The sequence below is a fragment of the Parasteatoda tepidariorum genome, chromosome 2 (genome assembly GCF_982258835.1).
Source record: "Parasteatoda tepidariorum strain Cologne lab strain chromosome 2, Ptep-v5.0, whole genome shotgun sequence".
In the NCBI taxonomy this organism is placed as follows: domain Eukaryota; kingdom Metazoa; phylum Arthropoda; class Arachnida; order Araneae; family Theridiidae; genus Parasteatoda; species Parasteatoda tepidariorum.
The window spans coordinates 11709476-11781564 of NC_141756.1; the positions used below are offsets into that span (position 1 = coordinate 11709476).

The window sequence follows — 72089 nt, forward strand, 5'->3', positions numbered from 1 at the left end:
GTCTAAACATTTTTCAAATATTTTAACTTCTTCTAAACTACACACTTCTAAAGGAATTTTACATACATCATGTAATTTTATAGCTAATGTTTTTTGTAAAACACGACCTTTTTTAATATAAATTATTTCATTACTTGATAATTTTTCAGTACATAATTTATCACTTAACAGTTCAGGATTTTGGATAGCTAAAGCTGTTACAATTGATCTAGCCAAACATATATTATCATCATTTTTTATTTGACAAATACTTTTCTTTTTTGCTGGATCTGTTTCAGAATACATTTTTAAAGCCTTGTGTCTACCACCATGAGGTAATTCGATGACATTAAAATCAAATATACACTCTGTTATATCGAGTTCTTTATATTCAATTTGGTTGGATAATTTATCAATGTATTCATTAAAAGCAGTTTTAGTTGACATCATTTTATCATGAAAAGGTACATTTAATTTAGGATTATGTATAATTACATCTACTTTTCCTGTAATATTTCCAATAGCCCTTTTAAATATATTTCTTAAAATATTATAATATTGTTCAGGTAAAATTTTAGATCCTGCCACTCTATATTGTTTTCTATAAACTTTATATTTTTCAATATATTGACCTCTGAATTCAATAATTTTATAATCTGGTTTAAAGAAATTTTTAAGATTTACCTCTACTTTTACCTTATCTTTTATTTTTTGAGGCCTATACAAAGCATTTAAATTAGTTTCAGTTATTATATTTTTTTCTTCTTTAGGTATAAATTTACCATCTTTATATTTTAAATTATAAGAATCAAAAACTTTTTTTAATTCATTTCTATACTTAGGATATTTATTAAATAGTTTAGTTTTGTTTTCCATATAATAAGAAACATCCAATCCTAAATAATCTGATAAAACAGATTTATAATTTCCTGTACTTTTGATATAAGAAACTACTGATTCAATAATATTTGATTTTAATCTCTTATCAGTCAGGACAGGAATTTTAAGTTTAGTTATCAATTCTCTTAGTTTTTTAATACTGAAAGTTGAGAGTACATTACTCAAGTGTTTGAACTCCTTTGTCATGTTACTCATTTATAAGGAAGAAAATTTATAAATACTTTTATAAAAAGGAGTTCATACGTTTTATATGAAAATTACTTCTAAAATGTCTTTGTTTATGCGAATAAGTATAATTTTTACCACAATCGCATTCATAATATATATATTTTCTTTTAAGATCACAATCTATACATCTTTTAAATAAATATTTTTTATATTTGTAAAATTCGTCAGCTGATTTCAAAGTCTTACAATCGCAACAAAATTTATCTTCCATTTATTAAATGGAGTTTTTATAAATACTTTTCTGTCTCTTTAAGAAACGAATTCCAAATTTCATCATAAATGTTTTGTTTTTTCGGACTACCTAACTTAATATTATTAGGAATATTATAATAATCACATATCTTTTTCATAAAATATTTATAATTTAAACTCTTTTTAAAATACATATAATCTAAAAATTTTAAAAACATTTCATCTGCTTCAACTGTAAAAATCAAGTTCAATTTTCTTTTTAACTTTTTAAAAAAACTAATTCTCGAATTGTATCTCTGTTTTAAATATTGGTCAAAGTCTTTCGTATCATAATAATATTTTTCTTCTTCCTTATCAAATGTAATTTTTAAATTTGAATGGCCATTCCTTTTAATCTGATTAAATATTTCGAAATAATGACCTTCCATTTATTTACATAATAATAATTAAAACACTTTCCTCTCTGACCTTATCAGCGGGAGGAAAATCGAAGAAACTTTTTTCATGCCACTTTGCGATAAAAATTGACCGCTTCGTGGGATTCTAACCGCAGAGTGGTGTGATGTTCTTATCTGATGATAATCTACTTTATAAGCAACACTGTTTAGAAAATAAAGAATCTAAAGAGTTAATTTTATATTTAGCTAAATTCCTAGAAGGCCCGAATTCGGGCCCTCTAGAGACTATGAAATTAAAGGTAGAAGAATTAAAATATAATGGGATTTATGTTTCTAAGGATTTAATTACAATGTTGGATTTCACCTGAATTTTCTAAAAAAGTAAACGATGTTGTAATTAATTATTATGCTAATAAATTTAATGATAATGATAAACTTCAAAAGAAATTAGATATAATAAAAATTAAAATGAATGACTTAAAAATAAAAAATGAAAAACAATGTTTACAATAATCGAAAAGAATAAAAATGATTCTGATTATCATTATTATGTTATTAGAGGTTTATATAATAAAACTATACGAGATTTAAAATTTAGATAAAAATAGCTCATGAAATTCAATATAATCCGAATACTATTAATTTATTTAACAGAATAAAAGAAAATATTATACTAAATTTAATAATTTAAAATTAAAAGATTTAAAAATGATTCCTAAATTAGAATAATATTTTTTTCATCTATCCAACTATTAAATTCTTCAGGGTAACCAACCCATTTCACTAATAATTTATTTCCTTTCCTTCTTATTACTTTTTCAATCTTATATGTTTCATTTTTCTTATTATATTTTACTAATTCTTTTTCATAATAAGTTCCTTTAATTTCTTCGCCATTTAAATCTTTAATTCTATAAGTTATCGGATCTGTTTTCAATATTTCAGATATTATAAAAATTTCTTCTGTAAATGTAGGATGATAACCTCTGGTAAATGTTTCTTTATATTTTGAAATTCTAACTTTATCGCCTATTTTAAACTTTGGTTTCTTTATTTCTTTTTTAGAAAATAAATTATTGTATACGATACTTTCATTTTCTGTCCGACTGGCTTGTGAGGGTGTCATTTTAATAGATCGATGATAAGAATTATTATAATTATAAACTAATTTATCTAGTACTTCTAAGTATTTATTTGTATTATTTGCTGCCATATATTTTCTTATTTTTCCATTAATTGTTTGATTAAATCTTTCAACAATAGAACATTTTATTTCAACATTTTCAGTAGTAAACCAATGAATATTATTATCTTTGAATAATTTTTGAGTATCTTTATTTATAAATTCCGTACCTTTATCCGTTTGTAGTTTCTCTGGAATTCGTTCTTTAAATATTAACTTGAAAGCATTTGATACTTCTTCGCCTGTTTTTCTTTTTATTGGAATAGCCCAAGTATATTTACTAAACATATCAATAACTGTTAAAATATAATTAACTCCACTATTATATTTACTAAATGGTTTTATAAATAATAAATCGGCTTGCCATTGATCATCAATATGTGAAACATAACATCTCCTTCTTCTAAATTTACGAATAATTGGTTTATGTCTAGTATAAACATCTTGTTCATGTAAAAATTCTGTAATTTGTTTTTGAGATAAACCTGTTTTTCTTTTTAATTCATTGATACCACAATAACCTTTTTCGGGATCATAATAAACTGTTTTTATGACCCCGTTTTCTTTAAAAAAGTACTTTTTTTAGATCCACAAACTTCACATATACCTTTCCTCGTCAATCTTCCATTTTTAGAAGTTTCTTCATAAACAGTATGAACAGTATTAGTAAAATTTTTACATTTTAAACAATAAATCATACCCATACCGAATGTTCTTTTGGCTTTGATAATAGGTTTAACAATTCTTCTTTCTATTCTTTCCCTGATTGTAGGATTTGGAATTGTATTTAACTCTTCTATCATATTTTTATCACATACATCATTTCTAGTTTTAGTATCTTTATTTTTAAGGTAACAAACATCATGTTTATATGCTATTTCATCTACTCTGTTAATGGGCTTACTCCATTCTTTATATGTTAAATCATCGTTTAATCTTTTCTTTCCATGTAATAATTGTGTTCCAGGTCCTGTAAATTGATGTCCTGATAAATGCATTTCAAAGGGTAAATTATTAATTGTTGAATTGATAAAGCCAGATCCTTTTTGACCACATTCTTTACAACAAAATTTGAACTTTCCGTCTTTACTTAATTTTCCAACTTTGAATATATTACTTTTACACGTCATTTATAGGCAATAAAAAATTATATGTATTTGTAGCCATTCAATTGAGTTTTTTTAACGTATTTCTCTAAAGGAAAATATTTCAAACTTTGAATAAAATCAGCCTCTTTTTTATGAATTTCTTCTTCAGTTAATGTATTGGCTTTAAACAAATTCAGTAGTTGTTTATAAAATTTGTAAGTATATTTATATTCTTCTTTTCTTTCGGATATATTTAAAGATCTGTCAACCACTTCAATAACGCCAGCTCCTAAACTCAAAGCTGATAAAGGGATTAAAATAAAACCAGATAAGCCTGATGCGCTAAATAAAAACTTACTCATAGATAGTGCGATACTAATCTTTTGATAGAAATTATAACTTTTTCTGTGAATAAAAATTCTTTTCTCTAAATATTCTTCCATTTATATATACAGAAATTCTTTATTTCGGTACCTCATATTAGGATTGACTAAATCTAAAACTAAAAAATCATATGGTTTTTTGATACAGTTCTTATACATTTTATTAAATTCTTCTTTTGTTAATTGACCATCTATTTCTCGTATTATTTGTTTAATTTCTTTTTGTTTCATATCGAAAAATATAAAATAATTGCTGTTACTTCTGATGGTTATAGGTATTTTATAATAGTACTGACTTATATAGATAAGGGATGTATTTTTCTTTCTTCCTCGTATAAAAAATTCTTCTATAGATTGTTGATCTTTTTCACATATACAATCATCAAATACAACTAAATTCATATAGGAAGAATCCAAGTCATCTACGGTAATAAAATCCTCTAGTTTGGAAGAAAACAAAACTTGATCTTTTTTAAATTTTTTATATTCTTTCAAAACTTCTTTTTTATTCTTTAAACCTTTACATTTTTGAATATCTTCTAATTCTACATCTGTAAATTGAATGTATTTTTCTTGTAATTTTTTATACTTAGATTCAAATATGTCTTTTGTACACATGTAAAGTCTATCAAAGTGTAAATAGTCATAAATTAAATTGATTAATAAGTTTGATTTTCTACTGTTGGAAGAACCATTTATGATTAATCTAAAGGGATGTATAGGCAATAGAGGATGTTGATTTGGATCTTTAAATTCATCTGGTTCATTATAGTCTTTAATTACAATTTTAGAATACATTTATTAATTAAAAAATAATCTACTACGAGTAAAAAATAATCTACTACGAGTAAAAACTATTATTAAAATAAAAATATTTTTTTTTAAATAATTTATTCTTTTAATGGTTCATATAGCGGTACTCGTGTATTATGACAAATTTCAGCAAGAAGTATACAAACTATTTTTTGTTTGTTTGAATTATAAAATTCTTCTGGTAATATATTACTTTTATTTTTTATTAAAAGACAGAAATCTATTTTAGAAACAAATTCTATTACAAAGTCTTTATCAATATCTTGATACTGTATAATATAATCCCAATTTACATAATCTTGAAATTTTCTTATAAGGTTCATTGATAATTTTTGATATCTAGATACAACATTCATATTTAAACGGTCAGAATAATTTTCTATAAATCTTAAATCCAATTTTTGGAATCTTGATATTTCATACCAAGTCACTTTATCTAAATGTCTCTCAATAAAACGGATAGATAAGGTTTGGTATCTACATATTTTTTCCCAATCTACATCAGAGGCATGTTTTTCAATAAAAGGTTCATTGAGTTTTTGATATTGAGAAATAATATACCAATCATCTGGCTGTACATATCGTTCGATTAAAACTTCAGATAATTCAGAAAATTGAAACACATATTCCCATTTTAAAGAATCTGCTAAACTTATAATTACATCTTCTGAAAGTTTCTTTCTAGAAAAGTCGTTCCAATTAATTTCATTGGCCATTTATTAAGAAGAAAAATTTATCTTTTCAATATGTAAATAAGGCTTTAATTTACAGCCTCCTCCTGTTAGCACTGATAATGTTAAAACTTCATTTAACTTTCCATACGCAAACATAGTTATTGAATCTTCATTAACATTTATCTCTTTATCAAGAAGTACTTCTTTCACTTTTTCTAAGCGTATTTTTGGCTTTTCATTCATTTTGTTACAGGCTAAAAAAATTGTAATTTTCATATACATGTTTTGTGATAATTTTAAGTTTGAATCTAAAAGTTTTGAAGTAGTTTCGTTGAATTCAAAAGTCTTGTAACCCACACCTGTAAACTGAACAAGTCTATCTGTGGTAGCGCAAAAAGTTTTATTATCAACGTAATATTTATTAGCAACGTCAGTATCATTTATGGGCCATTTTACACTCGATATTCTTTCGTTGTGAGCATAATAACTTCTATTAATTTTATCCCACAGTATACAATAATAATCAAGATGTTTTTTGGTAACCACATCGCCTTCTTTTTCAGGTTCTTTTACATTTGATATGATTTTATTTTTAGCATCAAAATTATTTTCATCATGTATTAAACTTTTGTCATCGACATATTTTTTAGTTGAAGCATCATTGTCCTCTAGAGGAGTAGCTATATTTCTAATACATTTATTTTTAGCATTAAAATAACCGTTATTACGAATCAAACACTTATTTTTTAAATCATCTACATATTTTTTAGTTGAAGAATCATTATCTTCTTGAGGATGTAAAACATTTTTTAAAAGTTTACTTTCCATATCATAATTACCATCATTCGTTAATTTAAATCCTACACCTGGTGGTCCTAAAGGTCCTTCTTTTATTTCATCGTCGTAAAGTGGATAATAAGCAGCCATTTATTAAAATAGAAAAAATCCTTTATGTTTTCAGAGTTTTAATCATTTTTATATCCTGAGTTGACATATTCAAGGAGCATTTGTTTCTTTCTTTCAAAATAAAGTAAAAAACATAATTTTTAGTAGTATTATTTCTCAATCTCCAATTGAATTCAATCATTAAATTACTCAAGTTCGTATAATTTTCATGGTTTGCCAAGTTGAAACAAATTATAGGATACTTACTGAAATTTGAATAGTTTATCATACAACCAGTTTCAGAATTTATATTATTCATTCCTGATTCTAAAAGAGCATAATATAATCGATTATAATCATTTTTATTAAAGTCCATCATATAACTTACAGTGGGAACTTTAATGTTATTAATCATTAACCAACATTCTATCATATCCAAGTGATCAAACATCATATTATTTTGATTCATGTTTTCATTTCTTTCATCATATTGAGGAATGACATATAAACTCAAAACTTCATCAGATGTAGCAGGAATAGAATAAGACCCACTGGAATTTTTATAAAATACATTTGATTTGATAATGTTATAATGATCCCAATTTATTTCTATAGGAGTATTTGATAATTTTAATTGATTGAATTTTACAGATGCGGAATTTTTAAATCTAACATAAGGTAACCAAAGTGATAAATCTTCAACAAGAACCTTAAAATCTGGATTTTGAATATCTGTATACAACATATTTTTACTATCATTTCTTTGAATTTCTATTTTAACTTGGAAACCTGTCATTACTTTTTTATATTCGTTAAAGAAATCAAATATATACTTTAAAGGAATCCATATTTTTACTGTTTGACTATTTTTAGTAAATTTACATCTTTTTGAAAATCCTTCATTAAAACTTTCATTTAGTTTAAGGTTTTTAAAAAAATCAGTTATTTTGGTAGTATCTATCAGATTTCCATTATATTTGAAATTGTTTCTATCTACAGAATCATTTGTATCTACATAAAAGAACATGTTAGTAGCTTCCGATGTTGAATAATCAGGGGTGAAGTGTATCATCCCTAATACTTGATTCATAATGGCTTTATAATTTATAGTGGATTCAACTTCAGTATTTCCTATAGTCAACCTGTTTGAATTTATGAGACCTCCTCCATTCACTAGAGTAACATTTTCATTACTTATTACACCTCCATCTCCTTTTACAATTTTTAATTCTTGTTGCAGATATCCTGCAGAATATAAAATATTAGCATTTGTATCATTGATAAAGAAATTATATGTAGCATTTTCATGAATATTATTTCTATTTTCACTTTTTAATTCTCTATATTCAAAACTTTCAACGTCATTATTATAATAATAACTAGTGTCTTTCAAATCGTAAATTTTATCCATTTATTTAGGAATAAAAAATTTCAATCCAGTACCATGTTTTTTATTTTTAGAAAATATTTCATTCAATTTTTCTCTCACAAATTCCTTAGATTTATCTTCTACAATAGGACTTATAAAGTCTGAAAAGAAGCCTCTTCCTTGTATTTTTTTACTCTTTCTGTACAATCTTTGTTTATTCATTTATTTAGCAATAAATTTGTACTGTACTTCTTGTTTATTTAAATCAATTAGTTCACCTCTATGATTTGTAATTCTCATTCTAATTCGATTAATAGAATCAGATTTAACCGGAAAAAATATTAGTTTATCAAATTCTTTAGTATATAAACTTCCAGGAGGATTTGATGATGTAAAAGAATAAATAACTTGAGATTGAAACTGATTTATATAAGCACCATCCACTATATCACAGTGAATATAAATATTATCATTACCATTAGCTATATCAGCAATAAATTTACCTTCTTGCTCTTCCTCTTCATATATTTTGGGTTCGAATCCTAAAATTTTGTACAATTCACTTTTAGATAAATCAATTTTATAATTCTTCTCGAGTTTAATACTAAACCTTTGTCTTTCTTCTATTATTCCAAATAATATAGGTGAATCATTTCCAAAATATTTTACCATATAACGATTCAAACCTCTTATATTGTAATGACCATGAGGAATAATGAAATCTGTCCATTTGACTCCATCAAAATATGAAAATTTATTGTTTTTCTCCGTAATATTATTCCATGAAATATACATTGAAAAAGACTGAAGAGCTATCTCTGTAAAATGAAAAGGTCTCGAATACTCAATGGTGAAATCTTCAGATTTATCTACGTTTTTCGAATCTAATATAATATACTTCATTTATAAAGAACAATTTTTTCATTTAATTTACTAGGTTCTTGAGTAAATGAATATAAAACTTCAATAGGAGATTTATTTTTATTTCTTTCAGTTATATATTTCATACAATAGAAACCACATCTTACAGAACTCGGACTTTGTAAAAAACTATCGTTATATCTAATTTCTTTTCCAGAAGTATTTAAATAACTTAGTATGTTTTGAGGAAGAAAATCATTTTTTATTATTCTATTGTTATATTTGTATTCTCCAAAAGGATCAAAATATTCAACAAAATTATATTTTGGATCATTATAATAACAAACCCAATGAGTTCCAGGACCTGTAGATACATCTAAATTTATAATTCCGTTTTCAAATTTTCTTATCTTTTTAGGTAACATATCTATAGTAAATATACCTCTAAATCCTTTTTCATTTTTCATATTGTTTTCAATCATTTTGTTGGATATTCCCATGGCTGATAGACTCCCTTTCCACAAGTTTTTTTTTTTTTTACCTGATCCAGAAATTTTGTCCAATACTTTTTTAGTACCCCAACCAGCTGCTCCACTAGCTGCTCCTAATGCTAAAGTAGAAAGTAAAGGTACTAAAAATGGCAAAAACCCTCCATTCTTTTTCAGTTGAGTCTTTGATATTTTAATTCTTTTACCTTTATCAATTTGGTTAATTTGTGTAGCTGTTAAATGTAAATCAAAATTGGGTGTTTTACTTTTATCTATTTGTAAACTAAGTTCTTCACCATTTTTATAAGCTGATTTCAATTTAGAAATCTGACTGTCGCTCAAGTATACCTTTTTCACAATATACATTTATTTACTAAGAAATTTTCCATAGTATTCCTTTACCTGATCGTTTGTCATAGTTCCCTCTCTTAAAAGTAAATCCAACAAATCTACAGTTTTATTATACAATTTTTTACTTTTAGAACCTTTACAAATTTTATCTGTCAGATCAACTAAGATATTCAGTTTATCTTCTAAACCTTTTCCTGTGTAATGTCTACCTTGTTTAATAGCTGATAAAGCTTCTAAATATCTTTTCATCATATTCATTTTATAATCAGCATTATCAATCCTTTTCTGATACTCATCTTTGTTGTTTGTTAAATTTCTATTTTTGGTTTCATTTCCTTTCTCTCTTTTAAATTGATCTCTTTTTGCCTTTGCCCTTTTAATAACTTCTTCAATATCTTCATCAGTTTTATTCCACATTATTGAAGGTAATTCAAATTCCAATTCTTCTAATAATTCTTTATCTAAATTTTTGTCTATATCTATTTTTAAAAACATACTTCCTACATCTTCAGTATAATCTTCCTCTGACTGATTCTCTATCTGAGGTAAAGATCTATAGGTCTCATTCATAGTGAAAGATAAATTATCAACAGCATCTTTTATACCTAGCAAGTTTTGTTGTCTAGAAGTTTCTAGTTTTTCCATTTGATGAAGTACAGGTTCGTGGAAATCGGCCAATGATTTTTGTATTCCTATATCTTCTTCTAATTTTATTTCATTATTTTTCCTAATTTCTGATTGTAGTTTAACTAATCTTAGATCATTTTTTAATTGCTCTAACAACTTTTTATTTCTCTCTTTTTCAATACTTTCCATTTATAGGTAGTAAAATGTTCGTTATACAAGTGTATGTATTACAGAAATTATATTACAAAAAATGTTTCTAAATAAATGGAAGAATTTAATGACCTCAAACGATTTCCTGAAACATACAAATTAAATGAACTCGAGATAGGTAAATATAATTTAATATCATTGAGAAAAATAAATACAAAATACGGTGACTCTATTATAGCTAGATTAGAAGTAGACAATGATGAGAAAGATTTTTATCTCTCGAAATGTCATGGTGAATTATCTGATAAAGCTATAAGAAAAATTAATAGTGGAAAATATATTTTTGATTTTAAAGGTAAAAATAAATATTACGATTATGAATTACATGTAAAATAAAAAACGATATTTTCAATAAGGTTTTAATAAAATAAAAATTATTAATATAAAAATAAGAATTTTTAAATATACTGATTTTGTTTAATATTTCATAAAAAATGTAAAATATTGGTCTATTTTAAATTTTTTTAATATTAAAAATAGGAAATTAATAGTAGTATATAGGGAAGGGCAAAAGTGTCCTCTAGCCCCCCCCATATACTACTAGCATACAGTATTTAAAATTACTAAAATGAGACGCAAAAATATTCTATAAATAAACATACATTTTTTTAATAGATTTTGATTTTTGACTAATAAAATAGTAAAGGGTGAGCTATCTGTAAAATTTTGTCTTATGGGTAAGGAACATTCAACCATCTCTACCTTCCTCATCTATCACAAGGAACCCAAAGGTAGAATCGAGTTAGCGTGTTTTATACACTAGTGAATTGATATTTAATAATCGTAGTGGTAGTTACGACACAGCTTTAATAATTTTATCTGGAGAGCAGTTTGGATTTCAAAATGTTTGTTTCACATTTTGCGTATTTTGCTCCTTTAAATGAAAGTGCTCAAGTTTGTCAAAAGAATTAAACATATAATAGCAATTTGATGCTTTCGTGTCCATGGATTTTCAAAGAACATCGAAAGTCTGTATAATTGCGGCCAAAGTGTACGGTGCCTCTTGACTATAGAGGACAGATCTTAGGTTGTTCTCAAGAGGCACCATTCCCAATTTCGGAACATGTGGTGTGATTTCTGGGCACTCGAAAATGTTTCTAGGTGTTAAAATGACATCCGGGCAGTTTCTGCAGGGAACATATGTCCAAGTCTAGTCTGGAGGAATCTTCATCCCTCAAAAATGATTTATTCTAAGTCTTGCTATAACCGATGTCAAATTTCAGGGACAGTTGAAGTCGGCGGCAAGAGGCTTCTTAAAAGTGTGACGTAGAAGTCTATTTTTTACTGCGTTTGCACCTGCAAGTGAGATGGTGTTACCCGGTTGATCGTATTCCTGGGCATCGATCAATCAGGTCAGCACCATCACACTGACATATAATTGTAGAACTTAAACAACACCGGGAAAAAGTTTTTTTTCTTCTGTTGATAGAGATTTTTTGAACATATCTTACATACTTTCATATTACTAATGTCAAACATGCAATCTGTTTCTTTCTCCAAATTACAGTTCTTAATGACTTTTTCAGTTCATTTTTAATCGAAATGTACAAGTTTCGAAACTTCATATATAAAGAGGGGTGCTGTGAAAGTTGCGACAAATTTCTAGAGGAATTAAAGCACATCCTCAGGATTAAAATCGCATTGAAACTCATGCCAAGCAATGTCCTCATCAGCAGCTAGGGACGCTTCCCTTCTATCAATACTTTCTCCGTTTGCTTCTGAACAGTTCATAATAGGAAATCACACCTACCCGAATTGGACGACTTATCCAGGAATGGATTCCGATACTATTTTGTTCCTGGTGATGTTCCCTAACTCTCCTAGAAGTTTGTTACAGCATTTGCATGACCCCCTGTTATATATAATGTTTACAAACTGGTACATTTTGACAAAAAAATAGACTAAAAATTCATTTAAAAAATGTGGCAAAACTAGTTTTAGATTTAAAATTCCCTCACCCAAATTAGGCATGCTTAAGGACTTGTATAAATACAAGAATAATTTTGTTCTCGAGTGAAATCCAAAGCAAATTTCATACAAAGTATAAATGTTTTTAGAAGTATAGCGTTGAAAAAATAAAACCAAGTTATATATTATTATAATTATTTTATAATAATCTTTGTGGTGTAGCTTATTCATTCACTAATTTATGGTTCAAATTCAAGATGACTTTCTTTATGTGGAATTCACTGTATATAAATGTATTGACATTAAATAAATTTTTTTATTTGTTTAATAAAAAAATTAATACAGAAACAAAAATGAATTATGACGTTAAGACTCCAAAAAAAGGAATAAGTCCGAAGGCGCCTTTGATCAATGATGGATGAAAGTTGAAGTGTTTGTTCGGAAATAGAGTAGATAGTGACTGGCGTGAATGAAGATGTCTCTTCAACTTGGAGCGAAGATCATCAAAAGATCGAAGAAGAAATTCTGAGATGATGGACACGATAAATGATACACTCTGACCCTTCAGTAATATGTTTTTTCTGGAAAACAAGACAGCTAAGTATTAGAAGAATATCAAATATTTCACGAGTAAGAGGAAAAAACTTCAATTGGTGGGCAAAATATTGCACTCTAATTAATATCCACGGAAACAGGCTAAGGTTTACAGCGAATATTAACAGGTATTAACAGATTCATGCGAATAATCCCCATTAAATTTACTTTGCTTTATTACAAATATGTTTATCAAAGATTATAGAAGATCCTTTTGGGGAGAGGGTATTCATAAACCCGTATTAAAAAAATCACTTTTAGCGTTTAAATGTTCTAAATCCTAAGTTAGGATTGACATCGTAGAAGTGAAACCTGGTAATGAGTTCCAGTTATTGCTTTACAAATATTCAAATCATATTTCATCACCAATGATTTTACCACCCGAATTGCATCTCAGACCATGTGAAGACTACTTCGTGTGCCACCCGACTTTTAAGATGCAATTTTCTTTACATTTCCAAATATTTATAAACAGTAGGATGCTGGCAAAAGAACCACAGCTCGGAAGCTATAACCATGTTCTATTTTCTTGCCGCAATAAGTATTATTTCCCAGTAATTTTACTCTTTTGTAATAGATATTAGAGCTTTCTATACTTGTCTTTCAGCAGCACGTTTTATTGCTTTCAAAATCGATCTTAATTTAACGATTGAGCCTGTGCAGATTGTTATTTCAAGTCTTATTTTGGTCAAAACACTGAATCTTATCATCAGCAACCTTTTTAACATTCTGTTCTCATCTTACACAAATAGTTTCAGAGTTAGTTTTAGATAAACGAATTTCAATCTCACTTATAATCTTGTTCAGAAAATATTAAATCACAATTAGGTGTTGATGACCAAGTACTATTGCTTCAACACTCTCAATGATCTTTTACTATAATCCTTCGATTATATTTGCAATGAATCTTACACTTGTTGCATAATTTTTCCTACTGTACTTATCACAGTTTTGAATTATTTTGCCAAAATTGGTAACAAGACACGTTCAATTTATCTTCATTTAAGTATATTCAATATTCTTATTACCAAATCCTTCTGATTGCTCATCGCAAACCATATGCTCCGTTGAGGACTCTTAAAGTGCTTTTTTTCCACTTCCTGATTTTCAGGAAAATTGCGGTTCAAGAAAACTGAGTCACAGTTTGGTAACAATCAACAATAACCATGTGCTCTTTTATCTCGTTGTGCTAAAAAATAATTGGCTATGGACTTCCTTTTTTGCGAATTCAATCCATGCTTCCAAAAAGCTTTCCTTTCTCTTAACGCTTCACTCTTTAGAAGTTTCCGGTTATTTTTATGTAACTTAAATCAAACCCTAAATAATGAGAAAAATTTGGTTCTGTGCAATTTCTTAATTCTCACTTTGGTAATCATAATCACTTACCGTAAACCGGGGCGAGTCTACCCATTTTTTCAGTTTGTCAACTTTCAAGTGGTCAAACTTTTGTAAATATTAAAGAAAAAAGGCTTTTAATAGGTGTTTCGGAATAGCTATTTATCCCTCTTTAAAGCTGTGAAATGGATTTTAGAAAATATTAACAGTTACGCTGTTACTGTATATTTTTATAGAACTGCTGACAAATCTCTCGTATGGGGCGAGTCTACCCATTCTACTAAAATGAATGTTAACATTGTAAATAATCAAATTTTACTATTAAATTGTTATTTTAGTTACTATATAGGATATTTATGAAGTAAAATTTATAACTTTATTATATATTCCATTTTTTTATTCATAAAATAACACAAATTGAGTATTTGATCGATTATTACATTTTGATCACACTTTTTTTTTATAATCATTAACATTATAAAATAACATTTGTTTGGCTTTTATCCTTTATATAGCTTTTTCCATCTCAGGTGGCATTTTTTTGTAACATTTAAATCCATTGTTTTGCGAATATAATTTCGAACCATCTGTAATAATAAATAATAATTTATTTAACTTGCATTAAATAAAAAAAGTTAATTTTGTAATATAAAAATTGAAAAAATAGGTAAAATAAACATATTTAATATTTACATTTATATTTAACCTATAAATTTTCTTATTAATGATAAGTTTATCAATGCAGAATTAAAATAATATACTCAAATTCATTTAAAATGACTTAATTTTAATATAAACAATGTTCTAAATTATATTATTATGCTTTATTAAAACTAAATACGAATGGGTAGACTCGCCCAGCGAATTCTGGCTTTTTGTTTACAACAGCAAAACTTACATTCTTTTTTTTTTCATATAAAATTAATGTAATCTTAGTCTTAGATAAGTTTATCACTTAACCGAAGTGAAAATAGTAATAATAATAATATACTTACGGAGCACCAACTAAAAGTTTGCTGATTTTCAATACAAATCTCTCAAAAGACGTTTGAACAGGTCGGTTAAAAAGACACCAAATAAATAAAAACGGATCAAACTCCTACAGCGCCATCTTCCTTAGAGTCTGAACTAAGTCCTCAGTCGGTAAAAAAAAATTTATTTGCAATTTAAAATAGTGAAAATTAAATAAAACTAAAATGGCTAGACTCGCCCCGGTTTATGGTACTGGTTTTTATGTAAAAATATGTCATTTTTATTTGTGGATCTTTTACGATTTTTTATAGGTTTAAAGTAAATAATACTAACAAATAAAATCATGATTTTATTTAATAAAAAAATTAAACTACTCATATTGATTAAGTATATATTTCATCGATGTCAAAAAAAAATTTCAATGTCCACCTGATTGACACTTGTCATTCCGGTATCAGTTGGGCAGATTTGATGGCCAATATTTCATGGGCACCCTATTAGGTGGGCCAACGTTACTCCCACAGTAAGATCAGATAGTACAGAGCATGAAAATTAATCCATGTCTTGTCATCTGATTCAAACCCCGGACGTTTCTGATGGGAGGTCAACTCCTTGACCACTACACAGTCTGGCCGTCATTCTATATTTAAAATCTAACAAATCATTTTTTAAAGGTAATAAAATATTCCAAAGGCTTGTGCAAATTTTTCGTATACTTATTAAATGTACAACATCACAAAAAAATTCAAAAGATTCTAAAAGATGCATGTTTCTCAAATGAAAATACCAAAGAATAGCCCCTATACCTCTTTTTAGAATAATAAAAACAATCAACGACAAAATATATTCTGCCGCAAATGAAATCGTTACGTTTTATCTTTTCAAAATCGTCACTTTCTCTCGATCCAATTTACATTCCATTCAAAAATTCTAAAAAACGTTCTAAACTAGAATGCCATTTCCTTCATGATCTTCATCCTTCTCATCCACAGTGTCATTCCTTTCCTCATGAAGAAGAAAGAATAAAAAATAAGAATAATAAAAGGAGTAGGATAGAGAATAAAGATACGGAAGAAGTTCGTGGGACCACACATCGTCATTTAAAGAGTATCCTTTGTGGGCTCTGAAGAAGTTTTCTTCCAACACTTCTGCTCTTCAGAGCCCAATCGAGACACTTGACGGAAAATAATCAAGGGAAGGCCATGAAACTGTCCATAAAGCTGTCCTAATAAAAGAGGTATCGACCAATGCTCAGAATAAAAAAAGAAGATTCTTTACGACCCCTAGAACAAAAGTTTTATTTCAGAAACTTAAAAGAATCTTTTCTCAGCTATTTTATTAAGAACTTTTTTTTCATTATATCTTAACTATATTCCTTTATTCTTATAAAAGTTTTTAACGAAATTCAGTCTTATACAAATTTATAAATGTTCTAGTGCACTTTAAACCAAGATATCGAGCAAATTTTAAAATTTGCTTAATTGAGCATAAATTACTTTCAAGTTGAAGCACAGTATCAAGTAATTTAGTTTAAGCTAGTTTAATGTATAACATAATATAACCCAAATCGTTATTAGATTAAGGTTGCACTGAACCTGATCTATATTGTAAGTTGATTCGCCCAAAATTTCTGAGCGTGCAACCATGAATAAGAAATCGTACCTGTAATTAAAGCTCCAATTTAGAGTCATTTAAAGATGGGCTATTCGCTCATCAGACTATTTTTAGTACCCCATTACTTCCATAATGCTCATTCTTCTATTTTAGGATAGCTGCTAGTTACGAAACTTGCCATCCTGTAATGGTTAGAGTTTAACGTTTAGAACCACAAGCACCTTATATTGCCACTACGGTATGTAACGACGCAAACATTATTTATTTATTTTATTTTACGTTTAAAAGTTTCCTTGCAGATTTGAATTGTGGAAAACTTAACATTTTTTATGAAACATAACATTCATATGCTTTATTGGCCCTTTGAAAATTGTGGTATAAGGCCTCTCAAATTAACTCTGAATCAAATTTTCATACACACTTTAAAGAGTGCCTTTTAGTCTAAACACCAAAAATGGTGATTGCTTACACCAAGCTCACACGCATTTACACTACTCAGAAACTGTTGTAGTCTTTAAAACCGCCAATTCTGATTACGTTTGTATATCGCCAGATAATAACGAAAGATTGTTTACTATTGAGCACGTTGTTGTTGTAGTTCATTTACGTCGCACTAGAGCTGCACAATGGGCTATTGGCGACGGTCTGGGAAACATCCCTGAGGATGATCCGAAGACATGCCATCACAATTTTGATCCTCTGTAGAGGGAATGGCACGCCCACTTCGATAGCCCGACAACCTGCACGCGAAGTCGCGCACTTTATGGTAGAACAGTTTAACGTGGACGTATACCGCACACCCTCGGTCCCTACGTAGACTAATACAAGTGGTCACCCACCTGCACACAGATCGCAACCATACTATTGAGCACGAGGTGGTGTTAAGTTTGCTGTCGTCTCGCACGCATTTAAGAGTGAAAGAAGTTCGATGTTACAAAAAGCACGTATGTTTATAGTTTTGTAAAAATAATTATGTCCTCATAAGAATATTTACATAAATGTGTCAATTATATTTAAATAATTTCATATTTTTAATTCTATTCATTTCTGTTCTATTTATCCTAATTTTGAACTTCGTTTTTAATGTTCTCTCTGTGATGTGAATACATTTGATGAACTTCATTTCGAGAACCGCTGAGTGTCTGTACTCTAAATTTATAATTCTTGCTGTAAATTGTATGCAAAAATAACTTTACTGACTTTCATACAAATTGCATTTTATTTGCAATGTTTTATTGTCACAATTTCTCGTTTCACTGTGCATAACTTTGCTGCAACTACTTTGCACAAAAGAAGTGTAATGGATCATCGTGGGTGTTATAATATACCATTTTTTGGTGTAATAAGTGATTGCCACCATTTTTGTTTTAAGATGCACTAAAATTTTTTACACTGTAGTAAAATCTTGGTTTTTTTTTATCAGGGTACCATTAAGACTTTTACTTACATGGTTAAAAACCATTATATTAATATTTTAGTGGAACGTTGAGCAATAATTTCTATTACAATTGTACACATGCAGTTTTTAGTTCATTGCGGTTGTTCTGAAACTCATCCTAAATTTATATTTATAAATGTATTGATTCAAATATATTACAGCAGAAAATCCAAAATTATTTTATCATTTCAGTAAGTATCAAAACTCTTTAAAATATCGGATAAAGTACTCACTCGATGAAAGCTAAAATAAGCATCCATTCTTCGCTGACTGGTAAAGTGACTTAATGCGCAAAAAGGAAGTGATATTTGGGTCTCAGTTAAAAAGAAATATTATTTTTTTTAAAAAGTCATGTTTTCATTTATGTTTTTTTCTGCGGTCACGAAAAATATTGTCATTAAAGTGTGGCGCCAGGCATGGTGCGTAGTCGCCAAAGGAATCAGCTGGATGACATACACACGATCGGCAACCTTGTATCTTTCCCCAGTATTTAAGAAGCTTCAAACATTGCTCTGTGCGCACACTCATACTTAATTTTACTTTCCTTTTTTTTAGCTTGTTATGTTTCAGTTGCTAATAAATGTTTAGTTGATTTATGTCCTAGTTGTCTTCAACTTAATATGAGAAGGTTCATCCCCCTCAAAAGATTGTTTACCTTATGTATTGAGTTAATTATTTTATTTTTCAATTTTACTCTTTTCCTATTTTTTAGCACCGCAAGGATGAAAGTACGTCTTAGTTCAGAACCTCGTGAATAGGTGGCAGTACCACTCATTCGTGCAGGTCACTTCCTCAATCATGACATATATTTGAAAGGGAAGGAAATTTTCTCAAAATCCCTGTATCCATGGAACTGCTCAACTAATGATCTCAGGACTTTCAATTCCCCATCTCGCATGTATACTGTAGGTCATAGCGGAGTTGAGATATTCTAACTACTGAGAAACCAAATATTTCACGTAATATTTGGCGACACTTTTTCTGGCATTTAGATTTTAGGTATCTGTAGCAGACGTGTCTCAAATAAAATGTCTGAAACTGTTATTACCACGTCTTCTAAGTCATGACATCTTATGTTAAAACTTTATTAAAGTCAATTTATAACTAGTTTAATATTTTCTCTGAATATAGTTCCAAAGCCCTTTATAAATCCTTTAACTTATTAAAATGTATATATTATGTAATGACTACTTTTTTATAAATTTATTAGTTGCATAATTATTTATTCTAAATATATCCATATTTATCTCACTATTAACGCATTCACCTGCTTGATATAACGTCTTTAAACTTGTTCATTTTTACAAAAAATAGAGTAAAAGTACCATTTTAAAGACAAATCTGCATCTTTAGGATCAAAAATAATTTCTTATTTGCAATCGCCACTCCGAAATCGGGCAAGATTAAGTTTAAGTATTTGTACAAATGCAACAAAAAATTTGTTCCTCATATGAGACAATTGCACACGATAAAAATACTGGCTATAATAATAAGGAAAATAAAATATTCTTTGATTGTTTAAAATAAAGACATTATTTGCTTGTAAGATCAGTTTGACAAATCTGTCAGCTCCATCTTGTCGAACGATACCGAGAATAAAACATGGTAATGACAGTAGCCACTAGGGACAAATTTTAACTAAGAAAAAAACAACTGAGTTTTTCTTTTTGAGTCTAAACTTTTATATGTATTAAAGGAAGAAAAGTGAAATGTTGTTAGATAATTGTTTCCTTTGTTTCAGTTTTCCAGTATGCTTCAGTTTTAAAATAAAAATTTAAATAATAAGTTAGGGTTTCGGACATGCCTTGACAGTGACATTTGCAATTATTAATGATTTTTAAGAACTGATATATCATTTAGTTATTTATTTACTTTGATTATTTGTCTAAAAGGCAGAGTAGAGCTTAAAAAGAACTATTGTCAAAATATTTGAACATCAATCGATCATTTGCCTACTTGGCAGTTTTTATCTAAGGACGTGGAATTTCCTTTTATCTGAGAATGTTCAGACTAACTGAATGTTTAGATTTTCTAAACTGTTGGTTTTAAGATAAGGAGTTAAGTTTCTTTCTCGTTTAAAAAGAAATAAAACGACCTTATGCAATTTTAACTCTAACTGAAGATACATATTGCTGTTTCTAAGGATACTTGGACAAACGAAATTTGCCAATCATTAGCCTTTTGGAAATTAAGTCAGGACTACGCTCTTTTCGTTTCACAAGAGTGTACCACAAGGGTGAAAGTGCGTCTTAGTTCAGAACCTCATGCATACGTGGCAGCACCACTCATTCGTGGGGGAGCACTTCCCCAATTTTGGTTGTTGTTGTTAATTTACGTCGCACTAGAGCTGCACAATGGGCTATTGGCGACAGTCTGGGAAACATCTCTGAGGATGATCCGAAGACATGCCATCACAATTTTGATCCTCTGCGGAGGGGATGGCAACCCCGCTTCGGTAGCCCAACGACCTGCACGCGAAGTCGAGCACTTTACGGTAGAACAGTTTAACGAGGACCCATACCGCACACCCTCGGTCCCTACGCAGACTGATCTTAGTGGTCACCCACCCGCACGCTGACCGCAGCCAGTGATGCTTGACTTCGGTGATCTGCTGGGAACCGTGTCTTAACGATCAGTCCACTGCGGGACCCCCAATTTTGGCATATATTTTGAAAGAAAGGAAATTTTCTCCAAATCCCTGTACCCATGGTACTGCTGAACTACCGACCTCAGGACTTTAAATTCCCCATCTCGCATGTATATTGTAGGTAATAGCGGTGCTAAGATTTTCTAACTACTGAGTAACCACGCCACTGATGATAGATTAAATTTAATAGGATATATTTAACTTCTATTCGAGAGACTTCAACTAATATTAAACTAAATGGTTGATACCAATTTCTGATTATTAAAGATGCTTTGCTATTTGTTCTCGGCATGCTTTTTGGATTATTAAAATCCATGCATGTCCACTGGGTGTCCTTCTGTGGCCCAATGGATAAGGCGTTGGTCTCCGGAACCAAAGATTGTGGGTTCAAGTCCCACCAGGAGCATTGGCATAGTTTCTTTTGAATAATGAAGAAAGGAAAAAAGACAGGCTACAATTGTTCTATTATGAGCTACAATTTATTTACAACATATCGATATATAATATAATTTATAAGAAAATTCGTAATAAAAAGGAATTTGTTATCTAGATTTTAGTACTTTAGTCAGTATTTAAATTTGTTTAATAGTATAAAATAGTTCTTACTAAATGATGATATACTAAACCTTATTATAAAAATAGTGGCTGTTTTTTCCTAATAAGTGTAGCAGATTAGTTCTATTGTGTTGATCGTTTCATGTATGTTCCTATAGCCACTATTGTAGATGGCTCAAAAACCATGTATGTCCACTGGTTATGCTCCTGTGGCCCAATGGATAAAGCGTTGGTCTCCGGAACCTAAGAGTGTGGGTTCAAGTCCTACCAGGAGCGTTGGCATAGTTTCTTTTGAGTACTGAAGAAGGAAAAAAAGACAGGCTATAATTGTTCTATAATGAGCTACAATTTATTTACAACATATCGATATATAATATAATTTATAAGAAAATTCGTAATAAAAATGAAATCATTATCTAAATTTTGATACTTTAGTATTTAATTTTGCTTAAAAGTATAGAATAGTTCTTGAAAAATGATGATATACTTCACCAGATTATAAAAAAATTGACTGCTTTTCCCCAATATGTGTAGCAGATTAGTTCTATTGTGTTGATCGTTTTATGTATGCTCCTTTATAGCCATCATTGTAGATGGCTCAAAAACCATGTATGTCCACTGGTTATGCTCCTGTGGCCCAATGGATAAAGCGTTGGTCTCCGGAACCTAAGAGTGTGGGTTCAAGTCCTACCAGGAGCGTTGGCATAGTTTCTTTTGAGTACTGAAGAAGGAAAAAAAGACAGGCTATAATTGTTCTATAATGAGCTACAATTTATTTACAACATATCGATATATAATATAATTTATAAGAAAATTCGTAATAAAAATGAAATCATTATCTAAATTTTGGTACTTTAGTATTTAATTTTGCTTAAAAGTATAGAATAGTTCTTGAAAAATGATGATATACTTCACCAGATTATAAAAAAATTGACTGCTTTTCCCCAATATGTGTAGCAGATTAGTTCTATTGTGTTGATCGTTTTATGTATGCTCCTTTATAGCCACCATTGTAGATGGCTTAAAAACCATGTATATCCACTGGGTGTGCTTCTGTGGCCCAATTTTTTCAACTATACATTGCCCGCTTTTTTCTAGCAAAATGTTTTTATTTTAAAGGAAAATTGTTAAATAATAAAATGATTTTAGTGATCCGGGTTTTCACTCAATTTATTGTATGTGATTCTGGAATAGCTAGATCTTTAATCAACTAATAGATCTTTCTGCAGCCTAAATCTTCATCTCAAGTCTTTATTGGAACGAAGGCTGATTATTGTTTTCTGATCACTACATTCAATTGCAATATCATCTCGAAAATTCATTTACTTTCATTTCGATATGACTCATTATTCCTAAACACTATAGTGTAATGTCTCTCCAAATATGATGTTGAACCACCCAAACAGTTTCTCTACATAAATTAGAATGTTAATTAACGATAAATTAATTCAATACAGCAACGTGTCTCACATCAAATTAGTTGAAATGTAATTCTTTCTACTCGTCTACTTCTTTCACTTAACTTACATTTATTATTTGTTTATGTATTTTATTGAAACCGTGATATATATTTGTTTTGTGTACCTGGCTACTTCGATGCATAATTAGCAGTTTATATTCAAAGTGGCCGCTTGCCTGTCTTTGTGTTAAGTCTCTGTATAAATATATGGTGAAATGAATGAAATCTTTCAATAAGAATCTTTGTGAGTAAATTTAGAAAATGTGTCACTTAAGAGAATTGATACTTGACCGGCTTGACTTACTCGAAATAAAAGGAATAGAACAGTTGTTAACGTAAACAAATGCCACGTTTCAACAACCAATCAGGATCAAGATACCCAAACTATTTCACTCGCAGGCATCCCATTGTGTGAAGAGTTCATATACGATATAAAAGGTGTAATTTAAATCTAAACACTCATAACAGCATGATGTTGCACCAAATTGTCTCTCCCTTACGCAAAACAAGAATCATTTTCTCTTCCAAAAAGCCCAATTGTTTTTTTTTTTTTTTTGTGTTTTGTTTTAGCGCCAGAAGTTGTATTTGCAATCGAAAGTTTGTTCTTGTTGATGATTTGTTTGACCGAAAGACATTTGTGCTCGCCGTTGTGAAATTAGTATCCATGTTTTTAATTGTGATATAAAGATAATTATATTTTACTTTTGAATATCTAGGAATTATATTAAGTGATTTTATCATGTATGATTTTTATCAACTTCATCCTGCTAAGCCTTATTCGAGTTCATTTACGCGAAAGTTTCATTAACAAATTAATTTTATTTTTATAAATTAAGGAATAAATATCATTCTAAATGAATGATTTTTCTTTGCGTTGCATCGTGAAAAAACATTTACTGACTCTTATGTGTTATTTTACTATAGTTATAAATTTTTGTACTACTGAAAGCAAAAAAATGGTGGCTCCTACTTAACACTTGGTAGTGGAATAGAATATCAGGCTTAGTGAAGCACTACTTTTGTATAAAGTAGTTGCCACCGCTTTTGGTATAAAGATTTTATAATTTTTTTTTACTGTGCACGAGATTGGGCAATAAGACTTTAACTAGACCTTTGTGCTTAAAGAGAAAAAAGTTTGATAATAGGGAGGTTTTGCAAATTTACGTTAGCTTCCGTAAGCATCAAATAATTGCACATGCTCACTTCTAGTGAGCATGCGTCAGTTCTGGTGAAATGCACATGCGCCCATAAAGAAATATTAAACTTACTCAAGGGAAAATAAGAGATTTTGCAAAAATCCGTAACCTAAAAACGCGAACGTAGTGGAATATCACTTTAACTTTAACCACAAAGTTAAAACAAACATATACATTGGATGTAGACTACTTCGTTAACGCTGTAAGAATACGATTCAAGATGCTCTACATAAAACTGGGGATCTGTGAGAAGAAAAATTTAGAAAATTACAGATTTTGATGAAATCAGAGATAAAAAAATATTATTATTACTGAAAAAATTATTATTGAGCTTCTATCGATTATTGAACTTCTTTTAACTAAATTGTATAGTTAAAATAAGTATAATTTATAATTTTGAAATAGCGAAAATGTATCTATAATTTCTTATAAAACTAGAGCAATTAGACAGCCATAATGTTATACAAAGACTAAAAAAAAATTTTTTTTTTCATTAAATTAACCAATGGTTTTAAGAAAACACAATTCATTTCGAAAGTTTCCTCAATACATTTCTTCAAATTATCTTTCCATGTGCATGTTCTTAGTTCAAAGGTAAGCTTCACCTGAAAACAGCATTTAACAGTTAAAAGCAACGTGCTTCTAGCTTTGTCTCTGTAGCGTAAATCACTCCAACATAACGTGAAGGTACGTAGCATCCAAAATACACGCTAGCTTGAGCAGTTACCTCAATCTTACGTACGGCAGCTAGCGTAAAAGTGCAAAATCTCTCTAATTTCCTGAACCACAAAACGCACATAATTCTCATGTTATTTCTAAAACAAATTCCTAGTGAGTCAAAATTTGTCTACTTTTCGATTAGTTAAAACATTTAAATCTTCCATTCAATAACCATCCAATACACAGGTGTATTGGATGGTTATAAGACATTCAATCGTTTACTGTCCTCTACAACCAGAATTTATCTCCTCATAGGCAGCGAATTTTTTTTTAATTAATTAAAATTTTGACTACGTTCCAAATAGCTAATGTTTACTTAAATTTTAAGTGGAGCTCTCTGCTAGATTCCACTACAAGTTAAATTTTTTCTTAAGTACTGCAAGCAAATCTTATATCCAATCAAAACCTTATCGCTAATTAAAATTTCCTCTATTTTTTGTCATAAGCAAACAAATCCAAAACCGAAGAACAATACATAGAATATGATGAAAACTTTAAAAACTACATTTTACAAAGTGATAAAAAGCGAAGTTATATTAATATCAACTTCCAGTATAAAGTGAGAATTCGTAAACAAGTTCCTTTAAAAAAAGTAATTTCAAGAAGGAAATTTAATTAATAAAAATAGAGGGGGAGTGATGAGACTATTCGAAGGATAATTAAGAAGGAATTTTTAAAATTTTCTTCTCAAAGCATTATAAGCAAAAACATCTATTTATAAATAGTGTCTTCATGCATAAACTAGAAGCGAAACAAAATAAACGCACCAGTAATTCGCTCAATCAGCATAAGGTGTCACAGAAAAAAGATTTAATGTTTCTTTTATTTCCGTAGATAGATTGAGAAAAAGTATTTTCTTGTTTTGAAGTACAGGGAAATTGATTTTTGCCTGACTAGTCACCTCACCTACATTTTTAAAATTGCATCGCAGAAAAATGTAATGATTTACTAAGAACATTTAGGGACTACTCAGGGCTCGAAAAATCTCAGAAATTTTACCCGTCCCCGAGGACGGCTTGTCCAACAATGCACCCGTCCTCCGTTGAAACTAACCCGTCGCTTTTAAATAAATAAAAATATATTTTTCTCTTATTTATTACAAACATTTATATAAATTGCACAGTGAATTAGTCGTTACTAGGATTACATTATACAGTAATAAAAGAAATACTAGGTTACTAATAGTAACCTAATATTTCTTTTATGAAATAATTTAAATGACAAAAGTCAAGTTATCTGGAATGTCAATTTATCCGAGGGTACTGCGTTTTTTAAATGAATCAAATATGACGTTTGCCAATTCCACAATCAAGCCAATGATTTACAGAGGTTTCTGAACAGAAATCTGAAAGGGGTTTTCCATTTAGGTAGATGTTCATAATTGCTTTTAAAGCTTCTTGTTTAAGACCAGTACGTATTGTGTTTTTTTTTGTAAGTTTATTGCTGCAAAGCCCCTTTCAACCGCTGCAGTACTCCCAGACAGAGAAAACATCAATATATGCGCAGTATGTTGCTGTATTGTGGCTCATTTTGCTGCCTTGTAGCTTACAAGACTCTTGTAAGATAACAAAAATTGAAAATGTATCACGAACATTAACGGGAAAATGGCCGACCGCGCGGACGTCGGATTCGAGAAATTCATTGTCCGCGGAGAATTTTTGACCGTCGAGGACGGGCGGACGGGCTTTTTTTCGAGTCCTGGGACTACTGAAATGATTTTGCTAAGCAAACTAATTATCGTATTGGTATTTACGAATCTCCATTGCAACTTATAAAAAATCAGTATTTTCCATCTATCTTACTAATAAAAAAATTGTAATGCCATGACAGACACACTGTTAAAAATTCCTAGCCACGTTGCACCAAAAAATTGGTATTCATTTGCTGGCTACATAAAACGGAGCTCAATTTTACCATATTTTCGTATTTTCACTATCTCCAAATATCAGTAGAATGATTTGCTCCAAAAATAGGTGATTTGAAGAAATAGAACACCGATTTTCATTCTTTCTTTTTTTCATCTTTTATAAAAGCAGAGGGTTGTTGCATCATTATTAGGTATTTTTGAAGAGCTCAAATGCTGGATAATGTTGCTATTTACCGTAACAAAACTATTTACAGTAAGTAGGTAATTTTATGACGTACCTCTTACCATTTCATACCACCAACCAAATTTAGAAAGGCGGCATAAACGAAGTTAACTTTAGTTGGCGCAAATAAGGCTTTTACCTACCTAAGCAAGTTGATACTTGAAGTAACATGCATTAGTCGTCCTAATGCACCGAGACCGAGTTGTTAAGAAAACATGGCATCGTCAACAAATATCGTTCAGTTTACAGCCACCTTCGAAGTTTTGTGACTTTTTCCAAATTTTAATGAAGTCAATTGCACCATGGAAGTATTTCTCTATCATACTTCACAATTTATGGTGCAATTAAAGTAAAATGGTGTTGTTGTGGCTTATCCTCCAAATGCCTGACGAAATCAGACAAGGTCCATCAGACCGTTGATCCTAAGGAAATCGAGGGCCAGAAAGGGGGATGAGTATATGTCCTCTCCGGAAAGTCCCAAACAGTTCAGGATGTGTTCGGATGTTCAGGATGTGCCTCAAGCCTACTCAGTGTGACACCTGGAGAAGATCTCGAAGCCTTCGAAGTCTCCTGCCTTCGAAAAACGAGAGATTTTCTGTGTCTAATATCTTGCTAATAACTTGTGTCTAATAACTTGCTAATCTGGAAATTACGGTTTTAGAAGCTCTGTCACAATTGAAGACGAATGAAGAACCTGGCTAAAATGTTCTTTCATTAAACTAAACTTTGGGATAATGAAACGTTTGGTATCAAATACTAGTTAAAGATTTACCTTTTTTTTTAACAGAGTAACAAATGAGAAGATATCACGTGATTGTATGTAACGGGTTTCAAACTGGCTTCCTAATCATAGTTTTGGTCCAAAAAAATTTGAAAGCAACTACTTTAGTCCTTTCTTAGCATGTACTTTGTCTTTAAAAAATGGACCATAAGAACCTGCGTCATGGCAACAACAGCCATTGGTTTATTCAATTTTTTTTTATATTATTGTTATATTTTGTAAAATTTCGCAAGAATAAAAATAATGAAAACAATTTAAGGTTTCGTAAAATAGTCTAAATAAAAATTAAATCGAGATCCAATTTTGTAATAAAGCTTACATTTTTTTTCATGAGATATTGCATACAGATTGTCATAGCTTGCTTTTTTTAAAAAAATCATCAATTGATTTTTAAGATATTACTAGATATAAAAATTACAGTCATAAAATAAGTCTGCTAAAATTTTACATAAACCATCATTTTTTGATATTTTAATAATTAAAAAAAATATTTTTTTAGGGATTAAAAAATAATATTGAAAAATATTCTGATGATTCATATTGGGGAGATAGGCATGTGCTTTCACACTCTTCAACTCAACGTTTATGCCAGTTAAGTAATTGTTAATAATTGGCAACTATCTAAACGTAATGGAATTTTTTGAGGGACTTTTAAATGAAGTATAACAATAAAAGAGTCCATTGCTAACAAGATTCCATGTATTCTTTTAATTTAAAAATCGGAGTGCCTGATATACCGATCAGTCGGCTCAGTATAATTCATTTTGCTATTGCGCCACAGCAAATTTAGATCTACCACAGAGCATGTTTTGTTCACGTGACTTTCTACTACTTATTTTTTTTATATTAATAATTAATGGCGGTCACGATTGGTATGTGATCACGTTTTCCCTCATAAATGTAATTAGAAAGAGCCATCTCTGAATTGAGATACCCCTAAGCGTGATAGTTCTTTTTTTTGGAACCATTGGCAAAATGGGTCTTTTGGGTTTGATGGCCACATACTTTTCAGCTGTGTTCAAGAGTAAGCAGTGCGCATGCGCTGTTATTGCGTGCGTTTCTAAGGCGACCACTGCTGTTTTTCTTCTAATTGGTATTTTTAATGTATTTAAACAATAATTTAAAGTGTTTTTATATTCTTTTTATTATTTACGTATAATTACTAGGTTGACTGTGATTTCCATATAAATGTGAATGCTGAGAAAGGAAAAGTATTTTGTAACCATTGCTAAAAAGATCTTGAAACACGTACATAGACAGAATTTGAAAACCAATCCGACGACAAGTATCAATTGAGACAGTTTTTGCAACCCATGATTTGAAATGTTGAGGCGTTTAAGCCTGGTCGGTAGGGCGCTGGGCCCATGTCCGAGAGTTCGTTATTTCGAACCCCGCGGACCGAAGTAAAGTGAGTGATGCTCGTTAAATCTGTCGAGTCGCAAAAGTCCTCCATGTTCCCATAACAAATAAATACCTCTGGGGGTACTAGATTAGAAATCGATCGTTCTCTAATTCAGGTCAAAATTACGATCTGTGGCTGAATGAATGGGTCCGCCCAATAAACGAGTGCGATTTATGGTGTGGCAGAAGTCGAATTCTTGACCATAGATGGCGCCACTGAAAAACAAGAAACGCACACTCTGCCTTAAATTTGCTGGGTTTAACCAAGCAGGCTTGCCCGTGTGACAAGTGGCATTAGAAACAACAGCAGTAACAGATGTTCTAAAAACTCTTAAGATGTTTTAAGGTAACATTAACTCAGGAAGCTTTCTTAAGATTTTCTTAATACAAACTTAATTCACCCTAAAGATATTCAAAATGTCTACAAAATGTCTGCAAAAATTCGTGAGATATTTTAAAGACTCTTAAAATGTTTTATGGTAACATTAACTCAGGAAACTGTCTACGGAATTTTTTAAGACAAACTTAATTCACCTTAAGGACATTCAAAATGTCTGCAAAAATTCTTAAGATATTTTGGAGATAGAGTTAATTCTTAAGAAATTCTTCAAATTTCTGAAGAATTTCTTAAGAAAATGATATTTTCTTAAGAAAATCTTAAGATTATTTTTAGTGGGGTTATGGTAAGTTAAGTCTCATTTTCCTACAAATGTAATAATCTTGTAACGTTATCTTGCTAATTTTATAAACTTGTATGTAATTATGCAAATTCAAAAATAATTAGAATCTATCAAAAGGAGTATTTTTACGAAGTTTTATGATATTTCGCCCATTAAAAACCTGTGGAGCAATGGATGGTTAACTGAATGTAAACAGTAACAAACTTCATAAGAACTGAAAAAAATTTACAAAACTGTCGGTGTATCCCTCCACTTGTTATGAGGCCGCGTGACAGGCTTAATATTCTAAAAAGTTTTATTTTGTAATTTTTGTTTTAATTTTCACGTATGTACCATTCATAAGAGTTTTCAGTAATCTATAAATTCTAACAAGTTGGAAGCCTAAAAAAACTCAACAAAATTAATATCACAGCATAAATAAAGTGTACGGATAGTCATGTTTGCAGTGTTATCTCTTATTTGTGTAAAATAGCCCCGTTTGTTATTTTTTGGATAGTATCATAGCAAGCTTGCGGAATCTTCCGAATTCATTTGTTGTTTGTTTTGTTGAAAGTTAGATTTAAAGAACGTAAAAACACTACAAGTATAATAATTGTCCGTTTTTTCAAGTTTAGACTCAAAAATTAGTTGGAAGTAGCAACCCTGAAATCTTAAGATGAATTTTAACCCCTAGCATTACAACCATCCATACTCTTTGGTTATAGAGAAGCATGCGCAGAAGATCCTCAGATATGAAAATATTCAATATATGTAACTTTGTAACTTTAGAAATGTTAAAAATAAATACTTCAATATAGATTTTGTTTTACTGAAATGGGGAAAATAGAAAGATTGCGTTATATATTTCATGCAATGCTCCTATAAAGAAAAATATTTGTAACCTTTCTAAGCTTCAAAAAAGCTTTTAGTTTAAGTAGCTATATTTCACAACAAATTACATTCAAGTTTTACTCTTTGTTGTTTCAAAGTTTAGATATTTAAACTTAAGACGCGTAGTAATTTGATTTTGTGACAACTTAACAGTTTACAGTTTATTGTTTTACTTACAGAATGGTTTGAGAGTTTAAATTGAGCAGTATTCAAATTTACAATTTTTTAATTGCGTTACAGAATTAAAAAAAAATTAATAAGATGAATTGACATTTAATATGATAATATTCAGAGAATGATTGAATAAGAAATTACTAGAATGATAATTTTTATTGTTTCGACAGTTATATTTTGCAAAGTTATAGGGAATCTGATAAAGCTTTGATTATTTTACATTTCAAAAATGATAAAATCGGGATATTAATCATCGTATTAAAATTTACATTTACACGTTGCTGTATGCATTTAGGAAATAGTTTAATTTAACAGGTTGTTTCGCGGGTTAATTCATTGTGTTCCTTACAGATTTCATTTTCCTATAAGAGTAATAATCTTGTAAAAAATTATGCAAATCCAAAAAAAAAAAATTAGAATTTATCAAAATGAGTATTTTTTATGAAGTTTCCATGATATTTCGCCCATTTAAATGCTTCTTATTATTTATATTAGTAAAATACTCGCTTCACAATAGTTTAAATAGTGCGTAATTGTACAAAACTTTCCTTCTTAAATAATAAATTATAATTAACAATACATGGTTCGATTTTTCTGGCCAAGAATGTATTTATAATTAGTTGTTATAAAATTGTTAGCTAAAATTAAAATTATTCAAAATACGCAAAATTTGTTATGAACAAATGATGCGTAAACTTAATGTTGCTATAATAAAGAGGCATTGCAGCACATACAGCCAAATTATTCGACGCGCTGTAGGATTCTATGTAAAATCTTAATTATCAGGTAATACTATACAGCTTTACTGTTTTTGGTGATTGAGATCGGTTTGCACTTGCTTACGTTAGTGTATCAATTGGATAAATTAGACGATATATTATATAAATATAGAATATTTACTATAACAAGCATTATATTAGCATATTATAATAATTAGATCGAATTATTAGTCACACTGTAGTTTTTTAATACACTGCTGGACAATTGCTAAGTACGGATAACACTATCATTCATAGCAACCACAAAATGAAAGGAAGCAAAATGTGGAAAATTAAAATAAGTGCGGGATATAGTAAGAAGAGGTATGCGTATGCAAATTTTTTTCCATGTCTTTTCATCACGTGATGGCGCTGATAAGAGCTTTAAAGGTTTTGACGCGTGTGGAGAGTTGTTGTTTCAAGTCAAAGTTTTACGGGAAAGATTTAGTTGGCGAACTTGAAATTTTCGGCATGTCTTCCCGATATCACTTAGATGATTTCAAAACTGGCCGAATTATTGGAAAGATCGAAGAAGGGCGAAAAATAGCAGAAGTTGCCAGGGAGTTCGACATCGCTCACAGCGTTGTTTCACGGCTGTGGAAATCATTTAAAACTACTGGAATGTGTAGTAGGTGGCACGGGGGAGGTCGTGTTAGAAGTACGACGCCTGCAGAAGACAGGTACATTGTCCTATCAGCAAAAAGGAACAGCCGCACCACAGCTCAGAAGGTGGCAAATCAGTTTCTTGCTGCCACAGGAAAGCAGATCTCCCGAAAAACTGTTGCCAGACGTTTGAGGGGAGGAGGACTGTATGCCCGCAGACCTGTTGTGTGTGTCCCATTGACCAGACAGCACCGTACTGCCCGTTTGCAATGGTGTCGTGAGCATCACAATTAGACTGAACAGGACTGGGCATACTTACTATTCTCAGATGAGAGTAGGTTCAGTCTGCCATCGGATTGTGGAAGCCAACTGATCTAGCTCGAGAGTGGAACTGGTTATCGTCCAGAAAATATCCAGGAAAGGGACAGATATCCGACATGCAGTGTCATGGTGTGGGCCGGCATCATGATCAATGGCCGCACGCTCTTACATGTGGTTGCGAATGGGACTATGACGGACCAACGATACATTGATGAAGTTCTACTTCCTCATGTTCGTCTTTCCCGAAAGCCCCTGCGATATCAATGGAAAGGATCATTGTATATAGTTTCAGACTTCTGCAGGTATTGACTTCCGTAATTATATTTAGGAGTGCATCATCTACAGAGGATCCTCGCCTGAATCCAAATTGGTTGGGATTAAGTAGATCATTAAGTAGATCATATGTTAGTCTATATGTTATTATTTTTTCTAGGAGTTTTCCTATGGTTGGGAGTAGGGTGATGGGGCGATAGTTCTTGATGTTTGTTGTATCTTTACCAGGTTTATGAAAAAGTATGAGTGAGCCTTGTTTTAACGCCCTTGGGAAGTGCTCTAGTTTAAAGCATTTCTGTATGTATTTATGTAGGATGTCTGGAAAAGCTCTGTGGATTGTCTTCAGAATTTCATTATCAATTCCATCAGGACCGGGTGCTTTCCTGGTTGGCAATGAATCAATATTTCTATCTATTTCTTCTTCAGCTATGAGAAGGTCTTTATTAGTGCTGATAGGTACCAGGTTAATTAAATCTTGTGTGACAGTTGGATATAAGGAGTTCAGGATTCCTTGGGCATTATCTTTGAAGCATGTAGCGCTTCCTAGTTGAATGAGTTCTGATGGTGGTGAACCTTTTGTGAAGACTGTTTTATATGGTTTGCCGAAGGTGGTGGTAGATTTTGTGCAAAACTTCTTCCAACAAGACCTTTTTGTTCTGTTTATTAGTTTAATATAGTTGGCTCTTGCTTGCTTAAAATTAATTTTGAAGGTTCACGTTCTCCAGATCTAAACCACATTGAAAATGTTTGGGATGCTTTTGGGGAAGCAACTTGCTGGTCGAAACTATCCTCCGACAAATAAGAACACCCTCATCCGTGCACTGACAGAGGAATGGGAAAAATTGCCTCAACAGCTGCTGGATAATGTTGTGCAAAGTATGATACGACGTGTAGAATGTTGCATCACATTCCACGGTGGACATATCCCGTACTGACACCTTTCTTCAAGTTGCCTGCTGACATTTAGCTGCATTGTTCCATCTTTCCGTAAGCAGTATCAAATGAACATTTTTTTTCTTTCAGATGTTTCATAGCTTTTGTACTTTCCAGAACAATGAATAATATCTGAAAAGTGTGGCAACTATATTTTATCCTACTAGGCCTCATGTCTCGCTTAATGTTATGCTACATTGCAATTTGAGATCCGTCCTTAGCAATTGTCCAGCAGTGTAATTACATGATTTGCACGATTTTATATGCAATACTTTTATATTTAAACAAACATGTAATGGGTTTTTATTTAGGAGATTTTTTATATACTTCTTATTTGCATTTATTTTTAACACGCTGCATTACAATGTTAACCAATAGATACAGGATCGCAAACAAATGTTCATCCCAGTAAAAACGATACAGCTGTATAGTATCCCCTGATAATCATAATTTTTCATAGAATCTTACAGTGCGTCTTATAATATTGCCAGGGACTGTAACTAATTCATACTACTTTTTAAACGTGTGGTTTCCAAAATTTTATATATAAATTGTAATGCCCTTTTAATTCATTTTTCTTATAATTTTCACAAAATATGTCATAAATTATCCATACATTGCCAGAAACTATTGATTTCCTTTATAATTCAATTATAGAATCCATCAACCAGTAAAAGAAAAGAAAAACAGTGTATGCTTTGCTGTTAATCTCAAAATAAGTAATATTCTGTTGTACGTATGCTTTGTTGTTGTATATTTAATTTATATCTTACTCAATCCTCATTCTTTAGTTATTAAAACAACTAATGATATAATATGTTATCTTGTTACATTTTAAAACATATTTTTGGTATTATTTTCCTGGAGGCAACAAAACTATTAGTAAGAATAATAAAATGTCTTCAAAGTCTAAACAAAAAGTTAAAATCAAATAGATAGAGCAATAAAATAGATATTTTAGTAAATATATTTTTTGCGAAATATGCCTTTGCCTTTACACCTGCCGCTTGAAAGTAAGGAAATAAAAGTTTCCAATTTTGCGGCAAAATACTTGCCAAGTATTATCATTGCTGCAGAGATGGAATTTTTCAAAATCATAATAAAAATGCGGTATTCTAAACGATAGAGGTGAAAAATCCCTTCGCTGAACTAAATAGGAAGGAAAAAAATGTTTAAAGTTTGAAAATATTCAAGATCTTGTTTCAAGAGGATCTCAGCTGGTTCGAGCGTAGGGAATTTCAATAAAAAAGGGGGAAAGAAGCCAATTGGAAGTGGTTATAGCCGAGTTTTCAGGAAAAAATATTTTCTCCAGAGCTTAAAGAAGCTTTCTAAGTTCCGTGTATTCATTTATACGAATAAAAAAGCAGAAATAAGTGAAAATAGTGACACTGTAATTCAAATATTCACGTTTTTCTTTTGATCTTTTCCAAAATACGCTAGTTTAAAATTTTTATAGTGAGAAATTTACCCGCATAACACTCTCTTTCTCAATACATATTCATACATACATTCTCATACATACATTTCAATACAGACTCATAATTCAATACATATTTTATAATGGCGTGAAAGTGAAAAACATTTGTTTTTCTTAAAATATTAAATATGTCTTTTCAAAATCTTTCTTTAGAACACATATGTCTCATTAAAGACTTGTTTTAATTTAATTATTTGGTAAATAAAAGCATGTATATAGTATTCTGTCATTACGACCCGTATTGCATACATATTTTTAAACTCCTAGTCGTATTTAACATAAAACATGCACGTTATAAATCACAAATTAATATTCAAATGAGTAGAAACAAAAAGGATATCAAAATCTAGCGAATCACTAGTGAGGAAGGCAAGACTTGAAACGCGTTTTAATGCCGGAAAGAGTATCAGAGAGGATATCATGCATAAAAATTATGAAATACAATGTGTTCTACATAAATAATGTCGTCTTGAGCTATAATTAAACGGGAAGGAAACCAACGTGAATCAAACACGAATATTAAGAAAATTGATATAAAGAGTAATTCTCACGCAGCTCCACTTGAACAACTAAAAACTTTAATAAATGAGAAAGGATTTTAAAAAATCTCTATTAAAGCAACTTCTGCTTTTAACCAAAATTCCAGCCCATGTTGTTTACCATTAACAAATAACAGGAGGATATTAGTATCAATATTATACCAGGTTTCAATGATAGCAGCCTTTAATTCTGCCACAAATAAAAACCTTCCCTCTTTCTGCTGATGATACCCATCCCTAACATTTTCTTGGGAATTGAAGTTAAGGGAGAGAACACGCCATTCATGGCAAGCACCCTATTTTCCAAACATCAACACTGTTAATTGTTTTTTACTTGCATTATCCTGATGAAAAAATGTAGCTTGAGCCACCAATTCTCTTGTGAAAGGGCAATAAATAGATTCCTAGCCTTAATTGGCAGCTTCAAAGCGGTATGAGGAAATGACAAGTCTAAGTTGGCCACAATAGCTATAGTCTTCATTGATGAGCCTCTTCTTGCAATATAATGAAGAAGTTGTTCTCCTTTCTTCTCATAAACTTGCCAATCGCACACAAACTGTTAGGATCATCGGAATTCTTTTTTTCCCAACTCTTTTATGTCTGGAGGATAGCTTTCAACTTAAATTACTGCTTAATTATTTTATATCGCAAATTATTTGCATGATGTATAAAATAAAACAGTACATGAGAAAAAAATCTCCAATGAACAGCTCTTTAATGGTGTGGAAAGGTTTCGACTATGAGGGTGAACTCAACGTGGCTTTTTCCAAAGACCGCTTGAAGGCTACCGATTACTTAAAATATGTTAAAACATATTCATTGTCATTAATAGAGAGAATTGGTGGCTCAATCTAGATTTACCATCTGGACAATACTTAAACTTTCCTTGAAAGATTTTCACAGTGGCGGTTTTTGGATAACAAAGTACTTATTATGAATGGCCTGCTCTTTTTCTTAACTTCAATCCCCCAAGGAAACGTAGGGGGTATTCTCAGTAGGGCAGTATAGCATAAGCCCGAAAAGGGCAATCTCAATCTGTGCATAATTGAAAGCTACAGTCATTGAAAACTCGAATAAAATTGAGGATACTGTCTTCCGGGTGTTGGTAATTATTGTGCAATATCACCTATCTCAAGTCTTATAGAAACGTGGTGGGTATTTTGACTAAAATCAGAAGTGACTTTATTTCGATGGGACACTTTTTCCCTCATTATTTTGCTTGTTTTTTTTCTTTTTTCCTATCCAGGAAGAGCAGGGATTGAGATACTCATTGCAAGTGCCTGTTTGGACATCGACTTAATTAATATACAAGTTTGATCCACATTCGTTTTGTTTACTCCCAATTATAGTAAAAAATTAATACGGCGTTACTTAAGTGGGACACACTGCAATATTAAAGCGCCTTTGTAACATTTTATTAAGACAATGTTTTTTTTTCTTCTCTCAATCAACATAATGCTTTTTTTCTCACAAAAATGCAGGCGTTTTAAAAATAGGAGTTTTCTACATCGATCTTTTATTTTCCCCTGTTAATTTAAGGACATAACTGATGCACTTTATTTTCATATTTCATTGAAATATGAAAATTGAGTTACAAAGTGGCTACATCATATTTCAATTTGACTCACTTTTTTGCTCGCATATTAACTATGTTTAACGTAGTTTTCCCATTAGCTGAAAGGATATGCATGTAACCACGTTGTGATGCTGTTAATCACACATTCTCTCCCTTCACCTCTTTTGTTTTTTCATAACTCATTTAAGCATTTTTTTCTTACTTTGTTAACTTTCACTTTAATCCTTTAAATGCATCTCTCTATGTAAGCTACAAGCTAATTCTTTCATCTTGATATCTTCCAGCTTCTCTTCACGCACAGTTAAGGAACCGAACTATTGAACTATATGCAATTCAAATGGTTTATAATGATAAAAATAAGAATCTTCGAGCAGCTTTAAAAAAAGTTCTTGTTCGATGCAAAGAATGCATAAAAGAATCCAGATGTTCCAGAAAACGTGAGCTACTATCGGTTTGTTCAATGGTTCACTTCTGCACCAAACCAGTAAAAAAAATGAATAATAATCAGAAAAATGTGGAAGAGGTAAGCAGAACATGTTGAGCATTATCAGCTTTTTTACTAGATCATATCTACATCACATTATGCAAGGAATGCATGCTTAACAACCCAAAACGTTGTGAAGAAAGTGAGCTAACTGATTCGTGTGTTATTGGTTTCTTTGATGGATCACATTTGCACAAGAATGTATACGTGAACCACTGGATAGTTGTAAGAAATGTACGTACTGGTTGTGCAACAATAGATGATATCTGCACCACACTTGGTAAAAAATGCATAGTTTATTTTTTGAAAGTTGTAAAAACCATGCAAGAGTTCTGTAATGCATTATCAACTTACTTGAATTAATATATCTATTCTATCCGGGGCAAAGAATTTATACTTTTAAAAGAATCTATAAAGTTACAGAAAATGTGAGCGGACCTTTTCGTGTGCATTCAGCCTTTTTATTTTTCGATGGATTGCATCTGCACCACATGAGGCAAAGAATATATACTTGAATAAACTGAAAATTGTTTTAAAAGTGAATAATGGTTCTTAAGGGCAAGCAGCGAAAAAGCTGAAAAGTGTTTCTTGAAGCAATTAAACAGAATTATTTTTTTTCTACTGCCATTACTCGTTTCCTCAGTGGACATCTGTCATCAATGACTTATGTTGATGGTAATAAACAATTCGAAATCTGCACTAAGTGTTCTGCTGCCCAGGCCTCTTTGGCCACATTTTATCTTGTCTGGGACTTACCAGGAAGGACCTGGTTCAAGCTTCCGTGTTGTTGCTAGACTTTCTCAGAGTGAACAAGCTCATGGACCTGATCTAGCTCTGTTGGTCATGGGGATGAGAAACAACAACAAACAGCAACAACATTTTTTTCTACGGTTTTGCACTTAGCAAAGATACACCATAAAAAATTAAAATACAATAAAAGAGCAGAATAATGACTAAAACTCCATCCTATTTATAAGGATCAACTCATTCATTAATAATGAATGAGTTATCTAACACTAACACTTCCTATTCTTCGTCACAGTTTCAGTTACATTCAGAATTGAGTCTGTAACTTAAAATAGGTTTTTTTTTCATACTCAACGAGATGTATCAAAGCAATACAATATAGAGAATTTAAAAAAAAACTTAAAAGTATAAATAGGATTTTTTTAAGAAAAAATTAATTAATCTTAAGTTTCCTTCAAAGATTCAGCACTTTTTTTATACTTTATCGAATAAAAGATTTATTTAATGCTTTAACAAAGTAAAAATATTTCTTTGTTTCTTTCACATCTGTTTTAACGTAAAAAAGGAAAGAAAAGATAAGAATTGTGTAGCTGAAATAAGCCATAAAAGTTTATATTTTGTAAAAAGAGATTTATTTACGATCTTCAGCAGCGTTTCATAATAAAAAAAATGTTTAAATAGTAAAAAAATAGGATTCAAAAGATTAGCACACAATGACTACTAATCGCATTATTATTTAAAAAAATGCATAAAAAGATTTTTTTTCCTTTTAATTTTGGTGAGGAATAATCTTTTTTCAAGCTTTAGATACTGTTGTACCTTGTACAAAGGCCAATTTAAACCTTTTTTATTCAGAAAGTAATTATTAAAATAATAAGATAATTAAATAGAATAATGTATGTTTCAATGCAAAGGAACATACATTAAATTTAGGTGAGGAATAATTTTAAGTTATTAAGATTATTCCTCATTTAGGTGAGGAATATTAAGTGAAGAATAATCCTAAGTAAATATTTAGGAAAGGAATAATCTTTTCTAAAGCCTTAGATAGTTCTGATAGAAGAGCCAATTTAAACCTTTTTTATTCAGAAAGTAATTATTAAAATAGTAAGATAAATAAATAGGATTATGTATGCTCTATATAAAGGAACAAACATTAAGTTTAGGTGAGGAATAATACTAAGCTATTAAGATTAGGCGAGGAATATTTGGTGAAGAGTAAACCTAAGTAAAAATTTAGGTGATGAATAATCTCAAGTTATTAAGATTATTCCTCATGTATTTGAGGAATATTAGGTGATAAATAATCCTAAGTAAAAATTAAAGTGATGAATAATCTCTTTTAAAGCTTTAGATTGTGTTGTACCTTGAAGAAGGGCCAATTTAAACTTTTTTAATTCAAAAAGTAAGTTTCAAAATAGTAGGATAAATAAATAGAATAATGTATGTTTCTATGTAAAGGAACATACATTGAATTTAGAAGATGAATAATCCTTTTTAAAGCTTTAGATAGTGTTGTACCTTGAAGAAGAGCTGATGTCAACTTTATTTTTTATTCAGAAAGTATTAAATTAAAATAGTGAGAAAAATAAGTAGAATAATGTTGTTTATATGTAAAAGGTACCTAATTAAGTAATCAGCCTCCAACTTAATTTTCAAGCAGTTTTACCTATATTTATGAAACTTGTTTCTGCATATCGTAAAATGATTATGCACTACAAAATAAAATCTGCTACAAGGCAATGGAGTTATACGGAGAAAAAAATTCTAATAAAGTTACCGTACTGTATGGTAATGATATTTTTGGTGCAAGAAAATACGTAATTCTAGTTAATAGAACTGCCGACCAGCCTGTGTAGGGGGCAGGGAACTGTCCTTGCATCAGAAAGGTTCTGGGTTCGAATCCCGGGCAAGGCATGGATGTTTCTTTCCCTCTATCTGTGTTCTATGTCCTTTCTCCTTTGTGTGTGAATGTGTGAATGTGACCCGCCCTATAAACGGGTTGTGGTAGTGTGACGTGGGCGACGCTGTTCCACCGCCGTGGCTTCGCCACAGGTGCCCACTGGGTAACGAAAAGAGAATTAGCAGTTCTGGCACTTTCTGTGGCCAATGGACAATAGCTCCAAGTGCCCGCCATTAAAAAAAAAAAAAAAAAGTTAATAGAACTAAAATATACGGTATTTAAACCATTTATTAGTTAAATTTTTCTGCTTATAGGGTAACAATTTACCAGGAATTCTGGTTTTTAAAACCAGAATTTTGAATAAAAAATAGAAACTATCACCACATTTTCAGTAAGAAATACAAAACTGAAAAGTAAATTTGATTGAATAAATGTAAAAATCATTTAGTCATGCTCTTAGGTATCATTTTAAAATTTAATCATTATAAGACATTTTAACAATTTTTCTTTACAATGTTCAAGAAGATGTTTCGGGGAAAATTTTATTAAACCTAAAACTCTTCTCCTTTCTTAACATAGTATTCCATTCCGTATACGCAAATAACACAATTATAAAACAGCAATATACTAAGACGCAAACAATACATCAATTAATATACTACTATAATAAATCAATTAATATACTAATATAATAAATCAACTTATAACAATTAACAAATCAATATACTAATAATAATCTATACTGGTTTAACAGGAAAAGCCCTTGTGGTGCTCTGAAGTTGAAAAGAGATAGATCGGTTCAAACGGCAGTTTCACGATTCATCTGTGACCATTTAATATGCTTAACTTTCAAATTTACGTTAAGCATACGCATTACGTTAAGCATTTAATATGCTTAACTTTTAAATTTGATTAACCCTCTCTTCTTGACATTCGTTCCGTGACGACTTTCATGCCCTCTCACCTTCTGGAGCTACTTCACTATTGTATTGGACCTGCAAGACGCCTTATGTCTAAGAAGACGATGGCGGGCGTAATTTAAAAAAAATAATAAAAAAATAAGAAAAATTTAAAAAATTTAAATTTGGGATCAAAAATCTTCCTAACATGTGGCAAGTGCAATTTAAAAATCAGCTTCCCCCGAACACATCCTTGATTGTCTGGAATTTTCCTTAGAGGACATTCTCTTGCAACAAATGTGTGACTTTGCCAGAGCGTTTGGACTCATGGATTTGATATAGCCCAGGCTTTATTCTGAAGTATTTGAAACAACAACAGCAAATATTAATACACTCTCTGGTCATAAGTGTCTGGACACCCAATGGTATGAACTTAGAGCGTCCCGAGGCACCTATTAATATAATGTTGGTCCCCCTTTTGCATCGATGGCAGCCTGCACACGTCTGGGAAGACCTTCCACCAGTTTTTGACAGGACTTCTATCACAGCTTGAAGTGAGTGCTTGCAGTGAGGAGGGTCGATTTTGCAGGCTACGTAATCTGCGCTCTAATTCGTCCCAAAAGTGTTCTATTGGAGTTAAATCGGGGACTCTGAGAAGGCCAACCCAATTTTTGAACACCCATATCGTCAAACCACGTCTGTGCATGCCTCTATGTGTGAATGGAGCAGTTATTCTTCTGGAAGAGAAATGGGCCTCCCCCGAAATATTGCCATAGAGGTCGGCGTGTAGCCTTGCTTAGAATGTCCACATACATATCAGATTTAATGTTCCCAATACATGAGCTAACGGACCCAGGCCAAACCACGGGAAACACCCCCACACCATTATATTTCCACCTCCATAATAGCCGGGTGTCCAGATACTTTTGGCCAGATAAATCAATATATAACAATAAGTAAATCAATATATAACAGTAAGTAAATCAATTTATAACAATAAGCAAATCAATATATAAAGATAAACAAATCAATATATAACGATAAGTAAATCAATATATAAGCAAACAATATATAACAATAAGCAAATCAATATATAACAATAAACAATTCAATATACTAATAAAATATTATATTTTCTTTAGTATTGAAAGCGTTTACAAAAATCCAATTAAAATCTTTCTATTAGAAAAAAAAATCGCTTTTACAAAATTTAAAGTAAGAGAAAACTTAAAAGGTAACTTTTTTTATTTCATAACTTTACTCTTCTTTCAAACTATATTGTTGCTCACATTTTCAGTTTGATTTTAAGAAATATTTTGACATTATTTCATTCCATTAGGTAGTAGAAATTAAACTGTTATGGTAGTGCATGCATTGAAGGCAAAGAATGACTTGAACCATCGCAAGGTTATTCTCAACCATTAATAATAAAACGCAAAATGAAACGCCTGAAATGTTTAAACGAGAAAATTTATATTTCGCAGCTGCTTTTAGAAAACTTCTGGGAATTTCATAATTTGGTAATTCATACCTGTCAATGCAAAATAATTATCGATAGCTGTTATGGCATAATAAAATATAAGAAAACGTAAACTTTCAGCTATAGCACTAGGTTTGCAGTTTATAAGGAAATTATTAAAACGACACATAAGCCATTATATTTATCGACACATAATCTTTAGCATTAATATTTTTCTGAATAAATAATCAAAAAATAAAATGTAAGAGTTAATAAACAATTTAAATACACTAAAAATTGGTTTGATTACCGTTAAGTAGATGTTTAAAAATTAATTGCACACTAAAGCATTTTTCAAACCTAAATAAATAAAAACCAAAAATATAAAAAAAATCCTGTATTATTTTGAATATTAAGTGATATTTTCTTATTCATAAGTACATAGAAGCTCTATTTCGGGTTAAGGTTGATTTTAATAATTAGCAACCAACAACCTTTATCACAAAGCTGAACAAGGTTTATAAATGATTAGCAAATAAACCATACAAGCTTAAAACAATGTTAGATCACGTGCAATGAGGTTCGCATTAAGCTTGCGCAAACAACTCTTTTGTATCAAGATTGAATGTACCTTTACAAAACAAGGATGGGAAAACCTTCTGAAATCTAGAATGTATCACTCGCAAATCAAGAGTAGGAAGCATTCTCAAACCAAGGATACTTTTACCTTCTCGAAAATAGTTTTAGATTTTATGGCCATCACTGAAAGAAAGTTTATTTGATCAGGTTTTTATATACTTTCTTAACACTTGTAAAAAGGGCAAAAACAAAGTTTTGTAGTAAGAGCTAAAAAATCAGTTTTTTTGTAAAGTTTTTTACATGCCTTTATTCAATCGTCAAGGAAACAAACTTGGCATACTAATGTTTCTACTAAGTTTAATTGCCTGCTATCTGATATAAAAATCTTTTGCAAAATTATCAATGTGCTTCAGAAGCATCTAGAACAAAAACAAAAATTGTTTCGGCTAGAGTCTGGAACTTTATCATGAAATAAAAGTTTAGAAATTTGGTATGTATATGAAAAAGTAACGTGACACCGTTTATGACAACACAACTCAAAATAAGTTAAAAATTTTACAAATAAACCAAAAAAGTTCTTTTGCTTTCAATGAGACGAAATGGTCGAGGCACTTTTTGTAAAGGACTGGAACTGCATCGCGAGTTCGAAGCTCCCTCAGCTTCAGACTGATAGGTACCAACTTGTTCCGGAAATAAAAACGACAGGTGCGCAATGCTAACTACTTCACGCTATTTGTATCGCAGTAAGGAAGTTTTTTACTTCTATGACCCAAGCACTGGCTATTTTGGTAGGGCTTTAATACGCATTAACAAAAGGATTACTTTAGACTTTCGTTGGTCATTAAAGTTCCTTGAAAATTAGAAAAGAAATGAACAACATCATCCTACTCAAACATATCGAACTGAAAACACTCAAGAATGATACCAGATGAATTTCCATGATTATTATTAAGCGCAAGAATAACCAGCTTATTCATCAGACTTGTTTCCAATGGAAATTTTCTTCGACACATCTTGGGATTACGAGAATTTGTTTAAATCTTGTAAATCTTTGAACGGAGAAAGAACTTCTGGTAAAATTTCCATACTGTATGGTAATGACCTTTCGGCTTAAAAAAAAAAAAAAAAAAAAAAAAAAAAAAAACTATTTTTGATAAACCCCAAATATACGATCTTTGAACTATTCGTTAGGTAATTTTTCTGTTCATATGGAATATCCTGACTTTCAAAATTAAAGTTTTTGTTACCATATATTTAAAAACAAATAGAAAAGTACTTTTAGCGGGATAAATGATTTTTATGCCATGCTCTAAGGCAGAGGTCGCCAAAGTGGTCTATATAGACCCCCAGGGGTCTATTTAACATAAGCGGGGGTCGATCTGAGCCAGGGGGTCGAATGGGGGTCGATCCGAACCGGAAGGGTCGATTGGTCGAGGGATTATCAGTATTTTTCAGATATGTGACAATTAAAAATAAAAGAAGAAGACTTGGAAATATTTACAGGTAATCTTCAAAAATTAAGCGACGATTTTAAACTGCGCTTTGTTGATTTGGAAAACATTGACATCCCTGATTGGATTATTGTGCCATTTTCTGTTCAAATTGAAAACGTGGACATCAACCTGCAAGATGAACTTGCTGAATTATTATGGGAATTTGAAGCAAAGACGCTTTTTAATATTTTAACAATAACCGAATTTTGGACAAATATAAATATAATGCAAAAATATGTAAGACTTTACGAAATAGCTCAGCCATTTATGATAGCATTTCCAAGTTCCTATATGGTTGAAGCCGGTTTCAGTCACGTAAATTCAATCTTAACTAAGAACAGAAATAAATTAAATGTGGAGTTTCGAGGGCATTTAAGATTGAAATTGACCAATTTTAAACCCAATATAACGAACCTTGCTGGAAAAAAAACACCAGGCACACCCATGTCATTGATTAAGAAGCAATAAATCCGTAGTTACTTTACTTATTATTTCTATTTACTTATAATTATTTATTATTTCATAAATATTAAGGTATTTATATTTCAACATTAATATATTTTTCATAAAACTATTGTTACACTATGTACTATTACTTTAATAAATGTTCAAAATCATATAATAAATGCACAAACACAGTATCTAATAGAGTTTTATTTTAATTAACAGAAAATTACTTTTATGGGAGTCGATGCAGATTTCGAAAAATTATGTAGGGGTCGATGATCAAAAAAGTTTGGCAACCCCTGCTCTAAGGTATCATGAAAAATTACCAAATTTAATCACACTGCCCAAATTTTAACACAATTATAAAACTACATTTTATTGTTAATTATACCAAAATCATTACCACAGCAATTCCGTAAAAATTGCCAGGCTTTTTGGTGATCCTTGTAGAAACACGGGAAAAATTTTGCAATATTCTAGTAGTTTTGACCACACTGTGTGTCATTCCTAAAGCACTCTTTGAACAAAAAATGGAACAAAATATCTCAGTAAACGCTTTATGGCCCATCTTAAAAAAATTTGTGATACGTTTAAAGCTCAGAACTTAGGCCAAAAGCGGACAATGTGAAACTTTACAAATTACGTGGTAATTCAGATTTTATGAATACGTGGAAAGAGGGGGGAGCGCAAGCATAAGGTAAATGTACTATAAATGAATAATTTAAACATTTTTAGAAAATACTGTTTTATGCCAAAAAATAACAATTATTGCGAATCAATCTACGGGATTGATAAAAAACAACGGATAGGGTGCTTAGCTCCCTAGTTTTTTTTCAATATTTACTATTGTTTTAAATTAGTTTAACCTTAATTGGGGTCCATAAATAATTATCTGTGATATACATGAGATACAAGTGATATTGCCCTGTTACTAATGTTTTTAGCCATGGTATTTTTCTCGGGAACATTTACTTTCTTCTAGGTTCTTTCTTAATTGAAAACGATGCTACATCATGAGCGTGTATATCCATTAACAGCACAGCTGTTTTTACCGCATTACTTCGACATCAACTAATAGGAGCGTTCTTATAACGGTTTTTCCATCCATTTAACTAATCAGATTTTCTGAATATAAGAATGAAAAGACGATTTGTTGCTTCTACGAGAGTATCTTTCACCTAATAGATTACCTATTTAGAACGGAAAAACAAAACAATAGCGAATGACTGTCTTTAATATTTCATCCCGTATGAATTACCATTTGTTTCAGGCACATTAAAACACAATATGTAAATTAGTTTTGCCTTTCTTACGGCTCATCTCAATCACCCGTGAATGAAATTACCAACTCTATTTTGTTCACAATGCGCGGAAATGACTTACCGAGAAACAGACAACGCAGAATAACATCGAGCAATGTCCCCCCAATTGCAATTCGTAGCATTAACCACCTTTCTATATTAAACCCTATTTACTTCAAACGCAGTCTCTAAAGATAAAGGATATCTGCATTTCACACAAGGCAAACGACTTTACAGGTTCTTTCATGTTAATGTTCGATTTCGAATAATGTCGTCTATATGGTAATGAGGTGCAGCTAAAAGTGGGAAATCGCAGCGATTGTACTTTGATTTCGACACAATAAATAAAAAGTCTAAGCCGATTCCTTTACTAGCGTTAAAAAACATGGAAAGCTTTAAGAAAAGTCCTTTGCCCCACGCTTAAATATTTCGAATAAATCTTTTTGAAGGGAGGTAAATGAATAGGGATTTCGATGAATTGGGTATAGTGTTAAAGGATTTTATAAAACGTGCTATTGAATATGTTTGGAAGATGTAAAATGTAAACTCGCATGTATTATCAGATCATTATATTTTTGAATAATCTTACATTCCAAAGAAGAACTTAAATGTAAGGGGTCACGGAGGTTTTTAATTTAAAAATAAGTATGTATTATTTTGAACGTTCTGGCAGAAATGTTCACAAATCTTCTGAGAAACATTTTAAGAGTCCATCAGCTAAAAAAATTTATCTTTGTAGTTTTTAATGTAGATGAACATACAGGGTTGTTACAATTTTTATTCTGACTGTTAATGTTCAATTCCGTAGCCTTGTAATTTTGAACCCAATCCGGAAGACAAGGGAACTGAACCTGGATCAAATATAGGGAGAATACAATTACAAATACAATTTTGGGGGAACTAATTGGCATTTGCGTTACATGGAGAGGAAAACCACGAAATCCTCCCACAGTTAACCTGACGACAAAGGAACTTAACGTCAGCACGGTGATCGGTGCAAGCCATCGACCAGCCATCACTGAGATCCAAACGCGGTTCACTTCATTGGAAGACGAATGCTCTATCCCCTGAGCCATCCCGGCTTTACTTGGAAAACTGCGCAGATGAGCTTAAGACTGAATGGCAGGAAATTTGAATGATAGACATTTAATATCATGCGCTAGGGAATTATAACATACTAAAATTAGTAGAAAAATAGCCCATAGCTATCATTGTATGTCAATATAAAGATCACACTGGCATTCAATTCAGGCAATAATTGCAGTCTGGAGAAATTGAGAAATCCTCTCACTCCTTTTGACTTACTGCGTATGAAAATTTAGTAAAAAATTAAGTCTACCAAAAAGGTAACAACCTTAACATTCAAAAAATTACTTTATTCATCCTATTTGTGGAATTATTACAGATTACGCAGGCTTACTTAAATCAACATCCTATTTTAAGATCGGATAATATAATAGAAAACCAAAGCACTTAATGCATTTAGCCTAGTTTGTTGTCACCCAGCACTGTGATTAATATTTGTCTGATTTTTGTTGAACAGTATTCTGTAATCATCGCAATTTATTTATATTCTTAAACCAATATCAAACAATTAAACAGTAAAAAGATCATACACTAGGGTTTGTAATTTAAGAGAGGGAAAAGCTAAACCGTCATCGGAATTCGTCAAATCACTAGTAAAAAAGGCGGGATGCGAAACATCAAAACCAATTTGATTACTTGATAAAACTTAAACATGTTTCTTATAATTGTCTTTCTGATATTCTCTGGCGGCATTCAAACACTTTTATTTCCCAAAATGGGTCTGGGTTTGGATTTGATGGCGTGCAACTGTAGTAGTAGTAAACAGTGCGCATGCGTCGTCATTGCATGCATTGCTATAGTGACCACTGCTGCTTTTCTCTTTTATTTCACTAGCCGGTATTTTTAATGTATTTACATAATAATTTAAAGAATTTTTATATTCCTTTTATTATTAACGTATAACTACTGACTTGACGGTGATATCAACATAAATATGAATGCTGAAGAAAGAGAAGTATTTTGTGACGTCTTGAAACACGCCCATAGCCAGGATTTGAAAACCAATCAGACGACAAACATCAATGGAGACAGTTTTTGCAACCCATGATTTGAAATGTTGTGACGTTTGACGAAGAAAAAAGTATTTGACCAATGGGTAAGCAGTGATCGTAATAAGGCGATCACGACTTTTATTTTTGTTGATATTTACTTCTATCATTCATAATTGGTAAATTTGTTTTTGTTTTTTATTTTTGTTAAGAAATCCTCAGCCGTTGTTCCGTTAGGTTTCGGTTATTTGTGACTCGTTAAAATATTAACTAGCAATCCGCATTGTGTATTCATTATTTATCTTCATTTTTCATTTTCAAATTCCAAAAATATAAATTGCAGACAATCAATAAGGAATGACCTTGAAATAAATCTCAAACGTCCATTGTTCAACTTCCATGCCCTTTTTGCCCCGTATAATGTTCCAAATAGCTAATATAATGTTCTAATAGTTCAATTGCAACGAATAATTCACTATTTCATTTAATTAATAAAAGGCTTTTTTTATAAAAGAATAAGCACAACAATCGTATAGCTTAAATAATGTTTAACTTCAAAGTATTGTTTAAATTATCGAGTCTTGTGCTCTACATAAAAATTATTAAAATCATTGAAGATTTTTCAGCTTTTTTATACTTTAGGAAACCCAAACAATACAGCATTGATATATCTTTTCAAACAGCAAAAACTTTAAAAAAATAACACTTTTAATTTTTTTAAAACGTGGCTTTTTTATACTGATTCATTACAATTTTTTTTCCACAAAAAATGCTGACTTCTAATGGATGAATTCACAACAAATAGAAACCTACTAAAAACGTTATATTACATGATGATGGCTTTAAAATATTTTTTACGGAAATAGAATGCAAAAATGAGAAGAAGATAAAATCGTCGTAAAAGTTCTAGCGCGATTGATAAAATAAAATAAATGCCATCAAAGAATAATTAAAGATACATTTTAGAAAAGAAAAAATTTAAAGGCTGCTTTGTTTGCAAAAACACAAATAGTCCCATCATCCATAAACATTCCTGTAATTTGCTCAATCAGCATAAACAAAAAACGTATAATATCTCTCTCACCTTAATAGAGAGAGAAAAAAAATTTCTTCTTTCAAAGTACAGAAAAATGAGTTTCCACTTTACTTGAAGCCTAGACAACATTCTTAAGATACGCACAAATGAAGATAAAGGTTTAAAAATGCATTTAAGTGAAAGTTGAAAGGAAAAACTATTTTTGATATTCTTGTAATTTACAAGTCTAATTTATAACATATTATTAATACTCGTCACAACTTTCTCATTAAATATGCATTTAAACAAGAAAAGGTAGCTATGTACAAGTTTCAAGTTAGCGTATAAGAAAAGTTAGATAAAGTTACGAAAAATAAATTTTAAATTAAGATTTAAAAAGTCATTAATGGTTATTTTCTCCTAAGATTTAAAGATGCGTAAGTTAATTCAAATTAGTCCGCCAGTGTTTTCTACTAAACTTCTTTAAAAAAATATTAACCATACATAGTTAATATATCTTAAAACTAAATACACTTGCTTAAAAATTCTTTACGCGTTATATTTTTAACCGCCTACTGAAAAGCTATTTGTTTATTTACCCATGGCCAAAATTTAAATTTGAAGAAAGAAAACATAAATTCCTTAAACTTCTTTAAATTTTCTACAAGGAGAAAAAAATTCTAGTAAAATTACCTTAGTATATAATGACATTTCTAGTGAGAAAAACCATAATCAAGGTAATAAAGTCAAATATATGTCACTTATAAACCATTTCTTATGTAATTTTCCCGTTCACATGGAAACGGTTTATCGGAAATTCTTGTTTTCAAAATTATAGTTTTTATTATTAAACATTTAATTTGTTGGAGTTGTAGTTCATTTACGTCGCACTACAGCTGCACAATGGGCTATTGGCGACGGTCTGGGAAACATCCCTGAGGAGGATCTGAAGACATGCCATCACAGTTTTGATCTCGGCAGAGGTGATGGCAGCCCTGCTTCGGTAGCCCGACGACCTGCATGCGAAGTCGAGCCCAAACAAATATTTAATAGAAAATACGAAACTGCTAAGTAAATTTAACCGAATAAATGTTTTTTATGTCATGCTCTAAGAAATCATGATAAAATTACAAAATTTTGCCACATTTACTAAATTTTATCACATATTACAACACTATATTATATGATTAATTTAAGCAATATCATTACCAAAGCGCTTCGATAAATATTACCAAGATTTTTAGTTTTTCCATACAGCCAGAAACATGGTAAATTTAACCCTGTTCTGGAAAAGTTTCGAACATATTTTTTTCTTATTTTAAATCAAAATTGGTATTAAATTTTTTTTTATAAAAAAATGGAATATATGTATAAAAAGTTCTTCATAGAATTTCATAAATTATAGTTTTAAATGATAAAATAATTGTTACAAATATTGTGTCTGGTTACTTTCTAAATGCTAAGAATCCATTCTGTAACATTTAAGTTCGGTAGAACAGAGGGGAAAAATAAGAAAAATAAAGTTTGTAAGAACATGTTTAGAGCTGGGCCTTACACTTAAAAAAGTTCTAAAAGGGATATTACTTTTGTTTCTAAAGCGTTAATAACAGAAGAAAGAATTGGGCTTGTTCGAAATGCCCTCTAAGGACATTTTAGTGTACTTAACCTTGCAATATTCTCCTTCCAAATTACGCGTTCATCAAAGAAATGGCTGCGGGTCTTTTGTTGATGAAGACATTTAAAGCAGAATGATGCCAGGAATGCCTTAATTAATTACTCTATCCCGTCTGGAATTTAACAACACAACATTCAAGACAAATGCTTTCCTTATAGTGCTGTTTAGAAATGTTCAAACCATTTCCTAAAAATGCGTTAAGAACAATAAAAAACTAAAGCCTTAAATAGTTGATGTAATCATAGGAATTGCACTTGTTTGCCTTCATAAATCTCTGCTTTGAAGGCTTTGTTGTCATATGAAATAAAGCTTTTAGCAAATAATGTTCTACCTTTATGGTTGTTGTGACTTTGTAACAGTTATACATGATTGCTTTATAAAACTTAGCAATCATTTTCAATGATAAAATGATTAAAATGGCGCAAAATGTCAGCGAAAGGAAGATCCACAGTTTTGTGAAAATGAAAAGTGTTTGAGAGTTATTTTTTTATTGTTTGAAATACTACACCAACGCTGAATTGTTTGTACTCATGAAAGTATGAAACATTTGAGATTTATTTATTAATTTTAGTAATTTTACTTCAATAGGCCAAAACTCTCGTCAAATTGGCGATTTTTTAAATGTTTATTGTTATTCTTTTTGTATATTCACTCTATTTGTCTATTTTAAAAATCAGATTATTCTTTTAAGTTGAAAATGCATTCTTTCTTTCAGCAGGATAACATATACTCTATTTTAGGCTTTTTAGACTTCATCGGTAATTTATTTTCGAAAATTGGAATCATAGGAATTGCATTTGCTAGCCTTCATAAATCTCTTCTTTGAAAGCTGTGTTGTTATATGAAGTAAAGCTTTTTAGCAAATGATGTGCTACTTTTATCACTGTTGTGAGTTTTTAATAGTTATCCATGACTGCTTTATAAATATTTCGCAAACACCTTCAATAATAAAATTATTAAAATGGTGCAAAATGTCAGCTAAAAGAAAATCCATAGTTTTAAGAAAATGAAAAGCGTTTGTGAGTTATTTTGAAAGTGTGAAAATAAATTGAGATTTAATCATTGGTTTTGATGATTTTACTTTTATTGTCCAAAATTCTCACCAAATTGGAGATTCCTCAAATATTTATTGTTATTTTTTTTTAATATTTACGTTTATTTGCCTATTTTAAAAATGAGATAATTCTTTTCAGCTGAAAAAATGTATTCTTTCTTTCAACAGGATAGCATATACTCTCTTTTAAGGTTTTTTTGTATTTATTGGCTATTGATTTTCAAAAAAACAAAAAGACTTAACGCAGAAGTAAACAATATAGCAGGCAAATAAAGAAAACAAATGTTTTCACTAACATCAATTAAGGATTAGTGCAGATGTATTACTACTGTATTGCATTTACAGTTTTCTGATTAGCATTAAATCATTTTTCTTCTGACATATTCGAAAATCCTACAAAAAACATATAATGGGGCCTTAGATTTATCAACAAAGTAGGGTGTAGGTGCTATGGGGAAGAAACTGATTTGGACTCAGTGCTCCTTCATAACAAAAATACAAATCACATTTCACATGAATCCTTTTAATTTTTCTACTTTACAAAGTTTAATATATGAATATAACCTTTATAAAATCATTATAACTATATTGAGAACTTTTTCAGTAATGTGTTTTATTGAAGTATAATCCCGAAAAGACAATCTTTCCTCTAACGAGATAGAATTTAGTAATGCTCTCGGTACATAAAAATAAGATTTGTAGCTAAACACAAAACAGAATTTCTTTCTTTATTGAAAAATAGCAAGCAACTCTGCGTTACTTACCCAGCTTTACCCAACTTTACGTTATATTTTGCTTTGCTGTAAAAAAAACTGTAAGACTTGCAATTACGAAAGTGTGTAGAAAAATACACTGGATATCCGATTGAATAAAAATACTAGTATTCAGTATACATTTCAAAATTTATTTACCATTACATTTGCAATAAAAAATAATTCGTGAGCCGCTATGCAATCCAAAGTGTTTAGCAAGTTGAATTGGCTGACTGAATGGGGCATTTTTTTAAATTTTTCTTAGCTTTTTTTCTTAATTCTGTTTTTTCTTCGAAATTACGATTTATTTGAAGTTGTTGCAATTTTAATTGATTACTTTTTGAACCTCTCTCTCTCTGTCCCTCTCTCTCCATCTCTCTCTCTATATATCTATCTATCTATCTATCTATCTCTACTTTCAATATTAACTATTTTTCCATTGTTGAGAAACTATTGTCTATCTTTTTCGAGATCTTTATCTTATATGCTCAGGTTTAAATTGATGTCGAAAGCGACAAAATGAGATGAATGGGTCAGCCTCATAGTTGGCTAAAACATTAGTCACTAAGGTTTATCTTAATAGTATGAGATTTTTACTAAGCATAAAGCGTTGTTCAAACTCATTTTGAGGCCAAACTATGGAGTTCGTCCTTGTCTTCTAAGTTACGCTCAAAATTACAAGGCTCCAACTCCAAAATAGATCGAATGTTCGATTCCAGTTACAAGATATAACATCTAACTAAAACCTTTATTTTCTGATCTTTTTTTTTTTGCCTTCCTTCTTCTTCAAATCTTATAACCGAATATTTGCTATAAAAACCGAGAAAAAGAAAGCAGAATGTTTTATTGAAACCTGAGATCACGCGGGAAAAGGCTTTTCAGTCAAAATCTTTCTGGCAATGGCAAACCTGCAAGTGACGTAGTGTGGGTATCTCGATCCTGATTGGTCGTTGGAGCGTGACATTTACTTGCGTTATCAGCTGCTCTTTACATTCTATTTTGAGTAAGCCAAGCCGGAAAGTATCAATTCTCCCAAGTGACACATTCCATATTCTGTCACAAATTTTACACGATTTCTGTCACACGATTTTAATTATTTTACTATATTTTTCTTATTTAACGCAAAGACAGGCATGAAATCATGTAGAACATAAATATATTAATTATGCATCGAAGTTCTAGGTACACAAAACAAAAATATCTAAAGGCTGCAATAAAATACATAAACAAATAATAAATCTAAGTTAAGTAAAAAGCGTACATGAGAAAGAACTATATTTCAACAAATTCCATGGCGATACGGTGCTGCATCTAATTAACTTCACGTTAATCAAAATTTCAACTTATGGGGAGATGCTTAGCTCAACTTTAACACGCCATTTCGCTATACGAATTCCACATCCGGCTTGCACCGACCACAGTACTAACGTGAAATATCCTTAGTGGTAGACGGATCATGGGTTAGAGTCCCCTTACCGTCAGGCTAACCGTGGGAGGTTCTCGTATTCCTCCTCTCCATCAAAAAATTCTCCACGAAGGCAAATTTCTACCAATTCTCGATCAAAGAGTACCCGTGTCTTCTGGATTGGGTTCAAAATTGCAAGGCTTCGCAGTTGAACATTAGTAATCGTAAACCCATAAAATTGGGTCAGTTGTTCAACAACGATTATGAAAAAATTAAAAAAACAATCAGCTGCGATGATGTCATAGGGCAGAATCGTCGTAGGGTGTTAGAATCTGCAATCTTCTTCTTCCTGAAGTACAAGTAACCAATTAAAAACTCTTAATTATGAAGTTCTCTGAAATAATATATTATATTTGTTATTTACGTAATTAAACAATAAATTATGGTAAAAGAATTATGAACAGAAGCAGACATTTAAATTTCAGTGAAAAAAAGAAAATGCATTGCTATTTAGAAATCGCAAAATAGGTGTCTAGAACTAAACTATGACCTAATAATTCAGGTAATTGAAAAATGGGATTCATTTAAAAATGCATTACCTAATTGCTTTAGTTAAATTGAAATTTTGGAACTTTGTAGCAATGTGTGCGGAATATTGAGGTTAAAACCACTTAAAACGAGTGTTTTAGAAACAATTCTTTATATTAAATTTTAATTGCGAAATCTTATTATATGTAACCTGCAGAGTATTTGTGTTTTTCATAAGAATAAACAGGCGAGGGAAATTAATTTAAACGAAGTAATATTTTTACAGAGTGTTCATTACATCTGAAAAACTTTAAAAATTACTTCTATCATTTTTAACTTTAATTGCTTATGTCACACTTAAAAATCACGAATGCTAATTACATAATGCCTTTACATTACATAACATAACTTATTTTAACTTAAACATGAATTCATTTTATTTTAATCATTTTTTAACTAAAAGTTATCATTAATCTCCTTAGAGGAAGTCCTGGAAAATGTTTAAAGAATTTATACCTGAGTAGATTAGTGTAGACAAGCTTGTTAAGTTTGTTACTCAGAGAAAAGAAAATTCTGGTGATATTGCAGATCAACTTTTACAGACATCTCTTTCTATTTCAGAACTCCAAAAATATGTGGTTTTAAAAAATCAAAACTCGAACAACATCAATTTAATACCACTATTATAAATTTATAAAACTTCTAATATAAAACTTCTTGAGAAGGAAAAGGCCAACACTGGACTGTGGAGCCATTGATGATGATGATTATAAATTTATGGGTAAAGTGGCAAGCTTGTAAAAAGGACTGCTGATTTTTAATATCTTCGGAAAAAGATTAATTTTTAAAAAAAATATTCTGAGTGATTAAGTAAATGGGCCACATCCCCTTACGAATTCCTTTGAACTCTATAGTTGATTCTTTAAAAAAAAGGAACAGTTTTAATAAAGAAAATTGAGAAACTGAATCAAATACTATGCTCAATTTCTTAAAATAAAATTATAAATTTTCTCTTAAACGCACTGTATCCATTTTCTTAAGCACGAGTTTCGAGCTGTGTGCAATTTAAAAAACACGGTTTACGAACTGACTCCTTTTTCTCAAACATGGTTTTCGAGCTGTTCTTAATTTCAAAATCATGGTTTTTCGAGCTGTGTTTAATTTCTTAAACATATATTTCAAGCAATGTTCAATTTTAAAAACACGGTTCTCGAATTGTGCCCCTTATTCTTATACACGTATTTTGATCTGTGTCTTGAATAAAATCTCCCTAACGATATGCGTTACATGGCGAGATGAACTACAAAAATCTCTCAAGTTAGCTCCGCATCGAGGAGACTCTTAACTCTCGATCTATTACCCACTAAAAATATTTCACTCCAGCAATGCGGTTGATGCGAATCTAAATTAACATTCGAAATGGCCATCTATAGACAGAATTTGAACCTTCGGAACACAATGAAAAGCAAATAATTTCAAATGCTAATTTTTTTCACGCACTTTATGCAGGGTGTTTCGAAGTGAATACCCTTAATATATATTTATAGCATCCTTGCCAAAAATTAAGACAAAAAAGTATAAATATTATACAGAAATTAATGAGATAGCCTGGTTGGTGGAGCGTTATGCCCATGCATCGGATCACAAAGCCCTCCAACTTGCCTTAGTAAATCAAAACCTCTGGGGCAACTAAATTCCATAGTGATTCTCTGGCTCATGTCAAAATTACGATCTATGGATGAATGAAGGGATGTATAAATTAGTCCATCCTTGTGTGTGACTGAAGTCATATTCTTGGCCATAGATGGTGCTACTGAAAAACAGGAAACGCACCCTCTGCCACAAATTCGCTTGGTTTCCCCAAGAATGCTTGCTGATATTGGCAGGTGGCATTAAAAACAACAACATAATTTCAAATGAGTAAATAAATACAAATTATTATTGATGTTATATTTTGGAAACACACTATAGCAAATGTAAAAATTTATTTTAGAAAAATGTTTAAGTTTCGGAGTATTTGAAAATAAATTCATTACGACCAGAAATTTTCGTAAAATTTAACACAGAAAGGGTTACTTTTATATAAAAGATGCGATCAACTGCGATTTTGTATCTAATGTATTGCTACTTTTTTTGGTCACTTAAGAATAAATTTGATTATTGTGTTCATAATGTTATGATTCCTCTTTGTTTTATCCTTAAACTATGTCTGAAAAATACATTTTGAATAAAGCGATAAAGTTTAAAATGTTAGGCTATAAGAAAATTGAATTACGTGCCTTCATTTCTGTGTGCCAAATCTTTTGATACAAAAGGGAAGAAAGCGGAACATAATTTGTTTTGAAATATAGTTACTTAAACTAAAAGCTTTTTCCTAACTAAATATGCTTCAAATAGTTTCATCCGAAGATGCCTTACTCTTTTATATAAAAATAACTTTTTCTATTTTATATTTCAAGAAAAGTTCCAAGTACTCCAAAACTTAAGCATTTTTCAAAAATATATCCGTACATTTTCTATAGTGTGTTACCTAAATAGTATAATATCAATAATAAGTTGTATTTATGTATCATTTGAAACTATAATAGAATAAAGAATTGGTCAAATATTTGATATGTCTGCTTGAGGAAAAAAATTGACCCTTGTTTCCTACATGTTAAATTAAGTAGAACTGTTAAGAAACTAATCGGCATTTTTAAATATTTTTTGTTTCTCTTTATTTATTTAATTATGTTTAACTGAACTTGTATACAAAATATTAAATTTTAAGGTTGTAATCCGTAATAATAAAAGAAATACCGCATGTGTTTTTTGCGTTTGTTGTTGTTGTTGTATGCCATTAAGGCAAAGAGGCGATTGTTCTTGTTTTCCAGTTGAAGCCATCTATGGCCAAGAATTCGACTTCTGCCACACCCGCTTATAGGGTGGACCCATTCATTCATCCACAGACAGTAATTTTGCCTTGAACCAGAAAACGATCAATCTCCAATCCAGTACCCTCAGATGTATAATTTGTCAAGAGAACATGGAAGACGTCGTGACCAGACAGATTTCACTTGCACCAGTCACCATTTACTACACGGGTACTCTTCAACCAACTGGATGATTCGAACTCACGTTTTCACGAACGTGAGTCCAACGTCCTGCCAACCAGGCTATCCCGGCCTCTTTTTGCGTATGATTCTATTTTATACTTTTAGAACCGTTTGTGATATCGTACTGCAATTCGGACATTGGATGAAAGGCAAATTTCAACCTTCGAACCTAAAACCCGGTAAAAAGAATTCAATTACATCGTAGAGACGTTGAAGAGTGTAATTTTTTTATTGGTTGCCATTGATTTCATAGCAGCGAGTCATTGTTTTAAATTGATGTCTATAAGTTTACACAGATGATTTCGTTTTATCAAATATTTTAAAATATAACATCATTGATGTCTACTACCTTATAGCTCTCATTAATAAAAAAAAGGTTGCTTGATTATTTGCATTTTGTTTTCCTCCTGTAAGAAGAACGGGTATTCAACTAGTTAGTTATTAAACTAAATTAAAAAAAATTGCTTTATAAATGCTCAAAGCCTTAAAAATTCGATAACTTAAAACAACAGAACACATATCAATAAATTAAAAGAAGCAAAAAATGACCTGTTAAAGGAAATTTGTGTTTGTATAATTTTCCATGAGTTAGCATAATAAAAGTCGAATACCTTTTCGCTCTGAAAAAAATCTCTTAACACTCAAACCAAAGTAAACACAAAATACACACACACAAAAAAATAAGTTTCTCTTTATTTGAACAAAGCAAAAATAAAATTTTCCTTCACTTTAAATTTTGAAGATGAAAAAATCCTAATTTCGCGCCAGCATACCCGCCAAATATCATCTCACGGGATTTTTTGGATTCATTTTGAAAATACATTATTTTTACCAACGGAAAATCTCTATGATGAAATGAAGCAAATCTATAAATTCTGGAGATGTTCAAGATCTTGTTTCACGAAGATTTCAGCCGGGTGTGGAGTGTAGAGAATTCCAATCCAAGTAAGATCATGAATAACGAAAACAAAAATGTAATATGGTTTGGAGGTGGTTGTTGCAAATTTTAGGAAAAATAATTTCGTTTAGACTGAGAAGTGCTGTTATTTGTAATAGTAAATAAAAAGCAAGGAAAATAAAGCCACGATAATTCATATATTCAAGATTTTCTTTTGCTTTCTTGAAGTTAATCCCATTTTACGGTTTCCTATATGTTCCATGCTAAATGCTTCGATGAATTTTTTTTTCGGAAAGGAACAATTATTTTGTGAGAAAACTTGAATTAGATTTTTTTTCTGTTACAATGAAATAATAAGAAGTCAAATTTCCATTTTTTTTTATTAAACATTTATTATTTCAAATGTAATTAACAAACTCATTGAGTAAACTGTGCATTAAGATTAATAAACGCATATATACATAAAAATCTTTTAGTTATCCAGATTGATATTTTTGCCATGTGCAGACCCAATTTTGTCAAATCTGTGGCTAAAAGTCTTAGAACGAACTATCAACCCCCTAAACTATTATTGAATAAATGTTAATTACCTCAAAAAATATTATCGAATTAAAATGATTTATTTATAAAATACAAATTTTTATTAATTATGAAGTTTTGATTGCTCAAATCCAGTTTTCGCGACAATCTAAGGTAAAAGACAAATTAAATGAGGTTCTTTATTTCAGTATGAACGCTCCTTAAAAATATAGCCCATTATCCTCTATTTGCACTTTAATTTCATGTTTTGAATTCTGACAACATGGTTACGAAAATATTTCTAAATCATTTTTGCAAGAATGTATGACATCCGCTCTGCTTTCTCGCTTATTTTCTTGTATGTTCCTAATTGTGTTTAATTTGTATTTTTCTTGAATTTTTGTGATTTTTAATTGATAAAACTTAAGTTTCAAATTGGTGCATTTTTCCCCTTTGCTGCTCGTCATACTATTGTATTGATATATTTTGCTCTGGGTATATTAATGCGATATTAGAAAGCACTATTTTTGTGAATATAATCGAGTGAGCTGATGACAAGATTATATTTTCCGTTATTAATTTTTTTTATTTTTAATTTATATATTCAATATTCAATATATTCAATATTCAATATATTCAATATTCAATATATTCAATATTCAATATATTCAATATTCAATATATTCAATATTCAATATATTCAATATATTCAATATTCAATATATTCAATATTCAATATATTCAATATTCAATATATTCAATATTCAATATATTCAATATTCAATATATTCAATATTCAATATATTCAATATTCTATATATTCAATATTCAATATATTCAATATTCAATATATTCATTATTCAAGATATTCAATATTCAATATATTCAATATTCAATATATTTAATATAATGCCTTTTTTCCTGCAGCAATTCACTATTCCATTCATATTTTCTTAATTTTGAAAATGTAACAGGTAGTTTTCAAGTCTCTGAAATTTCAACTGGATAACAGAAATATCGTATTATCTACAAGGATGGTGTTTTTCAATAGAAATCCTTTTAAAACGCTGTCAAGAACAATTTAGTAAATGTTGCTTTTCATAATGTTGATTACAACCCTTATTGGCTTAGAAAGGTCTTTAGAAAGGGTAATTCACCTATATTCACGCTAGAACGAAATGCGATATAATGATGCTACTCTATAACTAAATAACAAACTTTTACGAGAAAGTCCAATAAATGCTTTGAGTAAGAAATGAACTGTGTTGTGCCACACAACTGTATTTGCTGGTTTTCCACTTCTCTTTCTTTATTTTTTTCCTCCAAGGACGATTTTCTCTTCAATCTCATTTCTTTGATGACCGGTTTAATATCCCCATTTCCCCCAGAGAAGTAGGGATTGTCAATACGAGTGACCAACGTCAAATGAGCAAAATAATCGAAAAAAGAAACCGACCACTTCCAGATCAAATGAAATCATTTCCTTTTTTACTTCCTGTAAGTAAATAAGAAAGTAACCAGAGCTGTAAAAGGAATTAATCAAGAGTTTTAACGGGATTTGTCGTTCTCCTTCTCTACATATTGTAACGAATTCACAAAATTGAACATAATTTCGTGAATATTCTTTTGTTATGTGGTTTTATGTCTCAGGCGGACCTTAAATAAGCAGTTTAATTAGAAAAATGGCTAGAAAGTCGCATAATTCTAATGTAATTTTGAAAGAAAATCATGTCTAATGGAAGACTCTCTTTGGCGACATTTTTGCTCACTTGGAGATTATCTTAAAGACCAAACTACACTTGGCGGCTATTTTGGCGACAAAATGATAGCTGTGGAAACTTCGAGTTTCAGGCGATAGAACCAAAATTTACAAGAGAATATCACGAGAATAGTCAAGAATCGTTGTCGAACGTTCCGATGTTCCGTTGACAAGCCTTGACAAAACTTGATAAAAAACAAACAAGTTAATGGCATACAGGCAGTGGTGCAGTAGTTGTAACCTCTGATGCAATTACAAAATTAAAAAAACGAAGCCCAAACTTCTCTTCCGCATCAGCCTTGCACCGACCACAGTGGACTTGAAATATCCTCAGTGGTAGACGGATCAAGGGTTAGAGTTCCCTTGCCGGTAAGCTAACCGTGAGAGGTTTTGTGGTTGTCCTCATCATGTAACGTAAATGCTGGTTAGTTCCATCAAAAAATCCTCCACGAACGCAAATTTTTCCCAATACTTGATCCAATGTTCCCTTGTCTTCCGTATTAAAATCAAAATTACAAGGCTACGGCGTTCAGCATTAGTAATTGTAAACCCTAAAATAGGAACTGTTGTTCAACAACGGTTATAAAATGTAATAAAATATTTAACTGTAACGAGAGTGTCTCTTTCTTTCACAGATAATAAAAAGACGAAATATAACAAATAGTTTTTAAAAAATATTTTATTTAACTCATTAATGTCAATAAATAATTTTCAAATGAATGTTTAAAACAGATTTTATAAAAGGAGAAGACGCCAAGATTAAGCCGTAAGAGAATTCTCTAAGAAATTCGTTGGGGTTCTTTTATTTAACGAATTCTATAAATCTTTACCGTCCTCCGATGTTAAGCAATAAATGGTGTTGGAACTTGTCAACCGGATAAAATGCTACTGGTCCGGAATTTCATGAACTGGAAAAAGACCTCTACATTTCCGAGAAATTTATTACAACACCGCTCGAATCTAAATCAAGTTCTCCGCAATGACTTTCTGAGATGTTGTAGTGTAAATGCTTTTCAATAATAATTACGTAGAATTCGCATAAAGTGAAACAAACAATAATGTTTATTATAATATTTGTTTTGCATAAGAAACTTTGTTTAAAAAATATTTTTTAAACTTTGATACAAAAATTGTTTTCTTCTTTTGGCCATAACATCCGAATTTTAGTATTTAAATAAAATTTTGTATGCTTTTTAATACACAGTCCAGTCACATTAATGTGACCACCTGTCAAAATCCAGAATAACCACCTTCTGCAGAGCGAACCGCTACGAGACGTGCAGGAAGAGAGTCAGTTAGGTTTCTGAAAGTGTTCACTGGGATGTTGAGCCATGCCGACTCCAGTGCCGTGGCCAGCTGCGCTAGATTACGCGGTTGAGGATCCATGGCGCGAACAACCCGATTGAGGTGGTTCCACAGATTCTCGATTGGGTTTAAATCCGGTGAGTTTGCTGGCCAGGGGAGTACGGTAAATTCATCCTGGTGTTCTTCGAACCACGCACATGCACTGCGAGCTGTATGACACCTCGCATTGTCCTGGTGGTAGATGCCATCATTCTGAGGAAAAATCATTTGCATGTAGGGGTGGACGTGGTCCGCAAGGACAGATACGTACTTGCACTGATCCATAGTGCCTTCCACAATGATGAGTGCACCCAATGAATGCCAGGAAAACATTCCCCAAACCATAACGCTCCCTCTTCCAGCCTGCAGCCTTCCGGCAATTGTTGCAGGGTGTTTGCTTTCAGACGTTTCACGCCGTATACGCCAACGTCCATCTGTCCCATGGAACTAAAATGTGATTAATCGGAAAAAGCCACCTGTTATCACTCTGTGGACGTCCCGTTGTGGTACTGGCGTGCAAATTCCAGCCTTTGTCACCGATGAACAGCAGTCAGCATAGGTGCATTAACCAGGCGTCTGCTGCGGAGGCCCATGGCCAGCAACGTTTGCTGAACAGTTGTTGAGGATACAGTCTTGGTAGCCCCTTGGTTCATTTGGGCGGTCAGTTGCTCAACAGTTGCACGTCTATTCGTCTGAACGCATCTCCGTAGCCTTCATTCGCCTCTGCCATCTTTGGCCCGTGGTGCACCACATGTGCCACGCCGCTTGTTTTGTATAGTGCCATTTTGCCATGCACGGTATACTTTTACCACGGCGGCACGCGAACAGTTCACAAAATCAGTCGCTTCCGAAATGCTTTCACCCTTGGTCCGAAAGCCAATAATCCTGCCCTTTTGGACGTCGGATAAATCGCTACGTTTCTGCATTGCACCAACGACTGAAATGCTTTTCGATGTCCTAGGACATCCAATATATACACTACACTGTAATGTGCTGCCACATGCACTCTGTGATTGATTATTTCACGTTGACGTCGAAAGTAGGTGGTGGTCACATTAATGTGACTGGACTGTGTATATTTCGTAAAACCAACTGCAATATTACTAAAATGTTTCGGGTTAAAAATTTTTAGTTTCGCTTGAAATAATCAAAAATTTGTTAATTAATCAAAAAAAATTTATATAATAAGAAAAATTTTAATTAATCAAAAAATTTATATATAATAAAAAAAATTTTAATTAATCAAAAAAAAATTTATAATAAAAAAAAATTTTCATAATAAAAAATTATTGATATTAAAAATTTTTTTTTAAATAATCAACAATTTTTCCCGTTTTATCCAGTTGAAATTAGCAGGCAGAAGACAGACTTTTGCCCGCGGACTTGGGTCAGGGTGCTCCAGTCTTTCTGACCAACAGAAACTGCTCATTCTCTCTTCTAGATGGCTTCGTTGACTTCCGGATAGGATGCTGCATCGTACGTCGGGCATGCTAATCGGAGACACTCTCGGAGTTCAGACAGAGGGCCTCGTTCTCTAAATGAACTTCAGTCTTCTTGTGAGCTAAAAACATTGAAGGGAAATGAATGCAAAGCGGTCACTGGCTCCTCACCTACTTATAGGAAACTCTGTTCCATTGAAAGATCCAAGTTTCATCTATTGTGGCGTATAAAACCTACACACCGCTGGTATCATAGGACATCCCCTGGTACTCTGCTGGACATAAAATGGATCAAAGAACCCAGACCTGCTTTGGCTAGGCTTACAAGTGGCCATCTTAGGGGCCTAACTTCTGAGGGAGCCAGAAAGATCTTCCCTACTTGTAAAAGATGCTGTGTTCAACCAGATTCGCCGGAACTTGGATTTTCTGAGGTGGATCTTACATCAGATCTTCTTTCAGTTGCGAATTTTCTTGCGGTCAAAAGCATCTTGGAATCTTGGAGCTTATTTGACATTTGTCACATTAAGAGGATAAGCAACAACAACCAAAATTTGTAAAATGTCAGAATCCAATGCAAGATTCCACGAAATAACCAAAATTTGAAACTAAGTGAGAAAGAAGCATATACTTTTTATTATACTTAGGTCTTTTTATTATACTTATTATACTATCATAGAGGGCCAAGGCCTACTGTGCCCATCTCAGTTTTCTTAACCTTGAGCTCTGGGGTGCAGAAGCAGATGTTCCGGTCAGGTGGTCAGCCGAACGCGGAATCCCCAGTGTTTAGTTCCCAAGCATGCTTGGTACTCATTTATCGACCCACTGAAGGGATGAAAGGCTGAGTCAATCTTGCCCAGCCTGAGGATCGAACCAGGGACCTGCGGCACGGCAGCGCGAAGCGCTACCGCTCAGCCACAGGGCGTAAATTAGACATATAGTGTTCTCAAATAGTTATGAAATCTGGCCATATTTTGCGCTCACCCCTTAAGAACAAAAGCAAGATATTTAACCCTTTAAAGGTTCGACTAGTTAGTGTTTTACAATAAAGCTTTGGAGTGTTTTGCTAGTTTAACTAAATGCGTCTCTTTCTTGGAAGCTCAAGCCTTATATAGAATATATCTTTAAACTAAAGTGTATTTATGTATACAATTTTTTTTTTAAATGCAAAACGTGAAAGAGCTGGAAAATAAAGTAAATTTCGTAGAGGAATAAAGTTTTGGAAACTTTTCAGTATTCTGAGCAAGATCCTCGTTGGTATTAAAATTCATGAATTCTAAAAATAAAAAAAAACATCTCTCAAGAGAATAACTATATTTGCATCCTCCAGAATAAGGACTCTCAATTTGAAGAAAGCTGTTAAAATATAGTGGAAAAAAGTTTTGTTTTCTCTTTTCATGCATTGAAAAGACTTCAGATATTGTTTTAAACAGTTTTAGATCTTTGGATTTCATGAAGTGTCAAAAAATTAAAATCGAAAATTAAATTTAAAATACACAGTTAAAATGTGCTCTGTTTTAATAATTGTCTAAATTAAATTTTTATGAATATCTTCCGCTTTGGATATCATGAAGTGTCAAAAAAATTAAAATCGAAAATTAAATTTAAAATACACAGTAAAAATGTGTTTTGCTTTAATAATTATCTAAATTAAATTTTTATGAATATCTTTCGCTTTTAAAAAGCTGGGGACGAATAAAAAAAATTATACTTTTGGATTCTCTCATTTTTGCTTTATTAAGGCTGTTTTTCTAAGACTCTATCGCAGCATTAAATGATGACGTCACTAATAATATACTGATTTCATAACTGTTGTGAGCTTTCAACAGTTAAACAGGACTGTTAGTACAAGTTTAGCCTATCTAAAGCCAGCGCTGTTGACGCTGATTTTGAAACTTGCGCAAAACGCCAATATGGAGAAAAGCAACAGTTTTGAGAAAATGAAAAGCGTTTGTGACAATTTGTTTTCTTTTTTTAATATTTAAAAACTTATTCCGATGTTGCAATATCTGGGCTCACAAAAATATGCAAAAAAATTAGAATAAGGCAGTGATTTTAATAACTCAAGATAACACAACTCAAGATAACTTTTAATAACTCAACTTCGCCGAATTGGTGATTTTAAAAAAAGTTTAGTAACTTTGAAAATATTTAAGTTATTTGTCTGCTCTTAGGCTCAGATAATTTTTCACAACAAGAGCACAAATATACTTTAAAATTATAACTTTGTTTCAAGTGTAAGGCACTTAACTGTGGCTTTCTTATTTTCCTTGTAGAAAGAGCTTCGTACAAGCAATAAAATTGCTTTGTTAAATTAGAGCTTGTCAGATATTTTCTCAGTTATATGGGGCATGCCTTAAATATGTTTATTAATAAGTGCTAAATAGAAAAATATTGCAGGGTAACCTGAATTTTTAAAAAAAAATATGCTTAAAGCAGTTTAGGAAGAATATTGGCTCAAAATTTTGAAACCCTTCCCAAATAGCAAGTAAACGTTGTATTTTATTTTATTTTATAACCGTCGTTGAAGAGCCGACCCAACTTCATGGGTTTACGACTACTAACGTTCAACTCCGTAGCCTTGTAATTTTGAACTAATCCAGAAGACAAGGAAACTCCTGGATCAGTACCCCCAGAGGTATTGATTTGTTGTGGGAACATGGAGGACTTTGAGACTCGACAGATTTAACGTGCATCAGTCACCATTTACTACACGGGGAGTCTTCGGCCGGCGAGGATCGAACCCACGACCTCTTGGATATGGGCCCAGCGCCCTACCGACCAGGCTATCCCGGCCCTAAATGTTGTATTTGCGGTTTCTTTTGATAGACCCTAAAAGTCTGACTAGTTCATCATTATTCCTACAGAACCGAAATGTTACTATAACGCTGTTTTTCGCAGATCTGTCTCCAAGGAAAATAAAAAAGCCATAGTTTAAGTACCTTACACTTAAAGCAGTGCAATAACTATATAACTTGAACTATATTATGAACTTAAACGATTAAAATATATATATATTATTTTGCCGTGAAGAATTATCTGAGTTCTGGAACAAATAAATGACTTATAAGTTATTACACTTTTTAAAAAGTCACCAATTTGGCTACATTTTTCCACTTAGATGAAAATTATCAAACTCATTGCTGCATTCTCAGTTTTTGCAAATTTTAATAAGCCCAGATAATGCAGCATTAGAGTAAGTTCTTAAATATTAAAAAATTAGACAACAAGAGCTTTTCATTTTCTCAAAACTGTGACTTTCCTCCATATTGACGTTTTGCTCCATTTTCAAAATAAGCGTAGACAGAGCTGGCTTTAGATAGGCGAAACTTGACCTAACAGTTATGAGTAGCAGTTGAAAACTCACATCAGTTATAAAAATTCCACATTATTCATAAAAAAAAACATCATTTCATCTTACGACGAATCCTTCAGAAAACAGCCATAAATATAAGAACAGCAGAAATATACTAATAAAGGTCACACGGATACATTTTCAAAGAAATATAATTTCTTAACATTTATTGCAAACCTTGTTTTTGAATTGTTTTTTCCTATGTATGTTAAGGCTCTCAAACCAACATTTTTTTTAATGATGAGAGTTCACTAATCGAGCCAACCTTTACTTTTCTTTAACCTTTGTAAAAAAGCTCTGATGCAATGACGATCATAAACTCTGAGATATACTTTATTTTTCAATTATTATAACTTTATTTCAATTATTATAACGATAAACTTTATTTTTCAATTATTCTTTCTTGTCATTACTTGGTTGTAGCACAAATCTTATTTTTAATTAAATAAAATAAGGGACCTGTGAATCTCGTTTCAGTTTCAGACAGTTTTCTTGCTTTGTTGTATCAAGGTACATTCGATTTCGATATAAAAGAGCTGTTTATGCAAGATGAACCTCTTTGTGGCGTAAACTTGCATAGCTTAATGTAACATTGTTTCACGCTTGCATGGTTTGTTTGCTAGTAAGTTATTGTTAAGGGTTTTGTGATGAAGGTTACTGCTGACATTAAAATCCATTTTACGTTGTTTTCTGAGTTGAAGATTTTTCTTCTTTTTTTTTTTTTACTTTTCGATTTTTAATCATATTTTTCATGTTAAGAACGAATTCTTGAAAAAAAGTATATAATATTAAACTTTTTTGCGCTGCTCCTTTAAAATAAGCGCGATGTGCGCATCTCCGCAAGATACTTAAATGAAAAAAAATTCATATTTCATTATTGCTCAGATGACGAGCGTAGGCTATTGCAACTTGTTACATGAAAATCACTTCTTAATATAAAGGAGTTAACTTCTTTAATTTTTTTCGATTGTATGCTAATCAGCAAAACCAAAATATCCGGGGGAAAAATTCGCATTTCCTCAGTATGCACAATAAAAGCAAAATCTCAAAGGGTCACTTTTAAAAGAATTATGTTACAATTCTGAAATACACGTCATGAGTTGCAATTCCATTAAGATTTTAAATCTCACTATTCTCAACAATAAAATTTGGCACTAGCTTTAAAATGTTTCCGCAATTTAATGTATTATTTATCTGTTATATTTTATTTTGTTTTATGCGACAATGAATTTTATTTAGTGTTATTGTTCTTATGGGTGTACTAGCCACATAAATACAGACTTCGTAAAAAATATATGTTCTTTCTGAAAAAGTGTTTGCTTTAACTAAACGTCTTAGCAAAAAAAGAATTCTGGTGGTTTTAAAAAACTGTAGAGTTTTTACTCTTGTAATGTAAAAGAATTGAAATATTAAACTAAATCAAAATATTAATGTATCGAAAAAATTTAGAGTAATGAAAGATGAGAATAACTATTAATATATAAGTATATAATGATAGTTGACTACAAGTCTAAATACAACATTGATAATTTTATTTTCAAAAGTAAGACAAAAATAATTATGCATTAAATCGAAAAAAATTGGAATACAATAAACTTACATTGCGACTTTTCCAAAAAAAATCTATTTCTATTTCGAAAAAAATTCGACATAACAAGTTTTTGAGGACAAACCCTTCGACATGGGAATTAAAATTAATATTAGGTGAATATATAATGCCAAAGGGAAAAATATTTTTTTGACACGTAACAAGGTTTTCGAGAAATCGAGTATGTATATATATATATATATATATATATATATATATATATGTATATATATATATATATATATATATATATATATATATATATATATATATATATATATATATATATATATATATATATATATATATATATATATATATATATATATATATATATATATATATATATATATATATATATATATATATATATATATATATATATGAAAACTAAAGAAATGCATCTGTTTGATTGCCCGGTCAAACACCTCTACATGTTTTTTATTTTATTTTTTTCGAAATCAAGCAAGTACTACCTTTCTCATTATTAGTTTGTAAGATTGGTCTGTCTATTTTTTCTTCTAAGCTTAGATATTTATTTGTGATCTTTAAAGTGAAAGTTTAACTGACTTTAGTTTAAATGAAAGTTTAACTGAAACTTTAACTTTTTGATAAATTTCTGAAATTGTGCATATAAAGTATCATTCTTAAAATATGTGAAAAAGTTCGTTTTATTTGCCTTACTGTTTTTTTTTAAAAAACCTCATAAGAATCCAGTAACTTCTAGAAGTTGCAAATTAAAATTACAGAACTCCGTTATCAGATATGCGGTGCAATTTTCACAAAACCGGTCTTTGTAATTTCCCATAATTTGACAGTAATGAACAAGTTGTTGAAAAATCTTAAGTTTTTATTCACACAAATGGAAAAAAAATCGTGCTTTTTGTCCTGATGCGAGTTTGGATGAATATGAATGATTTTTTTTCCAACCGCTTTGATTAAAAATATACATAATTTATTATTTGTGCTTGCAATAAGTTTAAGTTCAGGCTCATCATCTATTAAATTAAAGACAATTAAATTAATAAATATCAAAATTCGATAATTAAAACTTAGATTATTTATCGTTTGAGCATAAAAAAATTACAATATAATTGGGACTGACGAAAGCTAAATTCGTCCCTATTCGTTTTAATACAAAAATTGCAATTTTTTTTCTCATTTTTTTTTACGCGTATGAAATAATTTTAAAAGTTTTATGCTTTTTTTAAAAAAATTATTTATAAAATTATACATCAGGCGGTTCCCACGTTCTGAAACAGATTTAAAACCAAATGAAACACTACACAGTTGTATAAGAAAATGTTTCTTATTTATTAATCGCGTATTTCATATAATTTTTTCCTTACATTTCATGAGTAACTTAATGTCTGTCATAAAATAAAAGAATAGTCATTTGCACTATACTTGTCCTGTTTTACACAGAAAAATATTTTTAAAAGGTATTAACAAATGGCCTTATTTTGTATTACTCACAGATTAAATAACACTATGAGATTACATATCCCTATGTTTTTCCCTTAAATTTTCTATCCTAATCTTCTAAATTTTCTATATTTCTAAGTTCAAAATTCTTACTTACAAATTCAATTTAAAGCAGAATATTTGTCATTCCTTTCTTAACTTTAACCTGTACTAACTCTTTGAAAAGATTTTTTTTTCTTTTTTTCAGTAATAGTTAAACGTTCAAAGATATAATAACTACAGCTACAGCCCAAGCAAAGTCATGTCTTTTTTTTTCATTCGTTCTATATTGGACATTAACTACTCGATTTATCACTTTGTCAACACTTGGAATTGTTCCAAGGGATGCCCATCGTGTGACAGTGTCAAGAAGAGGCTCAAATTTTTCATCATTTTTACTTGTATTTTATATTATATACCTATACTTTTGCAACCCAAAAATTATAAAACTTCGAAACTACATCGAAAAAAGTATACAGAATATTGCAGAAAAGTATACAAAAAATATAATAAAATATAAAAATTCAATATTTATGAGTTTTTTCGAGAATAATGCCACTAGAACTCATTTGTTTATGATTTTAAAGCAGTGGCATTTTCAAAATTGCAATTTAATCAAAACTTCTTGAAATTCTAAGTGATTTTTCTTCTGCGAATTTCTTTTTTTTTTTCGTTTTAACTCAAATACGTCCTAATGAGAAATGTCTCATTTGTATTTTTTCCTCCCCCCCCAAAGAAAAGGAATTCAAGCACAATTCTATTTACTAAAATATTTACTGAATATAAATAAATAAACAAGCTTAGAACTTTACTTCTAATTTGTTTGGAGGTAGATGGCATGAAAGACTATACTGTTTGATATGAGCAGCAAGCAATAAAATTTAAAAAATAATACTTTGAAATAAAGAAATAATGAATTTATGTCGGAAAACAACTCCTGTGAACTTATAATGACACTTAATGACTGGGGGCATCAAAAGATAAAAACTTGTTTTTCCCCTGTCAGATCCAAGATAAAAAAAAATTCCAAATGACTGCGGGCTTATAAAAGCCTTACCAAAAAATTCATATAAATTAAGTAAACATATTATATTATAAATGTGTCTGAATGCGCATGCAATAAACTTTTCTTTTTGTTGCTGCTCACATATTTTTATCTACATCTTAACTTAAAATACTAAATGCTTATTATGTTCCTTGGGCACTTTCTTTCACGCCTATTAGTTTGGGTTCCTCTCTTATCTTCTTTTCCGAAATCTTACCTCAAACTTT

General features: G+C 30.8%; 1 non-coding gene across 1 annotated transcript; it reads left to right on the plus strand.

The window, feature by feature from the left end:
- The first annotated feature begins 21470 nt into the window (after positions 1 to 21470).
- On the plus strand, positions 21471 to 21543 carry TRNAR-CCG (transfer RNA arginine (anticodon CCG)). Its single transcript has one exon. It is a non-coding gene; the product is annotated as a tRNA-Arg (tRNA).
- The last annotated feature ends 50546 nt before the right edge of the window (positions 21544 to 72089 follow it).